The sequence below is a fragment of the Thunnus maccoyii genome, chromosome 2 (genome assembly GCF_910596095.1).
Source record: "Thunnus maccoyii chromosome 2, fThuMac1.1, whole genome shotgun sequence".
Lineage (NCBI taxonomy): Eukaryota > Metazoa > Chordata > Actinopteri > Scombriformes > Scombridae > Thunnus > Thunnus maccoyii.
The window spans coordinates 23098138-23152964 of NC_056534.1; the positions used below are offsets into that span (position 1 = coordinate 23098138).

At 37.2% G+C, this 54827-nt stretch overlaps 5 protein-coding genes and 1 long non-coding RNA gene across 6 annotated transcripts; 2 read left to right on the forward strand and 4 right to left on the reverse strand.

Annotated features, from left to right (window-relative positions):
• The first annotated feature begins 5812 nt into the window (after nucleotides 1-5812).
• LOC121882562 (GTPase IMAP family member 9-like) lies at nucleotides 5813-15783 on the forward strand. The gene is made up of 2 exons (XM_042390912.1): nucleotides 5813-5893; nucleotides 14112-15783. The coding sequence occupies exons 1-2, from the start codon at nucleotides 5878-5880 to the stop codon at nucleotides 15200-15202; spliced, it is 1107 nt and encodes a 368-aa protein (XP_042246846.1). The 5' UTR covers nucleotides 5813-5877; the 3' UTR covers nucleotides 15203-15783.
• A 5024-nt stretch (nucleotides 15784-20807) lies between these two features.
• LOC121906436 (GTPase IMAP family member 4-like) lies at nucleotides 20808-23003 on the reverse strand. Its single transcript, XM_042425322.1, has 2 exons — nucleotides 22988-23003; nucleotides 20808-22118 (listed from the first exon to the last, which is right to left on the reverse strand). Exons 1-2 carry the CDS (start codon nucleotides 23001-23003, stop codon nucleotides 21019-21021), a joined length of 1116 nt encoding a protein of 371 aa, XP_042281256.1. The 3' UTR covers nucleotides 20808-21018.
• Nucleotides 23004-29609: 6606 nt separating this feature from the next.
• On the reverse strand, nucleotides 29610-33626 carry LOC121906463. Its single transcript, XR_006098635.1, has 3 exons — nucleotides 33572-33626; nucleotides 33302-33403; nucleotides 29610-31118 (listed from the first exon to the last, which is right to left on the reverse strand). It is a non-coding gene; the product is annotated as an uncharacterized LOC121906463 (long non-coding RNA).
• A 5845-nt stretch (nucleotides 33627-39471) lies between these two features.
• On the reverse strand, nucleotides 39472-42715 carry LOC121906447 (GTPase IMAP family member 4-like). The gene is made up of 2 exons (XM_042425326.1): nucleotides 42483-42715; nucleotides 39472-40550 (listed from the first exon to the last, which is right to left on the reverse strand). The coding sequence occupies exons 1-2, from the start codon at nucleotides 42505-42507 to the stop codon at nucleotides 39535-39537; spliced, it is 1041 nt and encodes a 346-aa protein (XP_042281260.1). The 5' UTR covers nucleotides 42508-42715; the 3' UTR covers nucleotides 39472-39534.
• A 1764-nt stretch (nucleotides 42716-44479) lies between these two features.
• On the forward strand, nucleotides 44480-47625 carry LOC121883486 (GTPase IMAP family member 9-like). The gene is made up of 2 exons (XM_042391773.1): nucleotides 44480-44560; nucleotides 45959-47625. The coding sequence occupies exons 1-2, from the start codon at nucleotides 44545-44547 to the stop codon at nucleotides 47047-47049; spliced, it is 1107 nt and encodes a 368-aa protein (XP_042247707.1). The 5' UTR covers nucleotides 44480-44544; the 3' UTR covers nucleotides 47050-47625.
• A 1719-nt stretch (nucleotides 47626-49344) lies between these two features.
• LOC121882307 (GTPase IMAP family member 9-like) lies at nucleotides 49345-52037 on the reverse strand. Its single transcript, XM_042390464.1, has 2 exons — nucleotides 51929-52037; nucleotides 49345-51057 (listed from the first exon to the last, which is right to left on the reverse strand). Exons 1-2 carry the CDS (start codon nucleotides 51996-51998, stop codon nucleotides 49961-49963), a joined length of 1167 nt encoding a protein of 388 aa, XP_042246398.1. The 5' UTR covers nucleotides 51999-52037; the 3' UTR covers nucleotides 49345-49960.
• Nucleotides 52038-54827: the final 2790 nt, after the last annotated feature.

The window sequence follows — 54827 nt, forward strand, 5'->3', positions numbered from 1 at the left end:
GAAGTTAGTTCAGGAAAGTCGACTGGAGAAAAACAGTCCAAATATATGTCAGGATTTACAGCTGTTTCTAAGGTGCCTGTGTTTGGGGAGAGAACGGTGCCTGTTGAGGGCTGGAGGTGGTTAATTTTGTCTCTAATAGTTAGAATTTTATCATTAAAGAAGCTCATAAAGTCATTACTACTGAGAGCTATAGGAATACATGGATCAATAGAGTTATGACTCTTTGTCAGCCTGGCCAAAGTGCTAAAAAGGAACCGAGGGCTGTTTTTATTCTCTTCTATTAATGCTGAGTAATAGGCGGCTCTGGCATTACAGAGGGCCTTCCTATATGTTTTAAGACTATCTTGCCAGACTAAGCGAGATTCTTTTACTTTGGTGGAACGCCAAATCCTTTTCAATTTTCACGATGTTTGCTTTAATTTGCGGGTTTGGGAGTTATTTCATTTATACATCACTTCATTTAACTTGAAGGTTTTGTTACACATGTCAGCTGTTGCAGACATATTAGCACCTTCAGGTCTTTGGAATACCATGCTATGATATATCATGCTCTCCACTGACTCCACCAAATATTGTTGTTTGTGATCATCCCTTCCTCCATCCAGCTTGCGCCATCACCGTACTGATAACACCTGATAGCGGAGGATCACATGTGTTACACTGTGCTTTACTGCCAACAGTAAATGTTGCTGCTGACTTTATCAGTGTCTGACTTATATAAGCTGGAAGTTTTTAACATGATGGTTAGTGCTAGGTTTTTGTAGTGAAATGAGGAGGTATTGTAGAGATAACTCCTCATTTCAACTAAATGAATCAGCTGTTCCTCATCCATAACAACGTGTCCTACAGCGCTTTCAACACGAGCAACAGGAAGTAAATAGAAATAGGGCATCCAACAAAGCAGCCCTTATGGATGAATCCTGAGCTCCATCAGAGCTGTCAGGACATTTTTATTTTAAGTAGCCTAGCTAAAAGTCCAAGATAAGCCTAAAACTTCTGAAATTAATCCTGCATCCCTGATTAGTGGTAATTGTGACAAAAATAAACCTAGATGAGAATTATAATAGTTTGTGTAACTTAGTTTTATTTAGTGGAGTCATAGGTAACATTAACTTTTACATTAGTTTACCTTGCAGCACTCCCCTATGGAATTATATTTGTGCCTCATTCCTGAGCATGTGTTGGGACATTCTGAACACCTGATAGCAGAGGATCACATGTGTTATACTGTGCTTTACTGCCAACAGTAAATGTTGCTGCTGACTTTATCAGCATCTGACTTATATAAGCTGGAAGCTGTTAGAATGACCAGCGTTTGATGGTTAGTGCTGACCTTGACAGGGCTAGATTATCAATTGGGCAAAGGTGGCACAGCAGTGATAACTTTATGCATGTGGCACAGCATTTACACACATGGCACAGCAGTGGTAACTTCATCTATTGCCATCTTCACTGTTATGCAATTTTGGACAGTAAGATGATTCCCACTTCTTTACAAACTGGATCAACCATAATGTGTAATGTACAGTGTTTAAACAAGCTGTTTTTAAGAAATTCATTTGTAGATACATGCAACAACAAATATATTTATTCATCAACATATAGAATAGTGATAAACCTAGACCAAGTTATCATCTTTTCCAGGAGCTGTGGCTGGGACTCGCTCACATGTGACAAATTAACACATGGGTGCAGGGGAGCTGCCTACATGAGCACAGGGAATGTGATGGGACTAAGCAGTGGCTTGTAAGAGTAAGTAAGTTTGATTATTTTAGGCCATATTCACATGCTCATAGCACAAAATAATTCATCTTATTAATGTAATGGATGAAATCCCCATTATTGTTCTAAATGTATAAACAATCTGCTCCAAAAGTGAATGAACGGTGAAATGAGTCCCCACTTTTCACTTACTTTTGGAGGGGCCTACATAATCATGGATTTATGCTACATATAAGGACTAATGGGGACTGATAAGTTGTCTTTTGATTAATTACTATTAAGGAAAAAGATAAATCCAGATATCGAATTTGGTGTGAAGAAGGGAATTTATTTTAAAAAATAGAAGATGGCAATATCAGAAGCACAGTATACTCTGGATTCAGCTCAGTCAAATTGAATCCCCGGCATTGTAGTATTTACACTTGTATACATTTTTCAAAAATACTTGTAAATTGTAGTAATCAATAGCTGGCATTTCCTGATGGCCGAGACAATGTCTAGGAATATATATTGTTGGATCTGGGAGGAACAGGGACCAATAACCAGACAGTGAGGTAGTCTCATAAAAGAGTTCATCTAGAATGCTAATATCTGAGGGTTATTAACATTCACAGGTGAACGAAGGAGGCTTGAATTCGAGCTCTGACTCCCTCAATCAGCCACTTTTCACAAAATATAATACACAATAATGACAAAAGACTTCTCTTTAAAAATATAACAGTATTTATTAAACATTGTGTTTTCCAAGTATGTCAACTGCAAAGCCCCAGCAAGAAGGAAACGTAGACATGAATGACAGAAATGTAAAGATCTTAAGCTACAGAATTTTCATAGATATTTACGTTGCTATGCATGCAGTTCCAACCAACCATAGAATCTAATGGACTATTTTTTAGCAGAAGCAATAAAATCAGTTTTAAATCAATAAAATCAGTTTTAAATCAATATTTTGTCTCAGATTATTGATTTTAGTAAATAGCCATGTAATAAGCAAGTGATTCAAGACCTGCACCACCCTGTCAGGATTCTTTTCACAATAATAACCCGCTCACTGTACATTATCCCTTACATTAAACATGAAAAGCAACAATCTAAACAACTCCAAAAATTTGTATAAGCCACAGAACAGGGTGAACTATTTTTCTTATTTATGGACCTATATATGGTTCTGTATGTCTCACCTCCAAAACCACCGGATAGAAGAAAGTCAAAAAAATTATCCTCTTTCTGCTAACAGTAACACTTGCAACAGACACATTTCTACATGACCACAGTGCCAACACATTAGGCATATAACTTTGTTAATGCAGAAATTTAATGTGTCTGTATGTATAAAGTTTCACTCAACACATAGCAAGCAGTGATCATCCGTTACCAGTAATAGGAAATGTCTTTCACCACAGTGGCCAAGAAGAGATGTTAACAACAGGTAAACGAGGATGCCGGTGAAACAACAAGAAATAGGGAGTATGCCTTGTGGAAGCCTGGATACAAAGAAGTTAAGCATTAACATATTTGGCATTGCATCACCATCAGGTAAAGGTAAAAAAAAACATTATTAGATGACAAACCAAGAGGAAAACACCATGAACACCCACCTGCAAAGCTGTGCTTATGCCGTACACAACTAAAGATAGGTGGAGGTCACAATCATCGTGGGTGTCGTTAACATATTTACTCAAAGCACACTTTATATTTTGATTTGGTCTTTCATCCTTAACATTCCAAAGGAGGTAAGAAATATATTTAATAATCTTTTTTCTTTCAAAAGTCACAAGACAGGTATGAATTACATAAAAAAAGAAAAATTTCATTACCTGCCTGTTTGTCTGGGGGTGATACGCACCGGAGACTGAATGTTCTATTCTGAGAATGTGGAAGATTTTCTCATTTAACTATGGATGGTTCAGTAACAGGAATAGTTACAGTGGTTCTGACAATGATGAATTATTTTATGTAGGGAAAAAAATTAGCAAGAAGAAAGAAGGCTATCAATGTGTTAAAAAAGATAATAATAGCTAATAAACAAGTTAAGATAGATGCAACAAAATTATACCCATATTAAAATGAACAAACTATACTTTATAAGGGTTAGTACTTTATATTGTAATTATTGTAAGTATTTATTTGTATTTTTATGCAGAGAGCATGTTTTTAATGGTACCTCATTGACGAACTCCTTGCCTTGGTCAGTAATGATTTTCCTGACCATGCCAAAAGAATACATCTTGCCCACAAAGGCTGCAGACACTTCAGTTGCATTCTTTGAGGGGCTCAGCAGCAAACCACTTGCATACTTGCCAAATGAGCTTACCTTTAATTATAAAGTTTGAAGAGGCATGGTGCATTTCACTTTGCTCCATCCTGGATATGCTGGGGGGAACACACCATTAGAGATGTAATCTCTCAAAAGCTGATAATACTTGAAATCAATTTTTTATTGATGCTGTAGTTATCGAGCAGTGACACAAGACTGTCAGACTCAACTCTAAGATGGTGGACCCGCTCACACATACACGGTGCAGATTGGGCAATGATGCAAATTGGGCAGTGACCATGGATATATTATAAGAGCTGGATACCGGACTAAAAATGGCGCCCATTCAGTTCCATAGGAACTGCTCGGCTGGCGCATACAAGCCCCCAGGAACAGTGCCGGGCTGTGAAGCCGACATAGCAGCCGAACCGTATAATTAAAAAAGACTTTTTCCCATAGACTTACATTGTGAAAGAGATGTCTGTAAATCAGCGGGTAAGTTTTTTTTAGCATCACAACCCCTGCGAAATGACTTGTGAAATGTCTCACTGTCAGAATTTGATCCATTCAGTCTGATCGCATTTCAAAAGTCTAGAAGAGCCGCACGATTAAATCATCTTATCCCCATTCAAGTTAGCTGGAGGGCTAAACCAGAAGTAGCCAGTTCGGTGAAAGTCACTAGTGCGCTTGCTCTATGGGCCCAATGATTCCAGAAGATCTGGGTAATTTTATATCCGGAAGTCGAACTTTTTTGGCTTCATGTGCCACTGAGCAACTTTCATAGGAATGAACAGGGCCCCACCTCCAACACTGTATCCAGTTCTCTTTACACATCCATTAGCGCATACTCCAAAAAAAGTTTCTAGCTTACGAGTTTCCTTTTGCATAATGTGGCCCACTGAATATGCGCAGTAGTGTTTCCCCACCTGCGAGTTCCCGCTCGGCCCATAGACTTTACATAATACAAAGGGTCATTTTTTAGCTTGTTTGCAGTTGGAGGGGTCCTATAAACAGTTTTGTAGACGTCTCTTTTAAAATGGTGGTCTATGGGGAAAATGCTTTTTGGGCCGAAGGGGGATTTTTCGCTGCAATACTGCAAATGACCACTGGGAAAAATTGGCTGCAAGGCTGAGTGGTGGCACTCTATCCAGCTCTTATTATACATCCATGGCAGTGACAGCTTCAAAACAGCAGTTCACCAAACCAATGGGTGACGTCGCAGTGACCACGTCTATATTTTTTACAGTCTATGGTCTAACCAAGTCTCGCTCAAGGAGAAGTCTCACTCTGAAATCTCGCGAGTGTGATAATAAAGTATAGGTACATTTTTTCCAAGTCTGTCTTAAAACAATGCTCACATGTACATTAAAAGAGTTACTATTACTTGTAATTGTTGAGGAATAAAATCCACAGTCCTCGTCCTGCGCAAAAGTATGAGACCATAGTCCACTAAATATAGTGAAGTAAATTATCTGTGTTTTTACAACAGTGTAACTGAACATTGACATTTGAATTAACATTTAAATGAGAGAAAATAGTCATTTGATGCTTTAAAGACTAATATGTTATATGAAGACAAGTACTGTGTGTTAACATTCTTTGTAAATCTGATTTAATTAATTTACCATATCTGGATATGATTAATGTCATTTTGATTATGGTGTGATATTGACTAAATTGTTTCTTGGCTACTGCAATTTCAATAAAATTCTATCTGGATTTAATCCATGAAAAAGACTGACTCCATCAAGACAGTTATATTGTGACGTCTCAGTGCACATATTCGTGGGTGTGATTTGTTACACTGGAACTTTTATGAAGAGAAGACAGCAGGAAGACTCTTAACTCTGCAGCTTCATTTCAGCAGCAGTACTCATTCTGCACTCTATAAACCAAACATGGAAAACAACTTTGGTAAGTTGTGATAGAATTGTTTACATGTCTGTAGTACATTATCTGAAGATCTGAAATGTTCTGGTGTTATCATTGCACTAACATGTGTCACAGGTGATCCGATCACAAGCGAACAGCTCTAAGTACGTCTGTTTACACCTGGTATTAACATGCGTCTTGAGTGATCACTTGTGATCGGATCTCACTTCCCCGCTCTATATGCAAATAAACATGTACATCATTTCTGTTTGCAAAGACCAGATGCATTGTTGGGGGGCGGCTGTGGCTCAGGAGGTAGAGCGGGTCGTCCACTAATCGGAAGATCGGTGATTCGATTCCCGGCTCCTCCAGTCCACATGCCGATGTGTCCTTGGGCAAGACGCTTAACCCCAAATTGCTCCTGATGGCTGTGCCATCAGTGTATGAATGTGTGTGAATGGTTAGTTTCCTCTGATGGGCAGGTTGGGACCTTGCATGGTAGCCCCTGTACCCATTCAGCATGTGAATGTGTGTGAATGGGTGAATATGATTCGTAGTGTAAAAAGCGCTTTGAGTGGTCGGAAGACTGGAAAGGCGCTATACAAGTACAGTCCATTGTTGTTTTCAACCGGCGGGAGGAGCGGGGGTCCATGTACCTTCCGTCCAAAGCTGTGTTCAATTTGTTTGATAACAGGATAAGCAAGTATACAATGCATTGTGTGCCCTCACGAAAATCTAATGCCCATCCTATTGATTTGCTCTAGCGCCGCGTCTGAACATATATATGCAGCGATTTCCCCGTAGTTGTGTCTCCACATTGAGAGACTGTGCGCATTTACGCACAAGACAAAGCAGCATAACTTCATTGATTATTTAAATCTCCGACACGCAGACAGGATCAGTCAAGATCCAATGTTAATTAATGTTCCGTGTTCTTCTACACAGCCAATAGGTCATCTGTTACACACACAGTCCAGGTTCATACAACGAAACTGTTTGGAGTAAAGCAGCCGTCTCCCGATAAATCCTGAGCTCCATTATGTTGAGCAGCGCAGCAAAACTAAAAACTGAAGTTATTAATTTAACAGGTCAGAGGAAACTATCCAGCAACGTTTAGCTTCTGAAATATTTTTTTAGACAGACAAGTTAAAAACAATTTATTCTCTGTTTTTAGTTTAATTTCTATTCTAATTGTCGATTTGAAGATGAAAACGGGTTAGGGAAACAGGGAAAACAGGAAAAACGGGAGGTTGTCCTTTCATCCACAAAAACGGAAAAGCAAAACAATGCATTATTTATCCTGTAAGAAAACAAGTTGAACACAGGAGACAACAATTCAGTTCCTGTGCCTAGTCTGCAGGAAAACAGAGGACGTCGGTTGAGTGGGCGGTCCCAGGACCATAGGACGCATTGTGCGGCCCAGACCGCTTCTTCTTTTTTCAAATCAAGCAAATAGACAAACAAACAAAAATAATGACAAACAACAGCAATGACAACATCATATTATAATGAAAAATATAGTAAATGTAGAAAGCAACTAAGCAATATGGATTGATTGTGGGAAGGGGGAAGGGGGGGTGAGTGAATGAAAGCGAGAAAAGAAGAGAGAGAGAGGAGGGGAAGAAAGGGAGAGGGAGAAAGAAAAAGTGAGAGCGTCAATAATTATTATAATAATAATGATAATAATAACAATACAACAATATAATGTAATAATGATAATAGTCTTGTTTGATAGTATACTGTGGCGGCGGTAGCAGCAGAGGCAGCCACAATAACAGTGAAATGGGTTAAATAATTAGCTATTTATATAAATTTATATGAATTTATATCTATTTGAGTGTATATCAATTAAATTAATTTAATATGGCTATGGGGGATGGAGCCAAACACACAGAGTCCAAGGAGGGGAGGTCACCATCACCCTCCCACACGACAGCCAGCCCCCCCAGCAACACAGCCACAGCCCAGGGACCAGACCAGCTGAGACCAGCTAAGGGGTATTCCTCCTGTAGTATTTGTTTGTTTTTGCTTCTCTCCCCTTTTCCCCTTCTCTGTCTTTTGTTGTTTGTTTGTTTGCTTGTCTGTTTTGGAGACGGTCCAAACCTAGTCCAGCTGGACCACTCTCAGACCTTTTGGGAGAGAGTTTGTCCAGTGGAAGGTGACCATATATATATATGGTCACCTTCCACTGGACAAATATATATATATATATATATATATATATATATATATATATATATATATATATATATATATATTTTTTTTTTTTTTTTTTTTTTTTTTTACTACAAGAGGGGTAGGGGTGGAGGTGCCACAGCCAGTTACCTCCCGCCGCTCTCGCCAAGGACCGTGGCCATACCACCGGAGGGCAAGGAGTCGGGAGAGGCGGGCGCCCCCCACGCCCCGCATGGCTCCACCCCCTACCGCCCTGCAAATAAGACTTTACCCGGACTTACGACTGCCTCTACCTCCACCGCCACCACACTCAAGGACTAGAACAACAGCAGTAATAATAATAATGATAATAATGATTATGATAATAATAATAACATCAACAGCAACAACAATAATAACAATAGTGTAATTGATCATATCTGGAATAACAATAATAGTGATAATAATAATAATAATAGTATAATTCATAGTATCTGGCATAAATGATAATAGTAGTGATAGCAATAATAATAATAATAACAATAATGATAAAGATATTTAGTTTCTAAACAACAATAATTAGCCTATCATGACACATGTTGATGATATATATGTATAACTGGAATGTGGGAGGGAAGAAGTAAAACAAAGAAATAAAAACAAAAACGAACAAACAAAACAACAACAACAAAAGGATGGAAAGGAAAAGTGAATTAAATTAAAAAATAATAATAATAAAATAAATAAATAATTATTTTTTTTTAATTGTCTGTTGTTGGTTGGGTATGTGGTCTGATATGTGGTCATGTACGTGGCTCTGGTTTTGGTTATTGATTTGGATTGGATTCTGGGTGGAGTTTTAGGTGATTAATGAATACGGTCCATGTTTCCTCAAAGGCTGATATATTGTTTGTTTTGCAAGCTGTTATTTTTTCTATTGAGATGTGTTCTGAGAGTAAATTGGTCCAGTGAGTGATATGGCAGGAATGTTTGGATTTCCAGTTTTGAAATATTATTTTCTTGGCGATAGTTAGAGAAATCAATAACGGGTTTTTGTGTTTAGTTGGGATTGTGATATGTGTCAAGTCTCCCAGCAAGCAGAGCGATGGGGATGCTGAGATTCTGCAGCCCAAGATACTCGATAGTTTTTCTGTGACTGTTATCCAAAATGAAAAAACTGGCTGGCAAGACCAAGTGGCATGAAAATAATCATCTATGTGACCCAAGGTGCATTGTGAACAGATATCTGTATCGTTCAATCCCATTTTAAACATTTTTCCTTGAGTGATGTGTATTCTGTGGATGGTTTTATATTGTATTAGTTGTAAATTTGTATTGGTAGTCATGGAGAAGATGTTTTTATTGATTTGTATCCAGAAATCGGGGTTGGGAGATAGAGCCAGGTCCTTTTCCCATTTTGTGGTTGGGAGTGTTATGGAGGTGTCTGTCAATGAAAGAAGTATGTAAATTTTTGAAATTATTCTTTTGGGGTTTGTAATTTTAAAGATTTCTTCGCTTAATTTGGAAGGCTGTAATGTGTTATTACCTCTGGATACGTGTATTGAATGATATGAACTGGTTATTTTCAAATAAGTGGTGGAGGTGAGTGATTCCTTTTTGGTGCCATGGTGGAAAGTGAACAGAAGTGTTGTACAGTTGGAAGTGCAGATTGTGCCAAATCGGGGTGAACCTACATGGTGCCAGTGATGATTTGGTGATTTTGTGGGCTTTCCACCAGGCTGTCAGAGTTGAGGAGATTGTGATGTTCTTGTAGTAATCTTGTTTCTTGATTGATTGTGGTAGGAATGGGAGGTCTGTGAGTGAAGTGGTTTTACATTGATTTTGTTCTATCTGTAACCATGGTGTACTGTGATTATCTTTATGTATCCATTTGAGTAAATATTGTAGTTGATTTGATAAGAAGTAATGAAGGAAATTTGGTGCTTCAAGGCCGCCCTGTGATTTTGTGCTCTGTAATGTTGAAAGTGAGATTCTTGTTTTGTTTTTTTTTCCAGTAGAATTGAGTTGTTAAGGAGTTTAAAGTTTGGAACCAGTTGTCAGTGGGGGTAATGGGAAGTAATGAAAATAGGTAGTTGATTTGTGGAAGGGTTTTCATTTTATCTGTTGCAATGCGTCCAATAAGAGTAAGTGGTAACTTGGTCCAGCGTTTAAAATCATCGTCTATGTTTTTCAGCAGAGGGGTGTGAGGTTAAACAACTCTGACAGCCTGGAGGAAATATTAATGCCTAAGTATTTGATATTACCAATGTGGAGTGGGAGAGAGGGATCCTGGGTTGCAGAATCCCAGGCATTTGCGGTCAAAGGTAGAATAGTGGATTTGTTCCAGTTTATTTTATAGTGTGAGATTGAGGAGAAGTTGTTGATTATTTTGAATGTTTCTTGTAATGATGTGAAAGGATATTGTAGGTGTAGTAATAAATCATCTGCATATAAGCTAAGCTTATGTTCTGAATTAGTATATTGTATTCCTTTGATTTTATTGTTTTGTCGTATGGCTGTGGCGAGTGGTTCAATGAAAACTGCAAATAGAGATGGAGAGAGTGGACATCCTTGTCTGGTTCCCTGGTGGACTGTGAAGCTTGGTGAAGTGATCCCGTTTGTGATAACTGTGGCCCTAGGTGAAGTGTATAGTGTTTTAATCCAGTGGATGAATGACTCTCCGAAGCCAAACCTGTGGAGGGTGGAAAATAAAAAAGTCCAGTTTAGTCTGTCAAATGCTTTTTCTGCGTCCAGTGATACAATTATGGTTTTGTTGTGTTTTTGCTGTGATGTATTGATCAAATTAAAAAGTCTACGGATATTGTCTGAAGCGTGTCTATTTTTGATGAAGCCTGTCTGGTCGGGATGGATTATAAGTGGAATGACTGTTTCTATTCTGGTTGCCAATGTTTTTGTAATGATTTTGAGGTCTGTATTAATTAGTGATAGGGGGCGATAACTGGAGGGGTGGGTTGGGTCCTTATTGGGTTTTAAGAGTAATGTCATTACAGCGGTGCTCATGTGGGTGGGTATATTGGAGGTAGTTTTAATTTCTGTAGTTACTCTGAAGAATAGTGATGATAATATGTTCCAGAAATGTTTGTAGAATTCTGCAGGAAAACCGTCTGGTCCAGGTGATTTATTGTTTGGCATTTTGAGCAGAGCTTTATGTAATTCTTCGAGGCTGAGTGGTGAATCTAAAAGGTGGGCTAAATCTGATGGTATTGTTGGTAGGTCCAGATTGCTTAAAAAAGTGTCTATTTCTGGTTGACTGGGTTTGTAATTTGAGGAGTAAAGGTTGCTATAAAATTTACGAAATATATCATTGATTTCTTGTGGATTATGTGTGACTGTACCTGTGGAATTGAGTATAGATGGGATTATTGCTTTTTCTTTTTTGTGTTGTAATAGATTAGCCAAATATTTACTTGATTTATTACTGTACTGAAAGTTTTCATATTCGAGCTGTTGGATAATGAATTGTGTTTTCTTGTACATGATGCTTTCCAATTGAGTTTTAAGTTGAGCTAATTCATTTTGTTTTTGTTCACAGGGATTGCTGGTTAGTTGGTGTATTAGGTGTTTGATTTTTGTTTCTAAGCTAGTTTCTTGTTCCTGTTGCTGTCGTTTCTTATGTGATGAATATGAAATGATTATTCCTCTGATGACTGTTTTTCCTGTTTCCCATAAGAGTGATGGTGAGATCTCTGGAGAGTCACTCATCTCAAGAAAGGATGCCCACTCTTTCTGAATTAATGTGATGAAATCTGGATCCTCCAAGAGTGATGTATTGAAACGCCATCTTGTGGGAGACTTGATATGTGTTTGAGTTTTTATTGATAAGGAAACTGGAGCGTGATCACTGATTATAATTGGATGGATTGTGTTTCCTTGGATGTGCTGGGAGAGTGAATTACTTACAAGAAAGAAGTCAATTCTGGAGAAAGATTGATGGAGAGGGGAAAAATATGAATATTGTCTGGATGATGGATTTTTCATTCTCCAACTATCGCCAAGTCCGAGTTCCTTCATGTATTGTTTAATTACTTCGGTTGAGTGCCAAGTTCTTGTGTTCCCGGGTGTGCTAGAGCAGTCGGTTGTAGGATTGATAACGGTGTTGAAATCTCCGGCTATTATGATGTTTGCTGAATTGTATAGTAAGGAGAAAAAAATATGGAAAAAGGATGGGTCATCATTGTTAGGGCCGTAAATGTTTGCAAATGTGAATGTTGTCTGATTAATAGATGCATTAACAATGATGAATCTTCCTTGTGGGTCAGTAATGGATGAGTTATGGATGAATGGGATGTTTTTATTGACTAAGATCGAAACTCCTCTTTGTTTTGTGTTGAGTGTGGATGAGAATATTTTATCAAATTGTTTGAGTCTAATATATTGTAATTCAGGGTTTGTAAGGTGGGTTTCTTGCATAAAACATATATCAGCCTTTAATTTTATGAGATGATTGATGACTTTGATTCTTTTAGTCTGTGTACGAAAGCCACGTACATTCCACGTTACCAGGTTGAGTGTCTGCATGGTTATGTGTTTGGTTTATCTTGTTTTGAATGAAGCATAAAGAAGAAGCCAGTGAAGGAGGGGGGAGGAGGAGGGTGGGGGGAGTCAAGTTTCGAGCTGGTTGCTATAACTGCCTTAGACTGTCTAGACATAACGGTGAATGGTGACAACAACATAACATGTAAACATTAACACACACACACACACACACACACACACAAGCGCACACAAAAAAATGAAAATTACGAGAGAGAGGTAGATTTTTTAACTCCTCTGTAGGGTAACGCAGGCGGTTTCCTTATTACAGAGGAGTGAGGTCGGGAGTGAGGCTTTCGGTCAGATAATCAGGGTTGTTACAGTTAAATGTATGAGTCTATTACTGTTTTTTTCAGAAGAGCCATGTCGTGATTTTGGAGTTGCGACATAGTTGTCCGTCGATATACAGTTTGTCTACTATGATTGATGCACGTCTGTTGTTTTGTCTGTTTTCTTTGAGAATGGGGTACAGTACTTTCCGGCGTTCGTTTATTTCATGTGGGTATTGTTCGTTGAGTCCAAATGATGTTCCTTTGAGTTCCCTTCCTCTGCTTCTGACCAGTTCTTTTTGTTTGAAATGTTCGAATTTTGCGATGATAGGCCGGGGTCCTTTGGTTGATGGTTTTCCGAGGCGGGGGGGGGGGGGGGGGGGGGGGTTTCAGTTGAGTTTTCATGAAGTTTTTTATGAGGTTTTCTGGGTTGTCGGGTGTTTGTTCAGAGATGCCAGAGAAGATGAGATTGTCGCGCATAGAACGGGTTTGTAAATCCAACATAGTTTCTTTCAGAATCTTATTTTCTTTGGAGATGGCATGTATTTGTTCGTCGAGAGTTTTAACAGTGGTTTGTAATTCCTGGTTGGTTTTTTGTAGTACAAAAAAACCAGACCGCTTCTGAATGTGGTGATCAGATCTCATTGCGTCTTCAGTGCATATTGGGTGCGTTCACACCTGTAATTAGAGCTGTCCACGTGTGATCAGATCACCCGAGACACATGTTAATGCCAGGTGTTAACAGTCTCTTTAATGAGAATATTGGATATTTTCATCTGAGTATAATCCATATAATATTACATACATAATATTTATCTTGTTTCCTTAAGTGTTTTTTCTTTCTTTGTTGATGTTTTTGCTTAAAATAACTGCTGACATATCCTATCAATGGCTTTACAGTTAAGAGGATCTCTTGTTAATGGTGGAGTTTACTTGCTAGAATACCAAAGCTTGTGGGTTGTGGTTTTTAGAAAATATTCCAATTATAATAAGGAATAAAAGTGAAAGGACTATAAAGAAAAATTCTGAGTAAAAGTGAGAAACAAAGGCGCAAACTATTTGTATTGAGCAACTACACCTTGGGAACAAATCTGTTTTTAAACTCAAACGCAAAAATATTAACACTTGACTGTTTCAAAGGAGATCAAAATAACATTTGCCTCTATCATGAGAGATGTATTAAATAAAGTAGATTCACACCCTGATGCCAATGACTTGTTCAAGTCTTGTATGAATACCCAGAGTGCCAATACGTATCTAATGCTTATCATTCTTCTACTCAGGACCCATCAGAAGAAATGACACGGAGCTGAGGATGGTGATGGTGGGGAAGACTGGAATTGGGAAGAGCGCCACTGGAAACACCATCCTGGGACGACAGTTCTTTAAATCAAAGTTCAGTGCTAAGTCTATGACTGTAGACTGTTCTAAGGGCAAAGCTGTGGTGTATGGACAACAGGTTGCTGTTATCGACACACCGGGCCTGTTTGACACCAGGTTCGGCATGGATAAAACAACTAAAGATATCTCCCAGTGCATCTCTTATGCTGCTCCTGGACCCCATGTCTTCCTGGTGGTCATCAGGCTGGGAAGATACACAGATGAGGAAAAGCAGACAGTGCAGAGGATTCAAGAAATCTTTGGCCATGCTGCAGACAGATACAGCATGGTGCTCTTTACTCATGGTGATCTTCTTGAAGATATCACTATTGAGAAGTTCTTGCATGGAAGTTCAGACCTGCAGGAACTCGTAGCCAGATGTAACAACCAGTACCATGTCTTCAATAATAAACTGAAGGATGGTGCTCAGGTCATCGAGCTGCTCCAGAAGATCAGAAATATAGTCCAGAAGAACGGAGGAAGCCACTACACCAACGAGATGTTCCAAGAGGCCGAGAGAGCAATTGAGAAGGAGAAACAACGCATCCTTAAAGAGAAAGAAGAACAAATACGCAGAGAACAAGAGGAACTGGAGAGGAAACTAAAGGAAAAATATGAAAAAGAGATGAAGAAAATGAATGCCCAACTCCAGGCTGACAGAGAGAGGGAGAAGAAAGAGAGAGAGGAGGAGAGGAAGAGGGATAAGGAGGAGATGAATGAGGAGAGGAAGAGAGAGAGGGAGGAGAGAGAGGCAGAGAGAAAGAGAGAGAGAGAGGAGAGAGATAGGGAGATGACAAATATGATTAATAAACTAAAGGAACAGCATGACAGAGAACTCAGAGAGGAAAGAGAAAGGTTGCAGTACAGACATGACAATGAAGCCAGAGATGAAGCTGAGGGGTTTAATCCACTATATCATCTGGTAACCGCTGGCAAAATGATACTTGGAGGAATTATACAATTGGGGAGGGTATTTGGGAGCTTGTTCAAATAGTTCAGAACTAGAATTGTCCTGAATCAATACAGCTGTATTACTGATACTGATACAGTTAGTCCAAGGCAGACACTTTTTTTTTTTTGGATGTTAGTTTCTTAAAATAGAAGGGGGAAGTCAGATTGATCTTAAATAATGTTCATATATTTAGTAACTTCTGCTCATGCTCTCTTTTGTTGGATGATCACTTTTGCCAACTGAAGTATTTTTAACCAGTTTAAATGTTGCCTATGGGATTCCAAATTGTCAATTTGGTGTCACAGATGTTATGCTTGAAGTTTTAGTTGCACGTGCAGGATTTCATGACCTGAGAATTTCATTATTTAATCTTCCTTCAGATTGTTCTGAGACACTGGTAGAACTGCAGTGTAAGAGCTGTGAATGGAGATATAAAGTTGTCTGTCTGTGTAACTTTTGCTTTTTCCCAACTTTATCTTCTTGCCATATTCTTACAACATCTGCAAAACTTATTGTAAAAGCTTGTCTCATTATGAGTGATGGATTAATCACAGTTCTAAATCACTGTCTGTGATATATTAGACAAACAACATGTAATCATAGGATGCATATGAATGTAATAAATGAACTTAAATTAAACATGTTCATGATCACAATCTTTTCTTTTCTCTTTTTGTCTTTGGTTTACACATATCATAACATACAACTAGTTAATATCCAATGTCAATAAGACATTACATGGACTGCAATGTACACGTGTAATGTACTTTTGTTCTCATAAGCCTAAAAGCTCAACAATGTGGAGGTTTTGTCAATGCATCATGATGCATGTGCAGCCATTAAATATCAACAACAGATTTTTAAAACAAGGTTAGAAGGTCACAGGACCAAACAACATGCAAAAATACAGCATCAACATAGAAATTTCCACTATTCATGCCTCTCCTCTAAAGTATAATATATCCTAATATATCTTAAAATGACTAAAATTATATAATGTGTAATGCATTTTATGAACTTTGAGACAGAAATATATCCTGTCATCTTTATCAGTTTCTATTTGGACATCATGTTGCCATTTAAGCCTAGAATTATCAGTATTTTCTCATTCTTATTCCTTAAATTGTGTTTCAGCTAATCTGAGAAAAATAAGCAGTGCCTCATAATAAACCAGAACTACCTGGAAAAATAAGAATAAATAAATAAACACCTAAAAAGTAAATAATGATCTAACCTATCATGGTAAACTTTTCACTGCTACAATAGACAGCAGTCTGTGTATACAGAAGGTGCAGGAATTCTGGGAGAAGAGCAGGCTGGATGTAAGCAGAACTTTACAACAATAGACCATCTTTTCAAAGTCTTTGATTTATTTTTACGTTCACCAGAGGAAAACAATGTGTGCTTTTTTAGATTACAAAGAAGTGATTTATCTCATAGACTGATCCTCTTCTGGTATTTGACTTTATCTCTGTTCCTCTTGTTTCTTTCATGTGTAACTATGTTCATATTCCTCCATGAGGGTCATCGTGGAATGAAGTCTAAAGTCTAAAAGATAAAAAGAGAGCAAAAAGTCTTCTGTCTCTACATGGCTCTGCTGTTGAGAGAGCTCATTGTTCCATGGCTTTGATTTTATCCATTAATGGATACAACTACAAAATGAAAATAATATTTCTCAGTTCAGGAGTGATGAGCAAAACTATAAAGTGATTTATACGAGACCACATGGTGACCATAAATACATCACTCTTTCCTTGGTTCATGTCCTAGAACAAACATCTTTTGATGGTTTTAAATGCAAAGTAAAAAACATAATGACATGTGCATGTGTGTGTGTGTATCAACGTCAGGCTGAATAGTAGGGACAGTAAAAAGGGGAGAGAGAGACATTTTTTAATACTGAGCAACAGACCCATGAAATGCATGTGCATCCATGTTTGGAACAAACATTTTGACACTTTTATTCTCTCTGCAGGGAAATTTGAGAGGAAAAAAGCTGCACATTTTAAAACATGTTAGATTAGAGATATTAGGTTTATTATTTCCTGCTCTTCAGCCATTAAAAGTGAATTTGACTATTTCACGGTATCCAAATCTAGTTCAATGTAAGTTCTTGAAAAAGCATTAACCGTGACCTTTGAACTCTTGATTGAACAGTGAGACATCAGGAACTTTTTATTAGGTTTAGTCTTAATATCACATCGTTATTTCTGGGTCAGTTGACACAGAATCACATCTTTGTTCTTGAGTGGCATAAATCAGAAACATAATCCATGAAATAAATGCTTTGATGACAAACAAAACTAAAACTAAATCAAAGACAAGTTATAATACTAATAAGTAAACCAGAGTGACCACAGAGAAGAAATTAATATTTTCTGATTGAAATGTTAATTCTACACCCACTAGGTAGCAGCATATCAAAAGTAATCATCCATCAGAGGAGCGTGAGAACTTTTTTCTATCTCTGCAGAACACAAATCAACAAGTGCAGTGATTAAATGAGAATATAATTGTTAAGACACTTAAATGACAACATTTAATACTGTCAAATGTTAACCTACACTAAATATCTCTTAAGGCCATTTCCAAAAATACATGTGATGAGAGAAAGAAGAGGTGAGAACCATGATATGATGAGAGACTCAGCCTTACTAATCTACAGTTGAGCTTAACCTCAACAAATACAATGAGCTTAATCAGTCATTTAGATAAATGAGTGTGTAGGGGCTTCTGGAGAGTTCCTCTGAACTATCTGAATATGGGACCACTCATGAGAACAAGCGCCCAATTGCCTTGCCCACTAGTTCAACTCCTCCAACAATCTTTTTGCCAGCATCAACCACTACTTCACCAGCCCTCTCTCTCTTCCTCTCCTCATTCATCTCCTCCTTCTCCCTCTTCCTCTCCTCCTCTCTCTCTCTCCTCTCCCTCCCTCTGTCAGCCTGGAGTTGGGCATTAATTTTCCTCAGCTGTTTTTCATATTTTTGTAGTTCCTTCTCCAGTTCCTCTTTTTCTTTGCGTATTTGTTCTTCCTTCTCTTTGAGGATGCATTGCTTCTCCTTTTCGATCGCCCTCTCGGCCTCTTGGAACATCTTGTTCGTGTAGTGGCTTCCTCCGTTCTTCTGGACTATATTTCTGATTTTCTGGAGTAGCTTGATGACTTGAGCGCCATCTTTCAGTTTATTATTGAAGACATGGTACTGGTTGTTACATCTGGCTACGAGTTCCTGCAGGTCTGGACTTCCTTTCAAGAATTCCTCAATAGTGATATCTTCAAGAAGGTCACCATCAGTAAAGAGCACCATGCTGTATCTGTCTGCAGCATGGCCAAAGATTTCTTGAATCTTCTGCACTGTCTGCTTTTCCTCTTCAGTGTATCTTCCCAGCCTGATGACCGCCAGGAAGACATGGGGTCCAGGAGGTCGCAGGATTTAACACTAAGATGTTGATTTGCATTAATTAATCCCAACATATTCTTTATATTGTAAGCAAAACACCATAAATGAATAATTGCTGGGGAAACTTAAAAAAATATGAGATGACCCTAAAGATAAAATTAATCACATGCAATTTTTAATAGCATTATTAACATTTTTCTTATAATTGACTTTACTTAATAGATTTTCAAATCAGTTCCTAATCATGGAAGGGTATCACTGTCTCAATAACCCTATTGTTGGTACCTAATTGCATAGTCCTTTTTAGAACACCTATTGAAAATTACTAGAAAATAATTTATTCCACCCTTCCATTCTTTTCATTTCCAACTTGAATACAGCTTTTAGAATGATTTCTTAACCTCACAAACATTCCATTCTGTCAGGTTGATTTATTTGTGTAGATACTCCATGCACTAGTCAGTCTGCTGATTATCAGACTTTAGCTTATGTATCCTCCCTTCTTGCATATCTACTGCAACCACTGCTCACCCCTCCCTCCACCATTTACAAGAAATGGCAGCAGTTCTTTCAAACTGCATGAAGTACTGCACACATCTGTTCCCCTATGAAAAACAATGGAACTGCATTCACTCTGTGTTACTAAAATGCTCTGTGTTATTATAAACAGGACATAATTCAATTCAATTCAATTTTACTTATATTGCACCAACTCATAACAAAAGTTATCTTAGGGCACTTCATATAGAGCAGTTCTAGTCCGTAGGGGAGAATGGGGTAAATCAAGCCAGTGGGTAAAATGAGCCACTTTGGTTTACACATATCATAACATACAACTAGTTAATATCCAATGCCAATAAGACATTACATGGACTGCAATGTACATGTGTAATGTACTTTTGTTCTCATAAGCCTAAAAGCTCAATACATCAACATACTGTATATTTATCCTGTGAACTCCAACCATTTTGTCTAATATCTAGTAAACAATGTGGAGGTTTTGGTGACACATCATGATACCTGTGCAGCGATTAAATATCAACAACAGATTTCCAAAACAAGGTTAGAAGGTCACAGGACCAAACAACATGCAAAAATACAGCATCAACATAGAAATGACATGTCATCATGCCACTCCTCTAAAGTATAATATATCCTAATATTAGCTTAAAATGACTAAAATTATATAATGTATAATACATTTTATGAATGACAGAAATATATCCTGTCATCTTTATCAGTTTCTATTTGGACATCATGTTGCCATTTAAGCCTAGAATTATCAGTATTGTCTCATTCTTATTCCATAAATTGTGTTTCAGCTAATCTGAGAAAAATAAGCAGTGCCTCATAATAAACCAGAACTACCTGGAAAAATAAGAATAAATAAATAAACACCTAAAAAGTAAATAATGATCTATCTATCATGGTAAACTCTTCACTGCTACAATGGACAGCAGTCTGTGTATACAGAAGGTGCAGGAATTCTGGGAGAAGAGCAGGCTGGATGTAAGCAGAGCTTTTCAACAATAGACCATCTTTTCAAAGTCTTTGATTTATTTTTACCTTCACCAGAAGAAAAGAATTTGTGTTTTTGTAGATTACAAAGAAGTGATTGATCTCATAGACTGATCCTCTTCTGGTATTTGACTTTATCTCTGTTCCTCTTGTTTCTTTCATGTGTAACTATGTTCATATTCCTCCATGAGGGTCATCATGGAATGAAGTCTAAAGTCTAAAAGATAAAAAGAGAGCAAAAACTCTTCTGTGTCTACATGGCTCTGCTGTTGAGAGAGCTCATGTTTCATGGCTTTGATTTTAGTTGCATTGTGACAACAGTAACATCTGTGTCATTTTTTATGACGTTTTATTAATTCTGGAATAACCCAGAACTATTCCAGTTTCACATTGTCTCCATTAATGGATACAATTAAAAAGTGAAAAGAGTTTTTCTTCTGTATCTCACAGTTCAATAGTGATGAGCAAAACTATAAAGTGATTTATACAAGACCACATGGAGACCATAAATACGTCACTTCTTCCTCGGTTCATCTTCATCTTTTGATAGTTTTAAATGCAAAGTAAAAACATAATGACATGAGCGTGTGTGTGTGTGTGTGTGTGTGTGTGTGTTTAAATACTATTGCATATAGTATATCAATGTCAGGATGAAGAGTAGGGACAGTAAAAAGGGGAGAAAGAGAAATTTTTAATACTGAGCAACAGACCCATGAAATGCATGTGCATCCACAAACATGTTGACACTTTTATTCTCTCTGCAGGGAGATTTGAGAGGAAAAACGTTGCACATTTAAAAACAAATTAGATTAGATAGATTAGGTTTATTATTTCCTGCTCTTCAGCCATTAAGAGTGAATTTGACTGTTTCAGGGTATCCAAATCTAGTTGTAAGTAGCTTCCTGAATAAGTTCCTGAATAAGCACTCAATCAAACCACTCAAAATTTGAACCAGTGCCCAATTGCCTTGCCCAGTTGTTTAACTCCTCCAACTAACTCTTTGCCAGCATCAACAACTAGTTCCCCAACTGTTACCAATGGAAATAGTGGATTAAACTCCTCAGCCTCCTCTCTGGCCTCATTCTCATGCCTGTTCTGCAACTTTTTAATTTCCTCCATTAGGTTTCTTTCATGCTGTTCCTTTAGTTGTTTCATCTCCCTTTCTTTCTCCTCTCTCTCTCTCTTTCTATCTGCCTCTCTCTCCTCCCTCTCTCTCTTCCTCTCCTCATTCATCTCCTCCTTCTCCCTCTTCCTCTCCTCCTCTCTCTCTCTCCTCTCCCTCTCTCTGTCAGCCTGGAGTTGGGCATTAATTTTCCTCAGCTGTTTTTCATATTTTTCCTGTAGTTTCCTCTCCAGTTCCTCTTGTTCTCTACGTATTTGTTCTTCTTTCTCTTTGAGGATGCGTTGTTTCTCCTTCTCAATTGCTCTCTCGGCCTCTTGGAACATCTCGTTGGTGTAGTGGCTTCCTCCGTTCTTCTGGACTATATTTCTGATCTTCTGGAGCAGCTCAATGACCTGAGCACCATCCTTCAGTTTATTATTGAAGACATGGTACTGGTTGTTACATCTGGCTACAAGTTCCTGCAGGTCTGAACTTTCATGCAAGAACTCCTCAATAGTGGTATCTTCAAGAAGGTCACCACCAGTAAAGAGCACCATGCTGTATCTGTCTGCAGCATGGCCAAAGATTTCTTGAATCTTCTGCACTGTCTGCTTTTCCTCTTCAGTGTATCTTCCCAGCCTGATGACTACCAGGAAGACATGGGGTCCAGGAGCAGCATAAGTGATGCACTGGGTTATGTCCATAGTTGTTTTATCCATGCCAAACCTGGTGTCAAACAGGCCCGGAGTATCGATAACAGCAACCTGTTGTCCATGCACCAGAGCTTTGCCCTTAGCACAGTCTACAGTCATAGACTTAGCACTGAACTTTGACTCAAAGCACTGTCGTCCCAGGATGGTGTTTCCAGTGGCACTCTTCCCAATTCCAGTCTTCCCCACCATCACTATCCTCAGTTCATTATTTGTCATGCCAAATCCTGTGTAGAAGAATTTATAAGATTGAGTAAAAATCTACATCAAGTTGTACATATGCTCAGAAGTACATTGTACTTATACAAATATGGAGAAAAATAAAAATCTATTCATCTGCTTTGAAAGACAAAAAAGGAGGTGAGAGATTGTGAATAAATGAATCCTATACTACTATACTACTATGTAAAACACAACAGTTTTTACGATGTGTGAAATTCACAACATTTCTTATGCAGAATCTTTAGTTGACATTAATGAATTCACTCATGCACTTCTCTGGCTGTCTTCTCATGATCTATCCATGACCATTTACAGGAAGAGGCAACAGTTCTTTCAACCTGCCCCACCTCTCAGCTGAAAGTGAAACTATATGGTGAAAACCTGTCCACCTGCCCAGACTGACACATTTGTTTGAAACTTTCTCAGATTTTAAAACAAAGTCTTTCCCCCCCAAAAAACAGTCAGGTTAAAAATTAACTATTTGTTTCTGTGACTTCAACAGCTCCAAAAGGCAGAAACAACATGCCAATACCAAAAAATATGAACTGTTTCCTCAGATTCCATAGAGCCACAAATCTTTAACATTTTTCTAATGACTAAGAAATTGATTGAAATTTTTTTAACTGAACTAACTAAAAGTACTCCAGAATTTGCAGTCTGTTTATGATCATGGAACTAGAGGTTAGGTCAGAAATACAAACTAATAAATGCCTTAATGTCTTGCAGTTCTACCCAGTATAAGTCTATAGAAGTATAAGTCTATCGGAGCTACAATAGTACACTATATACAATAAGATTCAGCAGTGATCACTGTTATATCACCATAAAATATTAGTATTATGTAAAACATAGATACAGTAGTATCATGACTTACCTAAGTTGCTGGCCATGTTTGGGTTGTAATTGTTGTTGGCCATGTTTGGGTTGTAATAGTTGCTGGCCATGTTTGGGTTGTAATAGTTGCCGTCCATGTTTAAGTTCAAGAATGCAGAGTAGATACTGCAGCTGAAGTGAAGACAAAGAGTGCAGAGTGTATCTGCTGCAGCTGCTTATAAGCGTACCAATGCACCAAACCACTCCCACAAGCTGCAAGTGAAACTAAACCAAGCCAATGATTAATTCTGCATACATTCATGATAATAATAATAACTTAATATGTGTCCCAGTATCGCCTTCATTATATATGTGAAACAATCAGTAAAAATTTGCAGTTTTTCCCAATGACCATGTCTGTCTTTCCTCTTTCATTTGGTTAATTTAAATCCTCTGAAAGTCCCCACTGCTGTTTTACTTTTATTTTCTGTTTGAATACAGCTCTTAGAGAAAATGGTCAGCCTGTTCAGCACTGTCAGCTGACATCTATTTGTGTAGAGCTTATTCAATATACAGTTTGTCCTGTGTTTCCATGACAGCAGTCTTCTGTACCCACCCCTCTTCATTTCCAGGAAATCCCTGTTAACTGTAAACCTCAAACCTTGCTCTCCCTTCCCTGTCCACTTACAGGAAATGGCAGCACTTTTTCAAAACTGCAGACAATGCCTATTTGAATAAATGGATAAATAGAATAAAATATATAAATGCACCAGAAATGGGAAACAATTCATTTGGTTGCTAAAGCTCAACATGTTGTGAAATGTTAATTCATTTTTTAAACCAGATTTTGTTTTAAATCAATTATTGCTTATCATTTATGACTTTTTATTTGATTATGTCACTTTTAATGTTTTTGCTCATCACAGTGTTGCCTTCCTTCCAGTGGTCTCCCCAACTGCCAGCCAGCAAGATGTTGGCAGAGTAACCAAATCATTCTTTTATTCTTGTCTGTACTTTTGCTCAATTTTCACTCTTCATGCATAATTTTTACCTTTTTCACATAATGTAACTCAGAGCTCAGACCAACACATTTTGCACTACAAGCCTCAGAGTGGCAGGACTGAGACCACATCGGACCAGATCCTCAGGACTAGTTTTCACAAATAGAATAAAGGTTTTACAAATCTGAAAATGTGTTTTAATGACTTTAGAGTCTCCTTGTTAATCTAGTCCAGATTTGACAAGTCCAAGTATAGTGGTTTTTGATGTGGACCTGGTCTGATGCAGTCTGGATTAAGAAATATCAGTGAATTTTTCTGTTTCCACAAGCAAAAAAAAAGGTTTTAGAAATCTGAAAGTGGGTTTAAACAGCGTTAATGCATTTGCTACAATGTCTAACACTTTTTCACAAAAGTAAGTGTTGCAGAAACTGAGGAGCAGCTGCTAAGTATCATTATTTATGTTTCCCTCAATTTACCCCTTAATCCCGGAATCGGAAGTTCCAAATCAGAAGCTAACTTCAGTGTCATAGACTCCATGTTTTTTTTTTATTTATCACATTCATGAATCACAAACAACTCTCTCCAGTCAGTAAAATCAGACTCCTCTCTTTCAGCTCTCTAAGCTTCTCTCCATGAAGTTAAAACTTCAAGTCATCCTCTTCTCTGGCTCGGTAAATAGGGTTAGTAGGGTTAATTAGGGTTAGGGTTAATATACAATAACTGGCACTAACAACTTGAAGATGCGACTCTCATACACATCATCATTCATTTCCTTTAACAGCAACAATGAGATCTGCCTTCAATAGTCTTCTTCCAGTCACTCTGGTCTATCTTTCAGTAAGTTAAAGTATCTATTACACTTTTCAGCCAAGTTATTAATAAATGTTTTATGTACCAACATTATTTTTATACCCTCTCGCTTATCTATACCTTGTTGGGCTGGTATTATTTCTGAAAATGTTTCATTTTGCTGTATTTAATGATTTCATTTTACAACTTTACCATAGATATGTTAAACATCTTTCAGTTGAATGTAATCTGTTTTCCTACAGCCATGCACTTTTCAATTAATTTCTTTGGCAACAGTTATTAGCTAAAACTGTTTTTTTGTTTTTTTTCTTTCACCTGGGTGTGGGGTTTGTGCCAGGCCTGCAAGCAAGAGCAGCTGGAACCTTCTTGGTTTCCTGTGTGCTAAAAAAAGTAATGCAAACAGCAGCACAAGAGCATGCATATGCTGTCATCTCATGTGGTCTGTTTGTAGCTTCAAATGTGATCTGAAGAAAGTGATATTATATTTCCTATATAGTGTTAATTTAAACATTTTTGTATCAAAGACCACATTTTAAAAGATGTTGCAGTATGTGTCACAGTATGGGTGTATTATGAATCACATGCTATCTAGTGAATGCGTTATAGACGTGACATGAGGTATCTATAAATACATGACACCTTGAGTGTCTGAAGCTAACTTTGAACTTGGCCAAAGCCTCAGTTTTATCATCTTCTTAATTGACAGATTAAACCCAGGGTTGGATCTCTGTTTGATATAGTGTATTTTTAGACACTATTGGGAAGAAAAAGAAAAGTTTGAATCAACTAGTGTTGCGCTTTGGGAGCTGACATTGCTTATATATAGTTGACACACAGTAGGCCTACAGTTTTTCTTAAGTTGCTCAAGTTTGCAAGTAGACACATAATTAAGCTCATCGTCTCTGGTCAAATATCCATTGTCAGTTTTTAGTATTAAATTCACCTGATCACAGTTAAATATTGGAGTACAGTATATCTTTCTGCAGAGAAATTATGACCTAGACATTGCAAATAAGAGGAGAACAGTGCAAGTGTTTGTGTGTGTGTGTGTGAGAGGGGAAGAGAGGCGAGCAAGGAACATTGTTTGTTGAATCGATAAGATATATTTGCTTATGAATCAATCAATAAATGCTACTATATTGACAATCCATATGCCATCCATCATTGCCAAAAATAATAATAATGCACATGCCTTATTTGCTACTGTCGACAGGCTAATAGATCCTCCTGTGTCAGTAGCCCCTGACAGTAGCCCCACCAAGGTTTGCAATGAATTTGCTTCATTCTTCACTGACAAAATTCAGAAAATTAGACAAGTAGTCAGTGCATCCATATCAGGTGCAGGATATGCATTGTCCTTGTGTCCACTTAAAATCAATTTAAGTAGTATGACACAACTCCATCCAATCAACCATAAAAACCTGGAGGACATTATACAACATCTGAAATCCTCCTCTTACTGCCTTGATATTCTGCCTACAGGCTTTTTCAAAATTGTTTCAAATTGCATGGCCTCAGATCCTCTACAGATTGTCAACACATCTCCTCTCTCAGGTGTCTTCCCACAGGCCCTGAAAACTGCTGTCATCAAGCCACTCTTAAAAAAAAAACACTCTAGACACTTCACTAATGAGCAACTATAGGCCCATATCAAACCCCCAGTTTTTAAGCAAGATCATTGAAAAAGCTGTTTTTCAACAGCTGAACAACTTTGTGGCACTAAACAACTGTTTTGATGCCTTCCAGTCAGGATTTTGACCACACCACAGCACTGAGACTGCTCTTGTTAAAGTCTTCAATGACATACACTTAAACACTGACAGTGGCAGAATTACACTATTAGTATTACTGGACATCAGTGCCGCATTTGACACGGTCGACCACAGCATATTACTGGACAGACTGGAAAAATGATTTGCTAAACTGGTTTGAATCTTACTTAAAGGACAGGGACTACTTTGTGTCCATAGGTACACATCCAAGGGCACAAAAATGCGGAATTCTCCAAGGCTCCATTCTGGGGCCTCTTCTGTTCAACATCTACATGCTCCCACTAGCTCAGATTATGGAAAACAACAAAATATGCTACCACAGTTATGCTGATGACACACAAATTTACGTAACCATATCACCAGGGGACTATGGTCCTATACAAGCACTGAGTAAGTGCATTGAACAAATCAATGATTGGATGTGCCAGAATTTTCTTCAGTTGAACAAAGACAAAACTGAAGTAATTGTTTTTGGAGCCAAGGAAGAACGTTTAAAAGTCAGCACTCAGCTTCAATCAATAATGTTAAAAACTACAAACCAAGCCAGAAATCTTGGTGTAGTCATAGACTCAGACCTGAATTTCAACAGCCACATTAAGACAATTATAAAGTCAGCCTACTATCACCTGCAGAATATATCTTATAGAATATATAAGAATCAAAGGACTAATACTACTACTAAAGGATTAAAGGAGGACCTTGTCCACGCATTTATTTTCAGTAGACTTGACTACTGTAAGTAGTGGTGATGTAAAATTGCATTTATTAAAAGTAACTGGGAAAAGGTCATTAAGAAATAAAATGATAATATAAAATATAAGTCACAAACAACCTCCCAACTGCATTGGACAAAAGATTTGTCTCCATACTTGTCCCATTATATCTTAGTGCCGCATTCAACACAATTGACTATCAAATCCTATTTCAGAGACTGGAACATTTAATTGGCATTAAAGGAACTGCATTAAGCTGGTTTATGTCCTATATGTCCTATATATATCAGATCAATTTCAGTTTGCGCATGTTAATGATGAATCCTCCATGAAGGCAAAAGTTAGACACAGAGTTTCACAAGGCTCTGTACTTGGACCAAAACTATTCACCTTGTAACCCTAACCCTTTAATGAGTAGTTCCACCACAAACAGATTTCCCCACTAAATCTCTTGGATGGTTTAACTTACATAACCAATCACATCATGACTGGTAGAGATAATTATTCATTGATCCTACATGTCTAAAGCTTCAAAACGATTTTTTTAATTTAGAGATACACATTATTTGCAACTAACATTTCAGTACAGGAGCTGCTCTACAAACTGACAGCTGTCAGTGGAAAAAGAACTTCCACTCACAAAAAGAAGGACATGCAGAGGTTTTACTCTGAGCTGAGGGTGAATGTACGCTGTGTAATATGTGAATGTGAAGGCAAAAAGGCACTGTTCAATGAAATGACTGATGTGCATAAAAGTAGTAATTTTAGAAAGTCCTTGAGCAACACACTAATATCCAACCAGGACTTTGATTCTGACAGACGGTACATTTTTGGTGCTTTGAGACCTGCTTTGATACGAACTGAATGACTGAAGAAATAAAATTCTGAAAGAGGGAGGAGACAGAGAGAAACTCAGGGTTTGTTGAAGAAAACCTGCCAGTGAGCATGTTAGGTTCACAGAGTCAGTTACCATGGTAACTGACCCAGAGTTTAAGTTGGCTCTCTTTCTGGGACTAAAAAACCCAGAGTTTCCCTCATCTCAAGGTTAACAAACTCAGAGTTTCCACTAAACCCCCTTTCTAAACCTGATATGACTACGGACTAAAAACAAAACTTCAGAAAATACATACCTTCATGTTTGGAACGCTTCTCTTCTTCCCCTTTTTGTCTCAATCACCTCAGCCTGTGATTGCTTTTGTCTTTTTATCTTGAAATGCACTCCTCTGGCTTTTCTAGTCCCCACACACTCCATTTGCTCAGCCCTGAGCCTTCGTTTTTGATGTGAGGAGTTGTAAACAAGGCTAACCTGACATACCTGTATGAATGGTAATGTTTTCATAATTAGGTTTTATAATATTAACAGTGAGCTGAGAGGAGATTTTAGGATTTGAGGGCACCACTGGGTACCATAAATCTTGGAGGGTACCTTTACCAGTTTAGTAAACCACACCCATAATCATTTCATTGTGGACATCCCAATGAGACTGAAACTGAATCCTGACCAGTTCAGTTAAAGCAGGGATTTTTACAGTCTAAATGGGAATGTACAGATATCATATTTACACTTCTCTTTCTATATTATGTTGTGTCAAAGACAAAATTTTTAATTAAATAAATACATTGCTGTTATCAGTTATACATACAATAACCAAAACTGAAAGGGATGAAGGAATATTTACATGCAAACAAACAGATGTTTTCATGCCAACAGTTGCAACTTTCATTGTTACTTTCAACGACAATTGAACTTCAGTGAGTGCTTGTTCTCTGCTGTGCTGTGTCATAACTGCAGTGTAGATTAATATAGCACTACACAGTGAGAATCTCCTGTTGAGGCTGTTTGTCAAGTATTTCGTACAATGTGCTGGGTGGTTTTCTGCTTCAGTGTGCTTTCATTAAAACATGCCAGTGATGTTGGAGCAAGTTGAGTCAATGGCTCAATTTACCCCCCATAATTAATTTCTGATATTCTAGAGACCAGAGACACTGACACACGCCTTTACTTGATCACTGTTACAAGTGTTACAATGTTGATGAATAAATACCTAATTGTTGACTAATGTTAAGTTTAAGCCACACACAAACATGCTGTACATACAGACAGGTGACAAATGAATGGAAAAGCCAACATAAAGGGTCCTGTGTCTGTGTGACCTTTGCTTTTTCCCAAATTTAGCTTCTTGCCATATTCTTGCAACATCTGCAAAACTTAATGTAAAAGCTTGTGTCATTATGAGTGATGGATTAATCACAGTTCTAAATCACTGTCTCTGATATATTAGACAAAAATACAATACAATAAAATTTCATATAGTGTATCAATGTCAGAATGAACAGTAGGAACAGTAAAAAGGGGAGAAAGAGACATTTTTAATACTGGGCCACAGACCCATAAAATGCATGTGTATCCACAAACATTTTGACACTTTAATTCTCCCTGCACAGAAGTTGTAAGTGAAAAAAGCTGCTTTTGAAAACATATTACACTGTAAAATCTGATAAGTTAATCTAACTCAAAAGATTTGTTGAAACTGAACATCTGAGCAACTGAACTACATCGAAAATTTTAAGTGATATTTGCTCCATTTTGTAAGTTAAAGAAACATACTAGTTCAAGTAGTTTTACTAGGTAATTTCAAGTGACACATACTCAATTTTCTAAGTTACGCAAACATTCTTAATTATGTTATTTTTACTCAGTATTTTGTTTTCAGAGTACTAATGAAAATCAAGTATAACTAACTGTAATTTTTTTGTTACTTTAACAGAAAACATTTCATTTCTCAGTAAGGCAATGTTCACTTTATGTTAACTTAATTTGTTTAAGTTCAACAAAGCTGTACAATCCTCCCTATACTTAAATATTTCACTTAATATTAACTCAAAATTCCATTTTAAGGAACTTAACACATTTTTTGAAACAGATTACATAAATTGTATTAAGTAGCTTTGACTCAAAAAGACAAACATATTTTGAGTAAACATTAAAAACAGGTTAACACAGATGATTTAAACATAAGTTACTCTATTTGAACGCATGGTATGTGATCTTACCAATACCAATCTTACCATTTACCAATTGATTTTTCTGGAAAAATCAATTAAAAAACTGTTTATGGATAAAATAACCAGACAGGAATATCTGTGTTTGGCTAATTCAGCAATTGGAATAACTTACAAAGTCAAGGTACTTCATCACTTGATGCTAAAGTCATAAAAATCCAATATTGCCATAAACAGTTTTGTTCATTGATTTACCACATTTCCTATAGTGACATATCACAGAAATGGCAAACAGTATGGCAAAATGTGCATACTAAATGTTCATATAAAATGTTCACCATACTGTGTGTACTGCTGTAGCCATTTCTGGTTTACACATTCATATACTACAAACACTACATCAAAATTACTTTTGAACAATAACACATTCAAAATTGAAGAAAAATAATACTTTCAAAACACATCTCTAAGATGTTTCCAAAACAGAAGAAACTCCTTTCATTTCTCTGTGCAAAAAAATGACTGTGGTGCAAGTGTACATGAAAGAGATCTCAAGTTAAGGAGCAACCTGTTTGTCCATACACTTGAGATTACTCCACTGCCAAAAGGTCATTTTTAAGGTTCAACACCCTCAGCTTCCCATCCTCTGGGCCCAATAAGACTTTCTGGGTAAAGTCAATTGTATTGGCAGAGTAACTTAGATGCAGCGCATAAATCAGTGCAAAAAGCATGACAAATGCGTCAGCAAATGTGGGTAAATCAATAACTATGTTACCCTCAAGCAGGACCACAGTCCTCTCTGGGCAGAAGAACATGGCATCTGTTGAATTGGCACTGATCAAGAGGAGCCCAATTGGTACATCGCCAATGTTTGGTTCGTCAGACTACGCCACCTGCAGATAAGAACTGAAAGGTTACCTTTGACCCTGGACTGCCTCAGCTATTTCCAAAGGCTGCTTGCTGAAAAATGCATCAATGGCCTATCAGAAGACAAATAGCAGTCAAAACAATGAATTACAATACAAAAATGTGATTTGATTCAGTGGTTTCAATTAATATGTGCAAGTGTACATTTTGTTCACACATGGCACAGTAACTATAGCATTTATTAAGATCAAGCTCAAATTTGGTAATATTACCATTGTTGCTTCAAGTGCAGAATTTCAGCATTACAAAAAAGATTGCAGTATGGAATTTATTCAATGTTTTCCATTACATCACAGCAACAAGAAAACCCTGTTTATTTTCGTGTAGCTATAGATTTAACTTACTTACACTTGAGTCTATAGTCCTAGTGACAACAGTGACAAATAGCATACTGCTCAGAACTTGTGGTTATGGCTACAGGTCTAGCACATCATTTTACTATTGAAATTTGATTGATTTTTTTATTTTTTTTAACCAACTGAAGCTTGGAATAGATCATGAAATTGTATATTTTAGAGAGTATGAATGATTCAAGCCAAACATTGGACAAGAATCAGTTACTAATTTATCTTATCAACACCCATGTAATATGGAAATTTTGAATGGTATTTATTATGAATTGTTCTGTACAAGATGTGGATTTCCATTCATTCACACAGTGGAGGCATTGTTTTTGATTAATAAAATGAAAACAGACAATTAATGTTGTCCAGATATTTATTATACCTCATTCCAGCCCTACAAATCTTGGAAGGTATACTATGATCGTAACCCTAACCCCTCAAGAAAAACATGACCTTAATTAAAGTAGGATTTATTGCATATGGAAAATTTTAAACTAAATTGAAACAAATCAAACAATGAAATTACATTAAATGTGTTGTTTTTCCTATTTATGTATGCATGCACTGTGTCATAATTAAATTAAAACATATGTTAAATTACAATTATATTGCACTTTCTCTTTAATAACTGAATGAATTGTTTTTCATTGTGACATAAATTTTCCATACCACCTTTAAATGAAATCACAATACAGAAATCAAATCGAAGCTGATTACTGCATTTCAGTGTTGCCCAGCAGAGAGCAGCATAGAGCTCCCAATACTAAAGACAAAGCATCATTACGTTTTCATGAGGAGGTACAGGAAGCTTTTAAAATAAAACAGTTAATTCAGTTATTAGAGACAAAAAGCTAAATTATTTTCATTAAAACTATGTTATATATTTAACTATGACACAGTAAATGCATACACAAAAGGAAATGCATATACCATTATACCATTGTTGTTGTTGTATTGTATTTCTGGCTGAACCACAGGGACAAGTTCTATAAACACTAATGTCAGTGACTGAGTGATGAAGTTACACCATTGGTCAGCCAATCACTTGCCTTGCCGTGTGTCGCCATTTCCTGTATCTGTTGTTTCAAATTAAAATCCCTCTACACAGTCCAGCCATATACCAGGTTTTGACCTAGTCTTGTTTGGTTTCATTTCTTCTCATTTAGTATTGGGGCATTTAAATTTTTCCATAATGGGTGGGCTGTTGAGTGACTGTAAATTGTCAAAGCCGACTTCAAATAATCGCCAAGTCTAAAATAATACCCAGGGGCCAGGTCAGCATGAACAAGTAAAGGCAGGTTGCTGATAAAGGCCAGGTGAAAACACACTGAGGGAGTTGGAATTACCTGTAGCCAACTTCAACACCTCACGTAGTAAATTTAATATAATGCCCATTTCCACAGCACTAATTCTTGTTACACTCACCACTTTGCTGCTCTCGGTTTCTTTTTTTCCTTTTCTTTAAGCAGATCAACATTGAGAAAGTGTTGATTTTGTATCAAATAGAGAACAAGAGAAATTGAAAACGAAGGCCTATCTCTTACAAAAGCCTTTCCCAAATGAAGACTTTGGTCATCATTTGAGAATTTATGGTAGACTGCAGAAATAGCTGTATTTCAAAGACATCCATAAGTGGACAGCATATTCAACACGTGCTTGTTCTCTGATTTGTGTGTTTGTGTTCTATACTCTATGATGACTACAATTTTAATGGTAATATTCAAACTCATAATCACAAAAAAGTGATTCACTGGATTGGATTAACAAAAAAATTTAACTCTTTGACCAATAATATACTGACTTACATCCCATTGCTTCAGAAATCCAGAGTCATCCTCATGTAGATATGCAGATATGCAGGGAGCACAGAGGACAGCAGCACGTTTGACATGGACATCAACTTGTTCCTTGGGAGCAAGAACATATTCTTGCCTTACTATGGCTGGTTAACAGCATAGCCACACAACACTATATTAAAACAAATAGCCTTACCAAAATTCTTAGATAAAAGATAAAGATAAACCAAAATCTACTGTAACATCATTATCATGCTCCAAGAAGCTTAACCAACTTACCTTGAGGTCATAAATCCTGAAGATCTGACTAAGGACTTCAGCTACTTTTCCTGTGTGTGCAGCTTTTCTCCTGAACAAGCTCTGAAGATGAGGGGCATGCCGGTCAGAGTTTGCACTTCCAAGCCATTGGAAAACCAAAATTACCAAATTAAACAAATAGCCAGAATTCTATTTACAATTCTAACATATAGAGTGAAAACAGTTATGAGAGGAGTATTATGGATACCAGATTGAAGAATCAGTCTCAGCCTAAAGAGAGGGGAGATTGCAAAGTTAGATAGGTTGCAATCTTTTTACAAAACCAGAGTAAAATATCAGAGAAGCATTCAACATGTATCAGTTACCTTACATTACAGAAATTACATGACATTGTAACAAAGGCTTTGCTGGGTGTAATTGTTCAAACAATGTAACAGGCTACTTAATGCATTTTAACTTTGGCTGAGTAAAAATCCTTATTTATCCATAGAAAAAAATAGAAATCTTCAAAACAGTCCTTTTATCACCAAAAAATAAAAGAAACAAAAGCCTATACTAGCTCTTAGGTTTAGTAGGCAGATAAGGACCTTGGGTGTTTTTCTTTTTACTTATCATCAGCAACACTTCTAATCTTTGGAAGTCAGGTTACCGCGCACAGACCCAGGCCACTGGGCCCTGGCCGTGACCGTGACGGGGTTATTTCACACACAAATTAGGAGCCAACATTTTACATTAACTCGCCTTACAAAAACACATGACATGTAGTAGTACAGTGTAATTGCATTACATTAAGGTAAAACTTCAATGCAAACCATTGCCTTCACTGAAACATGCCCAAACATGCGTGCCGAATGCCGATTAAAAATGTGGCTCAAAAAGAACCAGAAAACTTTAAAAGCACGATTAATGCAACACAAACTGTGCACAAAAAATTAACGATAACGTTAACGTTGCTGGTTTCTACTTTTCAATCACTTTTAATTAGGCAGATGTGATTAACACAAATTATTTTTTTCAAATGCATAAAACAACTCTAAACTGACACACTAAATCTTACTAACATTACGTTAATTAAACACAACAAAACATGGATCTAACCAACAAATAACTCACATGGATGTATTACAAGAGCTCTTACAATACATCCATGATAATGTGGTGTAATTTCAGAGACTTGTGGGAATCAAACTGCAAAGCAAATGATGGTTATTGATGTTATCCAAAGTATGTTGAATTATTATCAGTATGAAGCATGATCAATCATAATATATGTGCACTTCACAGAACCTTGTAATCAATGAAAGGGCACATAATATGTTAAAGAAAATCACACGCAGGGCACTGATGAAATTGTAAGCATGTCTGTATTAAACTTTAGTATTTTTAAAAAAAATAACCTTAAGAAAGAATCAAGAAATAAGGGTGAAAAATTGGCAAGAATAACTTTAAAAAATAAAGCCAGAGGGGAATTTAGAAATAATGGTGTAAAATAAACCTGAACATCTTAAAAAATAAAAGGAGATATGTCTGAACAGGTCTGGGTGAACAGAACATGCCCAAACATGTCCAGGCCTATTTTTAGGATTTCAGCCTTACAACAGCTGATGTAAAGAGTTTCTAATGGTGTAATTGGCCAACAGTATAAAAGAAGGGGCACTGGCCATTATGACTCAGACTGAGTTTGGTGAACCTTGTGTGCACTGTAAACTGCTCTCCTTTTTTGCCGGCATTAAAGAACATTTTGCCACTCAGAACTCTGACTCCTGATGATTCTTTTTGGACACCAAGGAGAAGTTTTTTCTTGAGCTGATCTGGAACTTTTTCCAACTGAGGTCCAAAGATTTATTACAACAATAACTCACCAGATTAGGGCGACCAGGGAAAACATCAGTATGATGGCGGTCAGTGCAGCCAGCACGGTAGCAAAAGATAGCTGATCAGGTGGAGAAACTTGCTGCCACAGCACGTTTCTCTTAGAATATCTTCACCGGCTGTCCCACAGCAAGTTAACCGGAGGAAAAAAAGGTCTCACTTTCTTTCACTGCTTCAGTTTAAAAATATAGCGAATTTATTCACAAGCAAAAAACTTTTTAACATATTCCTTTCCCAGAGCCAGCAGTAGTCATGGCGGACATTTCCAGTTTGGCGAAGAAGTACGTACACATGTGCATGACGTCACGCGGATTAAACGATTGCAGTCAAATGATTTGAGTACAGTACATCATAATCATTAAAGTGGTTAAGGGCTGTACACTTAAAATTAGAAATGTTTACAAATAACTCAAACAGTTTGCCGTGAATTAGCTGTTTTAAATTTTTGAGTTAATACAACCCTTCTTTAACAAGCCTATACTGTTCGGTCTTACAGCGTAGATTAGATAGATTATGTTTATTATTTCCTGCTCTTCAGTCATTAAAAGTGAATTAGACTGTTTCAGGGTATCCAAATCTAGTTCAATGTAAATTCCTGAAAAAACATTAAATGTGACCTTTGAACTCTTGATTGAACAGTCAGACTTCAGCCTTTTATTAGGTTTAGTCTTAATATCACACCTTTATTTCTAGTTCAGTTGACACAGAATCACATCTTTGTTCTTGAGTGGCATAAATCATAAACATAATCCATGAAATAAATGCTGTGATGACAAACAAAACTAAAACTAAATCAAAGACAAGTTATAATGCTAACAAGTAAACCACAGAGAAGAAATGAATAGATTCTGATGGAAATATTAATTCTACGCCCACTAGGTGGCAGCACATCAAAAGTAATCATCCATCAGAGGAGTGTGAGAACTTTTTTCTATCTCAGCAGAACACAAATTGACAAGTGCAGTGGTTAAATGACAATATAACTGTAAAGACACTTAAATGACAGCATTTAACCTACACTAAATATCTCTTAAGGCGATTTTCAAAAATAAATGTGAAGAGAGAAAGAAGAGGTGAGAACCATGATATGATGAGAGACTCAGCCTTACTAATCTACAGTAGAGCTCTACCTCAACAAATACAATGAGTTTAATCAGTCATTTAGATAAATGAGTGTGTAGGGGCTTCTGGAGAGTTCCTCTCTAGATGAACTATTTGAATATGGGACCACTCAAAATTTGAGCACCCAATTGCCTTGCCCAATTGTTTAACTCCTCCAACTATCTTTTTGCCAGCATCAACCACAAGTTCACCAGCTTTTACCAGAGGATATAGTGGATTAAACTCCTCAGCTTCCTCTCTGGCCTCATTCTCATGCCTGTTCTGCAACTTTTTCATTTCCTCTATTACGTTTCTTTCATGCTGTTCCTTTAGTCTTTCCATCTCCCTTTCTTTCTCCTCTCTCTCTCTCTTTCTCTCTGCCTCTCTCTCCTCCCCCTCTCTCTTCCTCTCCTCATTCATCTCCTCCTTCTCTCTCTTCCTCTCCTCCTCTCTCTCTCTCTTCTCTCCCTCTCTCTGTCAGCCTGGAGTTGGGCATTCATTTTCCTCAGCTGTTTTTCATATTTTTCCTGTAGTTTCCTCTCCAGTTCCTCTTGTTCTCTGCGTATTTGTTCTTCTTTCTCTTTGAGGATGCGTTGTTTCTCCTCCTCGATCACCCTCTCGGCCTCTTGGAACATCTCGTTGGTGTGGTGGCTTCCTCCGTTCTTCTGGACTATATTTCTGATTTTCTGGAGCAGCACGATGACCTGAGCACCATCCTTCAGTTTATTATTGAAGACTCTGCTCTTTAGGTACATTTATAAACAGCCTCTGCTCTTTAGGTACCTTTATATACAGCCTCTGCTCTGCATAGCAGTGGGAATCAGACAGGGATTATGATGTACACATCTTCTAAGGGTGCTCGATCAAACAGGTAAATTAAAATCATATGTGGAAGAAATATTTATGTGTTTAGCAAACTGGGCTGCCACAATGGCCCAACATCCTCTAACATTGTGCCAAACACAAACAGTGAGAAATGCAGTTAGTGATGTGCTCAGCGATTTCTTTCCTGCTTTTCGGTGTCAGACTTGCCCTCTTCATGACAAAGCTGATGCTTTAGAACAGACTCTCCAACACGCTGTCTTGTTACATCCACTTACCTGTTGATGGGGGTGATTGAATGTGGTTGATTAAATGAGAGCACTAGGCTAAGGGGTGTGTGTGTGTGTGTGTGTGTGTGTGTGTGTGTGTGTGTGTGTGTATGTATGTACCAAGTAGGCCTATTACTCATGTTGTGAGAACACAAATCTGTTTACAAAGTCACTTGTGGGGACTCACCTCCCTTTAGGGGACAAAAAGCAAGTCAATGAAAAAACTACTTCACACTTACTCCAAGCCAGCAAATTTAATCAGGACGTTTCCATCCTACTCAGATCTTCGTTCAAAATGATTTTTCAGTGATGCTGCTTTCGCTGTTGCTGCTTTAAATAACAAACAGTGGCAGCAGGCTAGATCAGCTGTAGTAAATTAAGGTTAATGCTAAGACTAAAGTGAAAAGTTTATCTGTTCTCTGGTGAATGTGCTCTCTGCTGCTATCTGTAGTCAGCTGAAGACACATCACTCTGTAACACCACTGTACAGCCACAAGTGAACCATGTGTGTTCAACAGGGACCAACAGAGTAGCAACCCCTAGCTGATCATCCCACATCAATTTAAGAATCTCACAGTTAAACTTTGATTCATATCAACATTTTAATATGATCAGTTTAATAGTTCTGAATCAGGACAAGAATACATGCATACATACAGGATGTGTCAGATACATGTAACGCTCATCTTAACTTCAGGTTGTTGCTACACTGTGAACATGAATTAGGCAAGCACTAAAAACTGTGATGTTTCTGCCAGCAAATGTTAATTCGACATCTTTGAGTCGTTATTTTAGCCTTTTTACTTGCACATTCAATTTAATTCAATTCACTTTAATGATCACACACCTAAGCTGGTGGAATTGCTGAAAGGTTAACATAATAAGATTTGATAAGTGGATTCGATACGGGATTCAAATTTACTAAAATTCTATCAAACCCCATCCCTAGGTCCAATCCTCTGATTGGCTTGTTTGTTTGTTTTTAGCTGTGGGAACATTCATTTACAAGAGCAACACCAAAAAATCTGAAAAAACTTCCTCAGTTTCGCAAAGTTTTTACACTCACTTGAGGTGTTTTTTGCCTTTTTTGAAAAAGCGTTAATGTGCTAAATAGGAGATAGAAACACCTTTACTTAATAAGTTCTGATGAAGCCAACATGACTGATCAGCTGTTTCCACTGTCAACATCTCCCCAGATATTCGTATGAATTTGCATGAAAACATGGCCAATTCTAGCCGGCATGAAAGAACAATTACAACTTGCCCAAACAAAAACAAATTCCTGAAGATTTCTCTCCATTTTTCTCTCATAGATGGTCAAGGCGACTGGTTTTATTTCTGGTTCGCAACCTCTACTTCTTCTACTCTGTTTATTATAGCAATGCTTAACATAGCCTATACTGCCAACTTCTTATGAAACTATGCTTTGTGTAGCGTAGTTTATTAGCTCCAAACCAGATGATGGAAACGCACCTAATTCGCATTTTCTTTTCTTTTTTTCTTTTTATTTTTGCGACATTTCAGAAGTTTGCTTAAAATTCGCACACAGCTAAAACACAGCTACTGTCTTAGAGACAGACCAAACAAGTACATTTTCAAGCATAAAATATGTGTAACCTTGACACGTGCATCACAAAGAAATAAAGAAATACAGTTTTGTCTAACAGATGATAGAACTCCCATTTGGCCATGTTGAAAGACAGGTGAAAAAGTTAATGTAATGAGTTTCATGAACATATCGTAGAAGAAGTAATTATTAGGAGTTGGAAGAGAAGGTTTTGAATATGCCAATTATATATTATTAAACTAATAATAAACTACATTTTATGATTAAATTGAAATTGCACTTCTCTGAAATTCACAACTTCTCTGACTCCGCTGAGTTAATGAACAATGAACAAGATGATTCCACTGAACTGATTAAAGGATTATGCAAGAAAATGGATTACTTGTTTCAGCTTGACGTCTAGCTGACCTTTCATAGCTTTCCCTCAATCTTTCTCTTTCCTCTTTAACTTGTCTTTCATGATGTTCCTTTAGTCTATCCATCTCCCTTTCTTTCTCCTCTCTCTCTCTCTTTCTCTCAGCCTCTCTCTCCTCCCTCTCCCTCTTCCTCTCCTCACTCATCTCCTCCTTCTCCCTCTTCCTCTCCTCCTCTCTCTCTTTCTTCTCCCTCTCTCTGTCAGCCTGGAGTTGGTCATTAATTTTCTTCATCTCTTTTTCATATTTTTCCTGTAGTTTCCTCTCCACTTCTTCTTGCTCTCTGCGTAGTTTTTCTTCTTTCTCTTTGAGGATGCGTTGTTTCTCCTCCTCGATTGCTCTCTCGGCCTCTTGGAACATCTCATTGGTGTAGTGGCTTCCTCCGTTCTTCTGGGATATATTTCTGATCTTCTGGAGCAGCTCAATGACCTGAGCACCATCCTTCAGTTTATTATTGAAGACATGGTACTGGTTGTTACATCTGGCTACGAGTTCCTGCAGGTCTGGACTTTCATCCAAGAATTCCTCAATAGTGGTATCTTCAAGAAGATCACCATGAGTAAAGAGCACCATGCTGTATCTGTCTGCAGCCTGGCCAAAGATTTCTTGAATCCTCTGCACCGTCTGCTTTTCCTCATCTGTGAATCTTCCCAGCCTGATGACCACCAGGAAGACATGGGGTCCAGGAGCAGCAAAAGAGATGCACTTGCTCATATCTTTAGTGGTTTCATCCATGCCGAACCTGGTGTCAAACAGGCCCGGGGTGTCGATAACAGCAACCTGTTGTCCATGCACCACAGCTTCACCCTTAGAACAGTATACAGTCATAGACTTAGCACTGAACTTTGATTCAAAGCACCGTCGTCCCAGGATGGTGTTTCCAGTGGCACTCTTCCCAATGCCAGTCTTCCCCAACATCACTATCCTCAGCTCTGTGTCATTTCTTCTGATGGGTCCTGAGTAGAAGAATGATAAGCATTAGATACGTACTGACAGTTCAAAATTCATCAACATCAGGGTGTAAATTTGTTTTATTTAATACAACTCTTGCAGTGATAGCAAAACATGTCTTGATCTATCAAATGGATAGAACTGTATGGACTGGATCAACAATCTACAAGAATCATTGAATTATTTCATTTTATTATAGTTGTTATGACTCATTATTTAAAGTGCCAGCTCTCTGTAGATCCAGAGCATATAGTCAGTTAATAGTATGAGATTATTAATTTTTACAAAGAAATAATTTGTTTAAGAAGACAAGCCAGAAGTAGATTTGATTAAATGAGTGGGAAAATGAATGCAAAATATCTAATGAATGTTAAATAAATAATCAATAATATAATAATAATCGCATGGATAACTTATATAAAATAAAAAAATGTGTGAAATATGTAAATATAACAATAATTTGTGAAAATATTTTAGAAATTATCAAAAAATTAAAAACTTTATTAAATTGCTCTTATTTTCATAATGGGTTTTACTTTTTATTCCATGATAGAATTTTTTATTTCAAAATGCCTTTTTTCAAAAGTCAATTTTTACTTCATAATGACATTTTTACATGTTTGTTTCATGTCAAGCATTTTCAAAGAGATATAGATTTCATATTATATGACATAAAAGTAATCGTTTGTGTTTGCAAACATGTGCTCGCACTTAATTTGGTACTCAAATGGTTAAGGAGAAGAAGGCAGTCTGACCATCAAGTACCACAAACAAATAAATAGTCATGATTCCTAGAGAAAGAGTAGGTGTCTGAGTGTGTGTGCGTGTGTGTGGTCAGGTTTTTGAGCAACTATTTGAAAGAGGCAACAGTAAGGGTAAGTGTCATGGAAGTGTGACACTTTATAGCCATAAATAAAACTTAAAGTGATATAAGTATACAATGACATTATCAGCACCAGTTATTACATTTTCAATGTTTTTTTTTTAAACTCAGCTAATAATGTTACAACCAGCCAATAATGTAATAACTTATTACAGTATGCCCAAATAGTTATTACATTATTGGTTTAGAAATTGTATTACATCATGGGCAATTAGTAGCAATTAGCAATGATTACATTATTGGCTGCTCAAGCCTGTCATTCTGGGTGCACATGAAAGCTGCTGCATGCTTGTGTCAGACAATCACAACCAAGCGGCCCCTTTACTCTCACTGCCACAGGGGGGAGACAAAAGTCGTGCACTTCAGCTTTAAACAAATGTTATTTGGACTAGTATCAACCATGCAGTTCCTTTTCATTTAACAGGGGGAGCTGATGTGTGCAGTGTTGTCTGCAGTTTAAAGGAAGTATTCTCATTTCTTGTAAATCAAGGAGGGACGGGTGAACAAAATCAGACTGTCTGTATTCTTTATTATAAAAAGTTAGATAAGCACAGGACTGACTTCACTTCATGTCCCCTTGTTTTTCATGTTGTGACACTGTGAAGTATTTAAGATTGTAACAGTGAGAAAAATCCATACGAACAAACCTGATGTCACAAAGCTGAACAGGCTGACAGAAAAAGATTGAACGACAACTCAATTCATTATGATTAAATGCCATTTCATCATAATGAGTTGTCATAATTCCATTCATATAGTCATGTGATTATTTATTTCATAATGCCTTTTTATTTATACATTTTGAGGTTCCATATCTGTAAATTAAAGATGAATGAATAGTTTAAGTTCTGTCTTGTATATCTGTATATATTTCTTCTTTTTCGTGAGTGGTCATACCCAACCACTCAAGAAAAAGTTGGATTTTGTGAATATGAACATAACAAAATGAATGTTTTCAATTCTACCTTGTATACATATATATATTTGATATTCAGAGGAGTAAAAGCACCAAAGCGCTGTGGATGAAACGTTAATACATATTATCATAACTTACCAAAGGTGGTGTGTTTGCTGTCCATGTTTGGGTTATAGAGTGCAGAGTGCCTTTGAAGTGAAGATGTGAGTCTTTCTGCTGCTACTACTCCTTATATGATGGTTACAAAGCACCAAACCACACCCACAAATATCTGCATTTAAGACATCACAGTGACATGGCTTTGTGCTGAATATGTATGTTTACAAAGCAGATTTTTGTATTCTTATCGCCTACTTTAACATTGCTATTTCTGTCTCAGGATCTTTCCCACTTTTGCTTTCTCTTTGCACAGAATGCTGAAATGTTCCCGTCAATTGTTATTTTCACATCCTGTTCAGCTGGTTCAGCTGTGCCATCAGGTTTGTTTGAGTACATCTTCCTCACTGTTACAGTCCTAAAGACTTCACAATGTTAGAAAAAGAAAAAAGACAATGCATGAAAAACCGGGTTGACATGAAGTTCAGTCAGTCCAGTGCTTTTCTAACTTTTATAACGAGGATTAGCTTGAGTATTCAGCCCACCTCCTCTGCATACAGAAATTCAGATTTTGTTCACCCGAATTGAGTTGTCATTCAATCTTCTTCTGTCAGCCTGTTCAGCTTTGTGCCATCAGGTTTGTTCGTATGGATTTTTCTCACTGTTTGAATCTTAAATACTTCACAATGTTACAACATGAAAAACAAGGTGACATGAAGTTGAGTCGTTCTGTACTTATCTAACTTTTTATAATAAAGTCTGACATTGTTCACCTGTCGCTTCTCGATTTACAAGAAGTGAGAATACTTCCTTTAAACTGCAGAAAACACCGTAGACATCTGATCCCCCTGTTAACTGAAAAAGGAAGTGTATTGTTAATACTGGTCCAAAAACAATGGATAAGTTTGTCTTACAACAATGCTCACATACCCATATGCACACTGAAAGAATTCCTGTTGCTTATACTTATTGGGGAATAAAATCCGATCTCTTTCTCTCCACTATCCACTGTCCACAATCTTTGTGCTGTATATTCATGTTAACAAATAAGATTTTTTGTTTTTCCATGACCACACATTTGCTTTCACTTTCTGTTAATATTACAAGGGTTAGTTAATTCATATCTTCTTCTTTGGTTAATGTTTCTATTACTGTCTCAGGTGTTCTCCCACTTTAGCTTTTTCTTTGCACACTGTACAGACCTCCAGGTCCAGAAGTTTAATCATTACCTTGACAACCTGTTCAGCTTTTTGCTGTCATGTTTGTTTGTCTGTACCTTTCTCACAGTCTTAAATTCTTCACAGTGTTACATGAAAAACAAGGTGACATGAATTTAAATCCTGTGCTTATCTAACTTTTTATAATAAAGAATACAGACAGTCTGACTTTGTTCACCCCTCCCTCCGTGATTTACAAGAAATGAGAATACTTCCTTTAAACTGCAGACAACACTGCACACATCAGCTCCCCCTGTTAAATGAAAAGGAACTGCATGGTTGATACTAGTCCACATAACATTTGGTTAAAATAATGTATAGGTACATTTTTTCCAAGTCTGTCTTAAAACAATGCTCACATGTACATTAAAGGAGTTACTGTTTTCCTGTAATTGTTGGGAAATAAAATCCACAGTCCTCATCCTGCGCAAAAGTATGAGACTGTAGTAAAGTAAATTACCTGTGTTTACAACAGTGCAACTGAACATTGACATTTGAATTAACATTTAAATGAGAGAAAATAGTTATTTGATGCTTTAAAGACCAATATGTTACATGAAGACAAGTACTGTATGTTAACATTCTTAGTAAATCTGATTTAATTAATTTACCATATCTGGATATGATAAATGTCATTTTGATTATGGTGTGATATTGACTCAAGTGTTTCTTGGCTACTGCAATTTCAACAAAATTCTATCTTATTTAATCCATGAAAAAGACTCAACTGACTCCATCAAGACATAGTTATATTATGACGTCTCAGTGCGATGGGTGTGATTTGTTACACTGGAACTTTTATGAAGAGAAGAGAGACAGCAGGAAGACTCTTAACTCTGCAGCTTCATTTCAGCAGCAGTACTCATTCTGCACTCTATAAACCAAACATGGAAAACAACTTTGGTAAGTTGTGATAGAACTGTTTACATGTCTGTGGTACATTATCTGAAGATCTGAAATGTTCTGGTATTGTCATTGCATTATAATGTGTCTTAGGTGATCCGATCACAAGTGGACAGCTCTAAGTACGTCTGTTTACGCACAAGACACAGCAGCATAATTTCATTGATTGTTTAAATCTCCGACACGCAGACAAGATCAGTCAAGATCTAATGTTAATTAATGTTCTGTGTTTTCTACACATCCGATAGGTCATCTGTTACACACACACAGTCCAGGTTCATACAGTGAAACTGTTTGGAGTAAAGCAGCCGTCCTCCGATAAATCCTGAGCTCCATTATGTTGAGCAGCGCAGCAAAACTATAAACTGAAGTTATTAATTTAACAGGTCAGAGGAAACTATCCAGCAACATTTAGCTTCTGAAATATTTTTAGACAGGCAAGTGAAAAACAAGTTATTTTCTCTTTTTAGTTTAATTTCTATTCTAATTGTCGATTTGAAGATGAAAACGGGTTAGGGAAACAGGGAAAACAGGGGGGAAAAAACGGGAGGTGGATTACGTTCTTTTAATTCGCAAAAACGGAAAAACAAAACAATGCATTTCTTTATCCTCTTATAAAACAAGTTGAACACAGGAGGCAACAATTCAATTCTTATGCCTAGTCGGCAGGAAAATAGAGGACGTCAGTTGAGTAGGCGGTCCCAAGATAGGACGCATTGTGCGGTCCAGACCGCTTCTGAATGTGGTGATCAGATCTCAATACGTCCTCAATGCATATTGGGTGCGTTCGCACCTGTAATTAGAGCTGTCCACGTGTGATCAGATCACCCGAGTCACATGTTAATGCCAGGTGTTAACAGTCTCTATAATGAGAATATTGGATATTTTCATCTGAGTATAATCCATATAATATTACATATATAATATTTATCTTGTTTCCTTAAGTGTTATTTCTTTCTTTGTTGATGTTCTTGCTTAAAATAACTGCTGACATATCCTATCAATGGCTTTACAGTTAAGAGGATCTCTTGTTAATGGTGGAGTTTACTAGCTAGTATACCAAAGCTGGTTGGTTGTGGTTTTTAGAAAATATTCCAATTATAATAATAAGGGAAAGTGAAAGAACTATAAAGAAAAATTATGAATAAAAATGAGAAACGAAGGTGCAAACTATCTGTATTGAGCAACTACACCTTGGGAACAAATCTGTTTTTAAACTCAAACGCAAAAATATTAACACTTGACTGTTTCAAAGGAGATCAAAATAACATTTGCCTCTATCATGAGAGATGTATTAAATAAAGTAGATTCACACCCTGATGCCAATGACTTGTTCAAGTCTTGTATGAATACCCAGAGTGCCAATACGTATCTAATGCTTATCATTCTTCTACTCAGGACCCATCAGAAGAAATGACACGGAGCTGAGGATAGTGATGGTGGGGAAGACTGGAATTGGGAAGAGCGCCACTGGAAACACCATCCTGGGACGACAGTGCTTTGAATCAAAGTTCAGTGCTAAGTCTATGACTGCAGACTGTTCTAAGGGCAAAGCTGTGGTGCATGGACAACAGGTCGCTGTTATCGACACCCCGGGCCTGTTTGACACCAGGTTCGGCATGGATAAAACAACCAAAGATATCTCCCAGTGCATCTCTTATGCTGCTCCTGGACCCCATGTCTTCCTGGTGGTCATCAGGCTGGGAAGATACACAGATGAGGAAAAGCAGACAGTGCAGAGGATTCAAGAAATCTTTGGTGATGCTGCAGACAGATACAGCATGGTGCTCTTTACTGGTGGTGACCTTCTTGAAGATACCACTATTGAGGGGTTCTTGCATGGAAGTTCAGACCTGCAGGAACTTGTAGCCAGATGTAACAACCAGTACCATGTCTTCAATAATAAACTGAAGGATGGTGCTCAGGTCATCGAGCTGCTCCAGAAGATCAGAAATATAGTCCAGAAGAACGGAGGAAGCCACTACACCAACGAGATGTTCCAAGAGGCCGAGAGAGCAATTGAGAAGGAGAAACAACGCATCCTTAAAGAGAAAGAAGAACAAATACGCAGAGAACAAGAGGAACTGGAGAGGAAACTACAGGAAAAATATGAAAAAGAGATGAAGAAAATGAATGCCCAACTCCAGGCTGACAGAGAGAGGGAGAAGAAAGAGAGAGAGGAGGAGAGGAAGAGGGAGAAGGAGGAGATGAATGAGGAGAGGAGGAGAGAGAGGGAGGAGAGAGAGACAGAGAGAAAGAGAGAGAGAGAGGAGAAAGAAAGGGAGATGACAAATATGATGAATAAACTAAAGGAACAGCATGACAGAGAACTCAGAGAGGAAAGAGAAAGGTTGCAGTACAGACATGACAATGAAGCCAGAGATGAAGCTGAGGGGTTTAATCCACTATATCATCTGGTAACCGCTGGCAAAATGATACTTGGAGGAATTATACAATTGAGGAGTGTATTTGGGAGCTTGTTCAAATAGTTCAGAACTAGAATTGTCCTGAATCAATACAGCTGTATTACTGATACTGATACCTTTAGTCCAAGGCAGACACGTTTTTTTTTTGGATGTTAGTTTCTTAAAATAGAAGGGGGAAGTCTAATTGATCTTAAATAATGTTCATATATTTAGTAACTACTCCTCATGCTCTCTTTTGTTGGATGACCACTTTTGCTAACTGAAGTATTTTTAACCAGTTTATATATTGCCTATGGCATTCCAAATTGTCAATTTGGTGTCACAGATGTTATGCTTAGAGTTTTAGTTGCAGGTGCAGGATTTCGCGACCTGAGAATTTCATTATTTAATCTTCCTTCAGATTGTTCTGAGACACTGGTAGAACTGCAGTGTAAGAGCTGTGAATGGAGATATAAAGTTGTCTGTCTGTGTAACTTTTGCTTTTTCCCAACTTAAGCTTCTTGCCATTATCTTACAACATCTGCAAAACTTATTGTAAAAGCTTGTCTCATTATGAGTGATGGATTAATCACAGTTCTAAATCACTGTCTGTGATATATTAGACAAACAACATGTAATCATAGGATGCATATGAATGTAATAAATGAACTTAAATTAAACATGTTCATGATAGTAATCTTTTCTTTTCTCTTTTTGTCTTTGGTTTACACATATCATAACATATACAACTAGTTAATATCCAATGTCAATAAGACATTACATGGACTGCAATGTACACCTGTAATGTACTTTTGTTCTCATAAGCCTAAAAGCTCAATACATCAACATACTGTATACTTATCATGTGAACTCCAACCGTCTTGTCTGATATCTAGCAAACAGTGTGGAGATTTTGTCACATCATGATGTATCTATGTATGTATGTATGTCACAACACATCATGATGCATGTGCAGCGATTAAATATCAACAACAGATTTTTAAAACAAGGTTAGAAGGTCACAGGACCAAACAACATGCAAAAATACAGCATCAACATAGAAATGACATTTCATCATGCATCTCCTCTAAAATATAATATATCCTAATATATCTTAAAAATGACAAAAATTATATAATATAATATAATATAAATATATAATATATATATATATGAACTTTGAGACAGAAATATATCCTGTCATCTTTATCAATTTCTATTTGGACATCATGTTGCCATTTAAGCCTAGAATTATCAGTATTTTCTCATTCTTACTCCTTAAATTGTGTTTCAGCTAATCTGAGAAAAATAAGCAGTGCCTCATAATAAACCAGAACTACCTGGAAAAATAAGAATAAAGAAATAAACACCTAAAAAGTAAATAATGATCTAGCCTATCATGGTAAACTCTTCACTGCTACAATTGACAGCAGGCTGTCTGTGTATACAGAAGGTGCAGGAATTCTGGGAGAAGAGCAGGCTGGATGTAAGCAGAGCTTTTCAACAATAGACCATCTTTACAAAGTCTTTGATTGATTTTTACCTTCACCAGAAGAAAAGTCTAAAGAAGTCTAAAGTCTAAAAGATAAAAAGAGAGAAAAAAGTCTTCTGTATCTACATGGCTCCGCTGTTGAGAGAGCTCATGTTTCATGGCTTTGATTTTAGTTGCATTGTGACAACAGTAACATCTGTGTCATTTTTTATGATGTTTTATTAATTCTGGAATAATCCAGAACTATTCCAGTTTCACATTGTCTCCATTAATGGATACAATTAAAAAGTGAAAAGAATTTTTCTTCTGTATCTCACAGTTCAGGAGTGATGAGCAAAACTATAAAGTTATTTATAGGAGACCACATGGAGACCATAAATGCATCACTTCTTCCTTGGTTTATGTCCTAGAACAAACATCTTTTAATAGTTTTAAATGCATAGTAAAAACATAATGACATGTGTGTGTGTGTGTGTGTGTGTGTGTGTGTGTGTGTGTGTGTGTGTGTGTGTGTGTGTGTGTGTGTGTGTGTGTGTTTGTGTGTGTGTAAATACTATTTCATATAGTATATCAATGTCAGGATGAAGAGTAGGGACAGTAAAAAGGGGAGAAAGAGACATTTTTAATACTGAGCGACGGACCCATGAAATGCATGTGCATCCACAAACATGTTGACACTTTTATTCTTTCTGCAGGGAGATTTGAGAGGAAAAAAGCTGCACATTTAAAAACATGTTAGATTAGATAGATTAGGTTTATTATTTCCTGCTCTTCAGCCTTTAAAAGTGAATTTGACTATTTCACGGTATCCAAATCTAGTTCAATGTACGTTCTTGAAAAAGCATTAAAGGTGACCTTTGAACTCTTGATTGAACAGTGAGACATCAGAAATTCAGCCTTTTTATTAGGTTTAGTCTTAATATCACATCTTTATTTCTGGGTCAGTTGACACAGAATCACATCTTTGTTCTTGAGTGGCATAAATCAGAAACATAATCCATGAAATAAATGCTTTGATGACAAACAAAACTAAAACTAAATCAAAGACAAGTTATAATACTAATAAGTAAACCAGAGTGACCACAGAGAAGAAATTAATATTTTCTGATTGAAATATTAATTCTACACCCACTAGGTGACACCACATCAAAAGTAATCATTCATCAGAGGAGTGTGAGAACTTTTTTCTATCTCAGCAGAACACAAATTGACAACTGCAGTGGTTAAATGAGAATATAACTATAAAGACATACTTATGACAGCATTTAATACTGTCAAATGTTAACCTACACTAAATATTTCTTAAGGCGATTTTCAAAAATAAATGTGAAGAGAGAAAGAAGAGGTGAGAACCATGATATGATGAGAGACTCAGCCTTACTAATCTACAGTAGAGCTCAACCTCAACAAATATAATGAGCTTAATCATTCATTTAGATAAATGAGTGTGTAGGGGCTTCTGGAGAGTTCCTCTCTAGATAAACTATCTGAATATGGGACCACTCATGAGAACAAGCGCCCAATTGCCTTGCCCAATTGTTTAAATCCTCCAACTATCTTTTTGCCAGCATCGACCACAAGTTCACCAGCTTTTACCAGAGGATATAGTGGATTAAACTCCTCAGCTTCCTCTCTGGCCTCATTCTCATGCCTGTTCTGCAACTTTTTCCTTTCCTCTATTACATTTCTTTCATGCTGTTCCTTTAGTTGTTTCATCTCCCTTTCTTTCTCTTCTCTCTCTCTCTTTCTCTCTGCCTCTCTCTCCTCCCTCTCCCTCTTCCTCTCCTCATTCATCTCCTCCTTCTCCCTCTTCCTCTCCTCCTCTCTCTCTTTCTTCTCCCTCTCTCTGTCAGCCTGGAGTTGGGCATTCATTTTCCTCAGCTGTTTTTCATATTTTTCCTGTAGTTTCCTCTCCAGTTCCTCTTGTTCTCTGCGTATTTGTTCTTCCTTCTCTTTGAGGATGCGTTGCTTCTCCTTTTCGATCGCCCTCTCGGCCTCTTGGAACATCTCGTTGGTGTAGTGGCTTCCTCCGTTCTTCTGGACTATATTTCTGATTTTCTGGAGCAGCTCGATGACCTGAGCACCATCCTTCAGTTTATTATTGAAGACATGGTACTGGTTGTTACATCTGGCTACGAGTTCCTGCAGGTCTGAACTTCCATGCAAGAACTCCTCAATAGTGGTATCTTCAAGAAGATCACCACCAGTAAAGAGCACCATGCTGTATCTGTCTGCAGCATCACCAAAGATTTCTTGAATCTTCTGCACCGTCTGCTTTTCCTCTTCAGTGTATCTTCCCAGCCTGATGACCACCAGGAAGACATGGGGTCCAGGAGCAGCATAAGTGATGCACTGGGTTATGTCCATAGTTGTTTTATCCATGCCAAACCTGGTGTCAAACAGGCCCGGGGTGTCGATAACAGCAACCTGTTGTCCATGCACCAGACCTTTGCCCTTAGAACAATCTACAGTCATAGACTTAGCACTGAACTTTGATTCAAAGCACTGTCGTCCCAGGATGGTGTTTCCAGTGGCACTCTTCCCAATTCCAGTCTTCCCCACCATCACTATCCTCAGTTCATTATTTGTCATGCCAAATCCTGTGTAGAAGAAATTATAACACTGAGTAAAAATTTACATCAAGTTGCACATACGCTCAGAAGTACATTGTACTTAATCCAATTTATATAAATATGGAGAAAAATAAAAATCTATTCATCTGCTTTGAAAGACAAAAAAGGAGGTGAGGGATTGTGAATAAGTGAATCCTGTACTACTATACTACTATGTAAAACCCAACAATTTTTACGATGTGGGAAATTCACAACATTTCTTATGCAGAATCTTTAGTTAACATTACTGAATTCACTCATGCATTTCGCTGGCTGTCTTCCCATGACCATTTACAGGAAGAGGCAACAGTTCTTTCAACCTGCCCCACCCTCTCAGCTGAAAGTGAAACTATATGGTGAAAACCTGTCCACCTGCCCAGACTGACACATTTGTTTGAAACTTTCTCAGATTTTAAAACAAAGTCTTTCCCCCCCAAAAAACAGTCAGGTTAAAAATTAACTATTTGTTTCTGTGACTTCAAAAGCTCCAAAAGGCAGAAACAACATGCCAATACCAAAAAATATGAACTGTTTCCTCAGATTCCATAGAGCCACAAATCTTTAACATTTTCCTAATGACTAAGAAATTGATTGAAATTTTTTTTTAACTGAACTAACTAAAAGTACTCCAGAATTTGTAGTCTGTTTATGATCATGGAACTAAAGGTTAGGTCAGAAATACAAACTAATAAATGCCTTAATGTCTTGCAGTTCTACCCAGTATAAATCTATAGAAGTATAAGTCTATCGGAGCTACAATAGTACACTATATAAAATTAGATTCAGCAGTGATCACTGTTATATCACCATAAAATACTAGTTCTATGTAAAACATAGATACAGTAGTATCATGACTTACCTAAGTTGCTGGCCATGTTTGGGTTGTAATAGTTGCTGGCCATGTTTGGGTTGTAATAGTTGCCGTCCATGTTTAAGTTCAAGAATGCAGAGTAGATACTGCAGCTGAAGTGAAGACAAAGAGTGCAGAGTGTATCTGCTGCAGCTGCTTATAAGCGTACCAATGCACCAAACCACTCCCACAAGCTGCAAGTGAAACTAAACCAAGCCAATGATTAATTCTGCATACAGTCATGATAATAATAATAACTTAATATGTGTCCCAGTATCGCCTTCATTATATATGTGAAACAATCAGTAAAAATTTGCAGCGTTTCCCAATGACCATGTCTGTCTTTCCTCTTTCATTTGGTTAATTTAAATCTTCTGAAAGTCTCCACTGCTGTTTTACTTTTATTTTCTGTTTGAATACAGCTCTTAGAGAAAATGGTCAGCCTGTTCAGCACTGTCAGCTGACATCTATTTGTGTAGAGCTTATTCAATGTACAGTTTGTCCTGTGTTTCCATGACAGCAGTATTCTGTACCCACCCCTCTTCATTTCCAGGAAATCCCTGTTAACTGTAAACCTCAAACCTTGCTCTCCCTTCCCCATCCACTTACAGGAAATGGCAGCACTTTTTCAAAACTACAGACAATGCCTATTTGAATAAATGGATAAATAGAATATAATATATATATATGCACCAGAAATGGGAAACAATTCATTTGGTTACTAAAACTCAACATGTTGTGAAATGTTAATTCTTTTTTTTTTAACTGGATTTTGTTTTAAATCAATTATTGCTCATTATTTATCACTTTTTATTTCATTATGGCACTTTTAATGTTTTTGCTCATCACAGTGTTGCCTTCCTTCCAGCGGTCTCCCCAACTGCCAGCCAGCAAGATGTTGGCAGAGTAACCAAATCATTCTTTTATTCTTGTCTGTACTTGTGCTCAATTTTCACTCTTCATGCATAATTTTTTACCATTTTTCACACAATGTAACTCAGAGCTCAGACCAACACATTTTGCACTACAAGCCTCAGAGTGGCAGGACTGAGACCACATCGGACCAGATCCTCAGGACTAGTTTTCACAAATAGAATAAAGGTTTTACAAATCTGAAAATGTGTTTTAATGACTTTAGAGTCTCCTTGTTAATCTAGTCCAGATTTGACAAGTCCACATATAGTGGTTTTTGATGTGGACCTGGTCTGCTGCAGTCTGAATTAAGACATTTCCATAAGCAAAAAAAAAGTTTAACAAATCTGAAAGTGGGTTTAAACAGCATTAATGCATTTGTTACGATGTCTAACAGTTTTTAACAGGAGTAAGTGTAGCAGAAACTGAGAATCAGCCGCTAAATATCATTATTTATGTTTCCCTCAACTTTCCCCTTAACCCCCAAATCGGAAGCTCCCAATCAGCAGCTAACTTGAGTGTCATAGACTCCATGTTTTTGGGTTTTTTGGTAATTCCAATAACTGTATGACTGATGACTGTACAAAACTGCTTTGTTTGCAAGGAAAACATCACATGCATTAATCACAAACAACTACCACTGTGACAATTCAATTCAAATGACAATTCAAATTTTTTCAATTGATGTAGAAAATTTATAGGCATCCTTAAGTCTTAAAATTGTGTATGTTTATTCCCATATTATAGTTTCTAAATAAAGTTGTTTTTAAGAAAAACTTGGCATTTCACCACCACTTCCTTCAAACAACGGTAGCTAGAAGTAGCAGCAGTAGCAGCTGTAGGTTCCATCAGAAGTGCCACAACTTCATGCTGCTGCTATTATTTGAGCTTGCTGTTTCTCCAGTAACAGTCAGTAAGACCAGACGGCTTTCCAGTCAGTAACATCAGATTCCTCTCTTTCAGCTCTCTCAGCTTCTCTCCATGATGTTAGACCTCAGATCATTCTCTTCCCTGGCTAGGTAAATAATGACTCTTTTATTTTGTGCATTAATAATATTTAATATACAATAGTTGGTACCTACAACTTGAAGATGTGACTCTCACACACATCATCATTCATTTCCTTTAACATCAACAATGAGATCTGCCCTGAATAGTCTTCTTCCAGTCACTCTGGTCTATCTTCCAGTAAGTTAAAGTATCTATTACACTTTCTCAGCCAAGTTATTAATAAATGTTTTATGTACCAACGTTATTTTTATACCCTCTCACTTATCTATGTTTCTGTCACACCTTGGGCTGATATTATTTCTGAAAATGTTTCATTTTGCTGGCAAAACTATATTTAATGATTTCATCATACAACTTTACCATAGATATGTTAAACATCTTCCACTACATTGTAATCTGTTTTCCAACTGCCATGCACTTTTCAATGAATTTTTTTGGCAACACTTATTAAACTAAAACTGTATTTTTTTTTTTCTTTTACCTGGGTGCGGGGCTTGAACCAGGCCTGCAAGCAAGAGCAGCTGGAACCTTTTTGGTTTCCAGCGTGCTGAAAAAAAACAAAACTATCTGTCTGTCAAAGTGATGCAACCCCTTGGTGGCATTACTTTGAGTGTCTGAATGTTAGTCATTCCTTTATTATACATGAATAATTTAGACATTGTCACTGGTTATTATTTTGCTGCATAGATGCTGTCACTATACAAGAGGAGCATTATACAATTTGAAATTATTGTTTTATGCACATGTATTAACCTCCATCTGATGTGGCTCCTTACAATCTATAGCATCTGGCCCTAGTTGTCATGTTCCATGCAATGTTTGAGACTAGACAAGTGTACAAACACACACAAACATACGATTGACAAGAAATATTTTTATTAAAGCATGTTTGAAGATCTAAAAGTTAGTTCACATCTTAGCTAGCATAGTACATACGTTGATATACAAAAATAAATTGCTCAAAAAAGAATTTGAACCCCTTTGA

What these genes read in the sequence shown, in the direction of transcription:
- LOC121906447 (XM_042425326.1), bottom strand. Translation starts at nt 42,507, where the DNA reads ATGGACAGCAAACACACCACCTTTG. An exon ending in CAGCAAACACACCACCTTTG is followed by an intron (nt 40,551 to 42,482) that starts GTAAGTTATGAT and finishes TCTTCTACTCAG; the next exon opens with GACCCATCAGAAGAAATGAC.
- LOC121882307 (XM_042390464.1), bottom strand. Translation starts at nt 51,998, where the DNA reads ATGGACGGCAACTATTACAACCCAAACATGGCCAGCAACTATTACAAC. An exon ending in AAACATGGCCAGCAACTTAG is followed by an intron (nt 51,058 to 51,928) that starts GTAAGTCATGAT and finishes TCTTCTACACAG; the next exon opens with GATTTGGCATGACAAATAAT.